This window comes from Bos javanicus, chromosome 29 (genome assembly GCF_032452875.1).
Source record: "Bos javanicus breed banteng chromosome 29, ARS-OSU_banteng_1.0, whole genome shotgun sequence".
In the NCBI taxonomy this organism is placed as follows: Eukaryota; Metazoa; Chordata; class Mammalia; order Artiodactyla; family Bovidae; genus Bos; species Bos javanicus.
In genome coordinates this window covers 27,744,496-27,816,584 of record NC_083896.1, presented here as the reverse complement: position 1 = coordinate 27,816,584, position 72,089 = coordinate 27,744,496, and the positions used below count along the sequence as shown (strand labels likewise).

Below are 72,089 nucleotides of genomic sequence, written 5' to 3'. Positions count from 1 at the left end.
AACTAAAGGCCAATATCACTGATGAACATAGATGCAAAAATCCTCAACAAAATTTTAGCAAGCAGAATTCAGCAACACATCAAAAAGCTCATACACAATGATCAAGTTGGGTTTTTTCCAGGAAAGCAAGCATTCTTCAATATACACAAATCAAATAATCTCAACAGATGCATAAAAAGCCTTTGACAATATTCAGCACCCATTTATGATTAAAACTTCAAAAACGGTCATAGAAGGAACCTACCTCAACATAGTAAATGCCATATATGATAAGCCTACAGCAGACATTTTTTTAGTGGTGAAAAACTGAAAGCATTCCCCCTAAGATCAGAAACAAGACAAGGGTGCCCACTTTCACCACTATTATTCAACACATTTCTGGAATTCCTAGCTACAGCAATCAGAGAAGAAAAAGAAATAAAAGGAATCCAGATCAGAGAAGAAGACATAAAGCTCTCAGTGCTTGCAGATGACATGATACTGTATGTAGAAAACCCTAAAGATAGTATCAGAAAATTACTAGAGCTAATCAGTGAATTTAACAACCTTGCAGGGTATAAAATCAATACACAGAAAACACCTGCATTTCTATATACTAACAATGAAAAATCAGAAAGAGAAATTAAGAAATCAATCCCATTCACCATTTCAACAAAAAGAATAAAATATCCTGGAAGAAACTTACCTAAGAGGACAAAAGAACTGTACACAGAAAATTATAAGGCACTGATGAAAGAAATCAAAGATGACATAAACAGTTGGACAGATATTCCATACTCCTGGGTAGGAAGACTCAATATTGTGAAAACGACTATTCTACCAAAGGCAATCCACAGATTCAATGCAATCATTACCAAATTACCAATGGCATTTTAACAGAACTAGAACAAAAAATTTCACAATTCATATGGAAGCACAAAATCCCCAAATAGCCAAAGCAGTCTTGAGAAAGAAGAATGGATGGATCAACCTTCCTGACTTCAGTATATACTACAAAGCTACAGTCATCAAGGCCGGATAGTACTAACATAAAAACAGAAATATAGATCAATGGTACAAGATAGAAAGCCCAGAAATAAACCATTCACCTATGGGTACCTTATTTTTGACAAAGGAGGCAAGAAAACAAAATGGGGCAAAGACAGCCTCTTCAATAAATGGTGCTGGGAAAACTGGATAGCTACATGTAAAAGAATGAAGTTGGAAAAATTTCCAACACCATACACAAAGATAAAGGCAAAATGGATTATAGGCAGAGATGTAAGGCCAGAAGCTATAAAACTCTTAGAGGAAAACATAGAATGCTTCATGACATAAATCAAACGAAGATCCTCTATGACCCACCTCCTAGAGCAACAGAAATAAAAACAAAAGTAAAGAAGTGGGACCTGATTAACCTAAAAACTTGCACAGCAAAGGAAACTACGCAGGGTGAAAAGACAACCCCCAGAATGGGAGAAAATAATAGCAAACGAAACAACTGACAAAGGATTAACTTCCAAAATATACAAGCAGCTCATACAACTCAACACCAGGAAAACAAACAACCCAATCAAAAAATAGGGGAAAGACCTAAACAGACATTTCTCCAAAGAAGACATACAGAAGACTATCAAACACATGAAAAGATTCTCAACATCCCTCATTATTAGAGAAATGCAAATCAAAACTACAATGAGATATCACTTGACACTAGTCAGAATGTCCATCATCAAAAAGTCTACAAACAATAAATGCTGGAGAGGGTGTAGAGAAAAGGGAACGCTCTTGCACTGTTGGTGGGAATGTAATTGATACAGCCACTATGAAAGATGGTATGGAGATTCTTTTAAAAACTAGGAATAAAATCACCTTATGACCCAGCTCCTAGGCGTATACCCTGAAGAAACCAAAATTGAAAAAGACATATGTATCCCATTGTTCATTACAGCACTATTTACAATGGCTAGATCGTGGAAGCAACCTAGATGTCCATCAACAGATGAATGGGTAAAGAAGTATGGTACATATGCACAATGGAATATTACTCAGCCATAAAAAGGAACACATTTGAGACAGTTCTAATGAGGTGAATGAACCTAGAGCCTATGTACAGAGTGAAGTTAATCAGACAGAGAAAGATGAATATTGTATTCTAACATATATACAGAATCTAGAAAAATGGTACAGAAGAATTTATTTACAGGGCAGCAATGGAAAAACAGACATAGAGAATAGACTTATGGACATGGGGAGAGGGGAGGAGAGGGTGAGATGTATGGAAAGAGTAACATGGAATCTTACATTACCATATGTAAAATAGATAGCCAATGGTAATTTGGCTCAGGAAACTAAAACAGGGGCTCTGAATCAACCTAGAGGGTTGGGATGAGGAGGGAGATGCTAGGGAGTTTCAGAAGGGAGGGGATATATGTATACCTATGGCTGATTCACGCTGAGGTTTGACAGAAAACAACAAAATTCTGTAAAGCAATTATCCTTCAATTGCAAATAAATTAAAAACAAGAAAACACCTCAACATTCAGAAAGCTAAGATCATGACATCTGGTCCTATCAGTTCATGGCAAATATTGGGGAGATGTTGTAAACAGTGAGAGACTTTATTTTTGGGGGGCTCCAAAATCACTGCAGATGGTCACTGCAGCCATGAAATTAAAAGACACTTGCTCCTTGGAAGAAAAGCTATGACCAACCTAGACAGCATATTAAAATGAAGAGACATTACTTTGACAGCAAATGTCCATATAGTCAAAGTTATAATTTTTTCCAGTAGTCATGTATGGATGTGAGAGTTGGACCATAAAGAAAGCTGAGTGCTGAAGAACTGATACTTTTGAACTGTGGTGTTGGAGAAGACTCTTCAGAGTCCCTTGGACAGCTAGGAGATTCAACCAGTCAATCCTAAAGGAAATCAGTCCTGAATATTCACTAGAAGGACCTGATACTGAAGCTGAAACTCCAATATTTTGGCCACCTGATATGAAGGACTGACTCATTAGAAAAGACCCTGATGGTGGGAAAGATTGAAGGTGGGAGGAGAAGGGGACACAGAGGATGAGATGGTTGGATGGCATCACTGACTCTATGGACATGAGTTTGAGCAAACTCTGGGAGCTGGTGATGGACAGGGAGGCCTGGTGTGCTGCCATCCATGGGGTTCCAAAGAGTCAGACAAGGCTTAACGACTGAACTGACTGACTCACTTCAGAGAAATATTTGATTTATATAACACAGAGAAAGACAACCTTCTGGGATGTTATTGAAGTAAAAGTACCAGCATAAAATGATGTGTGTATACTGGTGTTTATTTTGTCATTGCTTTTGATGATAAAAACTGGAAGTATATAAAATCTCTGTCTATGTGAGATGGTTGGATAAATTATGTTTACAGCATAGAACATTGAAGAGGTTTCAATGAAGTTGTTTTAAATGGTCAGAAATGTTCTTCAGAATAAGAGGTCAGATACTCTTTTAAATAATATTTCTTTTAAGTCAAGGACATAGCCCCTCTAAATGTATTTGAGTATATCGAACAAGTAAGAAATATGAGAGGGTATGCTAGGTTTAAACTTGTGCAACTGGGTTGATGAACTGGAGGGTAGCGTGAAAAGAAATGGATTGCTATGTAAAAGGGGAAGGAGGAGGATCCTGGGAAGAGGGCAAATAGGAAGCACTGCAAATATTTCCCCACTTAAAAATAATTGCACTGCCAGAATCTATCTTATATAACTATTTTGGAGCTGTGTAGTCTATTGAAGCCTCACAACTTCCAGGACACTTGGACAGTTAATTGTGGTTGATTTCAGTCATTTCACTGTAGTGCAGCTAACTATGCCCAATCACAACTCTCTGGCTAATCCATCTGCATATGTTCCAGTTGAACTTTGCAAGAATGCTTATGGGAGCCAGGTGGTAAATAGGACATTTTCCTCCAAATATCCAATGTCTATTCTCTGATTATTGATGGTTCCTTCTGAATCAGAGGTGCAGAGAGGACAGCAGCCATAATTGGTGCATCTCCCTACCATGGCTTTGCCCCTCCCTCCCCCAGCCCAGCTGAAGTGAGTTTCAGGAGTTTCAGTACCTTATATCCCTCCCATCTTCATTTTTTTTTTTTTTTGTCTTTTGGAAGCCAGACATTAAAGACTTGGACTTTTAAGAGGCATACACACAAAAAATTAGAAAGTCTTCATGCATGTACAGTGAGAGGTGCAGGCTTAAACAGACCACGGAAGAACTTGTTTTGCCTGAGACTAGCCCTCAGCACAGAGATTGCCTATAACAAGGTATACCTGTGGCAGATTCATTTCGATATTTGGCAAAATTAATACAATATTGTAAAGTTTAAAAATAAAATTAAAAAAAACTACAAATATAAAAAGGGAGATCAAGATAGCAGAGTAGGAAGACAGTGGGTTCACCTTCCCTGAAGAACATATCAGACTACAACCACACATAGAGCAACTCCTGCTGAAATCAGCCTGGGGACTAGCAGAACAGCTGTTCACAACCAAGGCTGTAAAGAGAGACCCACATGGAGTCTGGTTGGAATGTAAACTGATACAGCCATTATGGGAAACATTATGGAGGTTCCTCAGAAAAGTAAAAATGGAATCACTGTATGATCCAGCAATTACTACTCTGGGTATATATCTGAAGAAAATTAAAACACTAATTCCAACCCCATTGTTCATAGCAGCATTATTTATAACTGCCAAGATATGGAAGCAACATAAGTGTCCATTAGTAAATGAATGGGATGAAGCAGATTTGGAATATATATGCAGTAGGTACTAATCAGTCAAAAAATTTTTTTCTTATTTGCAAGATTGGTGGACTTGGGAAGTTATTATGCTTAGTGAAATAAGTCATATAGAGAAAGACAAATTCTACATTTTTAACTTATAAATGAAATATAAAAATTTAAATAAATGAATAACTATGCTGTTAGTATAACTAATGTGAGACTAATATAACAATGTAAACCAACTATGCTTTCATTAAAAAGTAATTAATTAATTAACATTTCTAGGATTAACGTTAAGGAGGTTAGCACCTGTGTTTTCTTCTAGAAATTTTATGCTTTCAGGTCTTTCACTTAATTCTTTAATCCATTTTGAATTAATTTTTGTGTTTGGTGTAAGATAATGGTCTAATTTTACTCTTTTGTTTGCCACATATATTTATTTGATTCATTTTTGGTAGGTTGTGTGTTACTAGGAAAATCTCTTCTATACTCTTGATATATTTCTTAGAGCAATTTTTTTTCTTTTAAGTTAGTTCTGATATTATTTAAGAAAAAAGTTCTCATCAGAGGGAGCTTTTTACTTAGATTATTGCTGAAACAATTTCCAATTGAGACTATTTCTCTTCACTGATAGGGACTGTTTCATACCTCATAACTCTATTCCTTAATACGCAAGGACAATTAACACATTAATTTTTTTTCACACAAGGTTGTAGTTTTGATACACAAGAAAAGCTTATTTTAGGATACTCCAAATTTTAAGAAATCTGTCCCCTAAAAACTGGTGTCCTTTCTTTCCTTTGCCAAGAGTTATGTTTTAGACTATGTAGATAATTTATCTATATGAACTAGTGAATCTAAGAGGAAACCTTTTTCCTATAAGTCATTGATAGGACTTTTGATATGCATAGTAGGGTAAACCCCAGATAACTGCACTACTCTTCTAATAATACATGTATGGTAACACTGGGACTTGCTAGGGCACATTTCTAAGTTCTGTTGTCCAGAAATGCAATTATCCATTGCCTTTGCCCCCAGGATTTCTATTCTTTTGGTCTGTTTAAAAATTCAAAATATGACAAGATTTGACTAAAAGAACATCCCTCAATCATGGCTACTTGCTTTGAAATGGGGAGTTTTGGTTGTCAAAATAATTCTTGTGAAGAGAGTCTGGTGTCTCTTTTTAATATCACAAACATTTCTGAAATTTCCTAGAAGGATATCTAATTGCAATTCATATAATTAATAATTGTCTATTTATTTGGATTCTTTTCCAAAATGCTACATCATGAATTTCCTCATTCTACCTAATTGTGTGAGGATAGCATTTTCAAAATCCAACGCGATATACTGGAATGATCCTAAACATAGATATTAGGTTGTAGATACAAAGAATAAAGGAAAAAATTCAAAGTGAAACTTAAAATTAAAATGTCGAAATGTGTAGTCTTTGAGTGAAGATTACTATAGACTGAATGTTTGTGTCCTCCTGAAATTCTTATGTTGAAACCTAATCCTCAAGGTGACGGCCTTAGGAGGTGAGAACTGTGGTAGTTGATTACATCATAAGGATAGAGCTCTCGTGCATGGGATCAGTGCTTTTGTAAAAGAGACAGCAGAGAGGTCTCCTTTCTCTTTGGTCCTGAGAGGATATAGCAAGAAATGGCAGGCTGTGAACCGGGAAGAGGGATCTCAACAGACACTGAATCTTCCAAGGCCTTGATTCTGGATTTCCTTGGATCCAGAACTTTGATAAATAAACTTTGGTTTTTTATAAGGCCCTCAATCTGTAGATTTTACTGTGTGTGTGTGTGTGTGAGTGTGTGTGTTAGTTCTCCGTCATGTCTGACTCTGCCACCCTATGGGGTGGAACCTGCCAGGCTTCTCTGTCCTGAATTCCCATGGAATTCTCCAGGCAAGAATGCTGGAGTGGGTTGCCATTCCCTTCTCCAGGGGATCTTCTCAACCCAGGGATCGAACCTGGGTTTCCAGGCAGATACTTTAACATCTGAGCCACCACGGAAGTCCCAGATTTTATTGTAGCAGCCAAAATGAGCTTCCCTAGTAGCTCAGACGGTAAATCATCTGACTGCAATGCAGGAGACTCGGGTTCAATCCCTGGGTCAGGAAGATCCCCTGGAGAAGGAAATGTTAACCCACTCCAGTATCCTTGCCTGGAAAATCCCATGGACAGAAGAGCCTGGCAGGCTGTACAGTCCATGTGATCACAAAGAGTCGGACACGACTGAGCGACTGACACACAGCCAAAATGGAATCACACAATGTCTTTTAATCTTTTCAATATTTCTCCCTTTAGAGTTGCTTTGCAAAAAAATACCCCATAATTGTGGTAGCACAGGTCATTGTTCTGGGTTTTGAATTGTGACCACTGCTTATTCTGTGCAGTTTGACAAATTTCGGAGAGTCTGGTACTTTAACTACTTAGGGGACCCTGCTATATAGGTAAAAATGATACTGTTTTTCCCTACTAAATGTTGTTTATTTCTAAGTTGTGTCTGACTCTTCTGTGACCCCATGGACTCTAGCCCAGCAGACTCCTCTGTCTATGGGATTTCCCAGGAAAGAATACTGGAGTGGCTTGCCAGTTTCTTCTCCAGTGTATCTTCCTGACCCAGGAATTGAACCACATCTTCTTTGCAGGTGGATTCTTTACTATTGAGTCACTAAGTAACCCTACTAAATATGTGTGTGTGTAAATAAATATGTATGTATTCTTTAGGCTTCTCTAGTGGCTCAGGCAGTAAAGAATCCTCCTGCAGTGAAAGAGGTGTGGGTTCAATCCCTAGGTTTGTAAGATACCCTGGAGAAGGAGAAACCTGTTCCAGTATTCTTGCCTGGAGAATTCCACAGACAGAGGAGCCTGGCAGACTATAGTCAATGGGGTCACAAAGAGTCGGACATGACTGAGTGACATTCTACATTCTCTCTATTCTATTTTTCAGCTCCATGATTTCTGCTTAGTATTTTTAAGTTTTCTGTATCTTTGTGAAATTCTCACCTTATTTATGTATTATTCTCTAATTACAGTAAGCGTGATACTTTTTTGAATTCTGTGTCAGGTAATTTACATATCCATTCCATTAAAGTTAGTTTGGAGTACTTTATCTTCAACTCTTTTTTTTTTTTTAAGATTTTTTAAAATTTTATTTTATTTAACTTTACGATATTGTATTGGTTTAAACTCTTTTGGAAAATATTTCAACTAGTTTTCATGGAACAACAGACTGGTTCCAAACAGGAAAAGGAGTACGTCAAGGCTGTATATTGTCACCCTGCTTATTTAACTAATATGCAGAGTACATCATGAGAAATGCTGGGCTGGAAGAAGCACAAGCTGGAATCAAGATTGCCGAGAGAAATATCAACAACCTCAGATATGCAGATGACACCACCCATATGGCAGAAAGTGAAGAACTGTGGAAAATAATACACGCATAAGATTTCTGGGACATATGACAGTGATACAGCTTAGCAGGGATGTTGGCTTTCATCAGCATCTGCTTTCATAAATAGCTGGAACTAGTTTTCATCTTCATTGACTCTGCTTTGGTGTCTGTATGTTACACCAAACACGCACCTGTCCTAATTTTCACGGGCTGGCCTTGTGCTGGAGAGAGCACTAATAAGCCTGGCCAGTGTGGACCGCTCAGCCTTTGTGTTAGTTCAGCCTTCTCTCTTTGTTCTTAGTGGGCTTCCAGGTATTTCAAGTATGCTTGGCCCCCTCATTGCTGTAAAACAAGCAAGATCGAAGCCAAGTCCACATGCAGCCCCCAGATATGCTGTGTCTTGAGATGTATGGTGCACTTCCTTCCTCTCCAGGGAAAGCTGTGAGAGGGGTTTTCAGTCCTTTGTTCTCTGCTGATCTGGTGAGGGGGAGCTATAGTCACTTCCAGCCCTGGGTTGTTCTCTCTCACCCAGGATAGCTACTAATTCTTTATCCTGGGTCCCCTATGCTTTCTGACATATAGGCTGTCTTGAAGCCAGTCTCACTGCAGATGGTGATTGCAGCCATGAAATTAATAGACGCTTACTCCTTGAAAGGAAAGTTACCAACCTAGATAGCATATTACAAAGCAGAGACATTACTTTGCCAATAAAAGTCCATCTAGTCAAGGCTATGGTTCTTCCAGTGGTCATGTATGGATGTGAGATTTGGACTGTGAAGTAAGCTGAGTGCCAAAGAATTGATGCTTTTGAACTGTGGTGTTGGAGAAGACTCTTGAGAGTCCCTTGGACTGCAAGGAGATCCAACCAGTCCATCCTAAAGGAGATCAGTCCTGAGTGTTCATTGGAAGGACTGATGCTGAAGCTGAAACTCCAATGAGGATACCTTTCCCATCTTTTCTGGAACCTATGTTGGACACTACAACAAAATTCTTGCCCTGCAGGCAAAGGCTTATGTAGTACTGGTGTTTTCCTTTGCAGACCTTAGTGTGTGACAGTCACAAACTGTCAGACAAGACTGAGCAACTGAACAACAATAACAAAAAAAAGAAAAGAAGAAGAAGAGGAGGACATTGTAAAACAAGCAAATTAGGACATTGGGACTGACATATAAATGCTACTATGTATAATATAGATAACTAATGAGAACCTACTGTATAGCACAAGAACCTCTATTCAATTCTCTGTAGTGAGCTAACTGGGAAGGAAATTAAAAATTTTTTTTGGTTGGTTATATCATTACATATAACTGATTCACTTTTCTGTACAGCAAGAAATTAACACAGCATTGCAAAGAACAATTATACTGAAATAAAAATTAACTAAAAAATGAAACCTATTAGACACCATCTATGTGCTAGACCAGTGATATCCAATTTAAAAATACTTCCAAATAAAATAAAATTAATTAAAAAAATAAAAATAAAAATACTTCCAGTACTTTTACATGAGATTTCAAATTTTCTGCTAGCCGAGTTAAAAAGGTAAAAGAGAAAGATGTGACATTAATTACAATAATGATTCATGTAACTCAATATACACAAAATATTATCACTTCATTTCACAACCAATATAAAAATTAAGACATTTTTACCTTTTATTGTACTAAGCCTTCAAAACGTTCTCAGAACAGCCCAGATCAATGTGACACTAAATTTTTTAATTAAAAACACTTTATCTCTATTTAGATTTCATTAAATTTACAATTGAAGAAATAGATTCCCATACATAAGTTGTTCCAAACATGCATCCGGGCTATCTCTAGTTGTGGCGAGTGGGGGTTGCTCTCAGGTTGTGGTTCTCGAACTCAGTAGTTGCCACACTTAGATACTAGAGCAAGGGCTTCAGTTGTCGTGGCCCAAGGGCTCAGTAGTTGTGGTGAATGGACTTACTTGTACCAGGACACGTGGAATCTTCCTGTATCAGGAATTGTACTCATGTCCCTTGCATTGGCAGGTGGATTCTTTACTATTAGACCACCAAGGAAGTCCAATGGCCATACATTTTCGGTCATTTAAAAATAGAATATCTTATTTAGTAACTTTTCATATTTTTGCAGTTTTATTGAGAAAAAATCGACTGTATACTTTTAGTGAAAGTGAGAGCTACTCAGTCATGTCTGACTCATTGCAACCCCAGGGACTATACAGTCCATGGAATTCTCCAGGCCAAAATGCTGGAGTGGGTAGCCTTTCCCTTCACCAGGGGATCTTCCCAGCCCAAGGATTGAACCCAGGTCTCCCGCATTGCAGGTGGATTCTTTACCAGCTGAGCCACAAGGGAAGCCCAAGAATACTGGAGTGGGTAGCTTATTGCTTCTCCAGTGGATTTTACTGACCCAGGAATTGAACCGGGGTCTCTGCATTGCAGGCAGATTCTTTACCAACTGAGCTATCAGGGAAGCCCAGTTTTAAGGAATGTGGTTCAAGATGGTGACATAGGAAGATCCTGTGCTCACCTCCCTCCATGAATACAGTGATTCTACAGCTGTATATGAAACAATCACCTCTGAAAAAGATCTGAAAACTTGCTGAGCACTTTCTTCACCTTGTAAGGTGACAAAAAGGCCACACTGAGGTAGATAGAACAGGCTGAGATACAGTCTCACTGTAAACTCTACTCTGGTGCAGAAACCAAAAATGGTGAGGGTACACACAAACCTGGGTTTTTTGCACTGTTCAAGTTCTGATATAGAAGAAAATTGTTATTTCAGAACAATTTAAATTATAAGAAAGCTTTCACCTGAAGACCCAGTATTCCTTTACTCCTTTTTTTTTTTTTTGATAAAGTATTTTGTCATTTTTTATTTATTTTATTTTTTTACAATTTAATTTTAATTTTTTAATTTAATTTTATTTTTTAACTTTACAATATTGTATTGGTTTTGTCTTTAATAAGAGTTATTTTCTAGACTGTGTAGAGAATTGATGGATTAGAAAAATCTCAGAGGGAACATTTTTCATATAAGTGAGTCATTGATAGGCCAGTTTATTGGGATTCCCTGGTAGCCCAGCTGGTAAAGAATCCAAATGAAATGCAGGGGAACCTGATTCCATTCCTGGGTCAGGAAGATCCCCTGGAGAAAGGATAAGCTACCCACTCCAGTATTCTTGGGCTTCCCTGGTTTCTCAGATTGTAAAGAATCCATCTGCAATGAATGACACATGAGTTCAATCCCTGGGTTGGGAAAATCCCCGGAGGAGGGCATGGCAACCCACTCCCATATTCTTACCTGGAGAATCCCCATGGACAGAAGAGCTTGGCAGGTTACAGTCCATAGGGTCACAAAGAGTTGGACAAGACTGAGTGAGTAAGCACAGCATCAGTACTGATTTGCTAGGACTCATTTCTGAATCATATTCTACAGAAATACAATTGCTCATTGCCTTTACACTCAGCTTCAATATGTCTGGCTTCATGCATGAACAGGGTGAAAGACTCTCTTAGCAATTTTCTGAATCTTACATATTTGGTACATAAATTGTTTTTGCATCATTTTTTTTTTTTTGTAGGAAAAAAGAGACTAGGGCTTCCTCTTCATTTCTGTAATCTAAATGAACAGAACATGGGAGATTTGGCTCTTCTTTGGTGAATGGACAATCCCTAAGTGAAGGGAAAAGTTGAGTCAACTATGGAATCTCTAAGGCACTAAGGACAGATTAAGGTACAGGATGCAAATGCAATCCTCCCAGGTCCCTATTATACATAGAGTGTTTCCCTGGGGAAGAGATTGAACAAGCTTCTGCCACATTTATAACCAAGTGCATTATAGCATCACCCTCACATTAAATCTGTGGCTTACCAAGTGGCAAAAATAATAATAAAGAAGAATGTTTATTTTTCTCTGCTGCTTGAGTGGACTGAAAGTCATAAACAGAAATTATGATCTATTTAAAAGATTTTGAAGTCAAATCAGAAAATACATGTGGGCTGCATTGTCTTAGAATCAAAGGAACCAAAGCTTCAGAACCTGAAATTGCCCTACTAAGACCAGACAGTAAAACCAATGATAAGAAAGCCCTGGGGTTTTCTGGAGAAAGGAAGGTGAGTTTCTGAATTCCATTTTTTCTAGCCCTTCTTGTTTGAATTGGAAGTCCAAGGATCTGCTGCTGCTGCTTCTAAGTCGCTTCAGTCGTGTCTGACTCTGTGCAATCCCAGAGACGGCAGCCCACCAGCCTTCCCCGTCCCTGGGATTCTCCAGGCAAGAACACTGGAGTGGGTTGCCATTTCCTTCTCCAGTGCATGAAAGTGAAAAGTGAAAATGAAGTCGCTCAGTCATGTCCGACTCTTAGCGACCCCATGGACTGCAGCCCACCAGGCTCCTCTGTCCACGGGATTTTCCAGGCAAAAGTACTAGAGTGGGGTGCCATTGCCTTCTTCGCCAAGGATCTAAGATATCACAATTTGTTTCCAATTTAGCACCCTGAGACTCACATAAAACTTAGAAAAATGTCTATTCAAGGCATGGATCAGTGAACACTCAGAGACACTAGGGGCCTAAAAGGATGCATTAGATCAGTCAGTAAGTTCCCTCTCCATGGACGGAACTCTCACTCATCTACAGTTACAGGTTTTACTCTGTAATGTGGGGCGAAGTGGAGAAGGCAGTGGCACCCCACTCCAGTACTTTTGCCTGGAAAATCCCATAGATGGAAGAGCCTGGTAGGTTGCAGTCCATGGGGTCGCTAGGAGTCGGATACGACTGAGCGACTTCACTTTATTGTTTTACTCTCATGCATTGGAGAAGGAAATGACCACCCACTCCAGTGTTCTTGCCTGGAGAATCCCAGGGACGGGGGAGCCTGGTGGGCTGCCATCTCTGGGGTCGCACAGAGTCGGACACGACTGAAGCGACTTAGCAGCAGCAGCAGTGGGGCAAAGAGTTAACCTCTCGTAGACTCTGGCCATTTAGTTTTAGTTAAGAAGCAATTTTCTTTGTTCTCACCCCACCAGGTCTAATCTGCTTTAAAGGCCAGCACCTAATTGCTAGAGTCTCTGCCTATAGTCTTACTGGTGAGGGGAGACTTCAAGCAAAAGGAGAAATGTTGAGATGTGGGAAGAATGAGTCAATCCTGCTCCAAACCTCTCCTTTATCCACTGTTTGTTTTTATCCCAAGCAGTCAAGTCTGCACAGGGCAGTGGTTTCTTTCTTCTGTAGGCTAAATTTTGATATTCTTTCCTACTTAGTTTATAAAGACCCCAAAAAGTGAAATTCCCTGTCACTCAGTCTCAGGATAATGGTAAGCCAGTTCCATGAGAGAGTAGGTAAGACAATTCCATGAGTCCAGGCTGGGTTACTCTCAGATATCTCCAGCCCAAACAGCACACTTTTGAGAGGAGATATTGTGTGAAAATTGAGTCATTGTTTTCTATGTAACCTTTTTCTTCTGTGCTCACAGATCACCTTAGAGAAGAATGGCTCCTGGAAATGGCTCTTTTGTGACCAAATTCATTCTGTTGGGATTAACCAACCAGCCAGATCTCCAACTCCCTCTATTCTTCCTGTTCCTAGGAATGTACATGGTCACTGTGCTGGGAAATTTGGGATTGATAATGCTAATTGCACTGAATTCACACCTACACACCCCCATGTACTTTTTCCTATTTAACTTGTCTTTCATAGACCTCTGTTATTCTTCTGTATTTACACCCAAGATGCTGATTAACTTCTTATCAAAGAAGAATATTATTTCTTACATGGGATGCATGACCCAGCTCTACTTCTTCTGTTTTTTTGTCATCTCTGAATGCTATGTGCTGACATCAATGTCCTATGACCGCTATGTGGCCATCTGTAAGCCACTCTTATATAATGCTGCCATGTCCCCTAAAGTGTGTTCCAGCCTTATGCTTGGTTCCTACTTGATGGCATTTTCTGGTGCCATGGCTCACACTGGATGCATGCTGAGACTGACCTTCTGTGATGTAAACACCATCAACCATTATTTCTGTGACATCCTCCCTCTGCTCGAGCTCTCCTGCACAAGTATCTACGTCAGTGAGCTGGAAGTGTTCATCATAGGAGGCATCAATATCATTGTGCCCAGTCTCACCATCTTTGTCTCTTATGGTCTCATCCTTACCAACATCCTCCACATCAGCTCCACAGAGGGCAGGTCCAAAGCCTTCAGCACCTGCAGTTCGCACATCATTGCTGTTTCTCTCTTCTTTGGATCAGGGGCATTCATGTATCTCAAACCACCTTCTGCTGTGTCTTTGGATGAGGGGAAAATCTCTTCCATCTTTTACACCAATATGATTCCTATGATGAACCCATTAATCTACAGCTTGAGGAACAAAGATGTTAAACTTGCTCTGAGAAAAACTCTGAGTAGGAGACAGTTTTAATTAGAACTGTTTGTGTGCACAAGTAACTTGTACCATGAGATGTTAAGTTTTTAATTTTAATGACAAGCTTCTTACCATATTTTTTTAATCTTTTTTAAACCTAGTATCTTAAAGAAATTTGAGTCCTGTTTGAATAATTTATTTCCATTTTTATATTTTTTTTCACTGTTTTCAAAATACATATCATCTCTTTTTCTTGCATAGTAATAACATTAAATAGTGAATATATTATCTTTTTAATTATCATTTTGAAATTATTTTTCCCTTGGGAAAAGACCAATGGCCTCCAAATAATGAATTACATAACATTAGACTGAAACATATCACATGGGTTACTTTTAATCTATCAACTTGTATTTAGAAGGATAAATAAAATACTATGTTTCTACTCTTATCTTTCCATATTTCACTTGGCAATATATACCTTCTTGAAATACCAGAGATTCATGGTTCTAAGAGTATCAAGGATAATTCCTTTCCCATCTGTAAACCTTTAGTGTTAAGCTTCTTTTTCCAAAGAGTTTTATTTTTCATCTTTGTAAGTAAAACTGACACATAGCCAGTCATCAAAATACATGTTTTGCATGGGTGGGAAAGTGAAGCCAAGAGTGGATAATGATTTACTTTAAGTCACACAGCTTTAGAAAGAAAAATTGTAGACTAAATTCTTATCATTTTGGCTTCAAGTGTATTATTCTTCAGTATACTCTATACACTCTTGATTATGCTATTCTATTTCAGTGAGCATGTAATATAAGAAAACATTCTTGATTTAAAGTTGACTGTCCTCTGTCTTAGAATGACATATGAATTTCTCTCAAGCTGGGTATTCCTTTCTTTTCTTTTTAGCAAAACAGTTTGAATGTCTTTTGCTGCTGTTGTCAGAAGGAGAAAGACTTTTGAGCTCATATATCATGCTAGTAAAGTAATGCTCAAAATTCTCCAAGCCAGGCTTCAGCAATATGTGAACCATAAACTTCCAGATGTTCAAGCTGGTTTTAGAAAAGGCAGAGGAACCAGAAATCAAATTGCCAACATCCATTGGATCATTGAAAAAGCAAGAAAGTTCCAGAAAAACATCTATTTCTGCTCTATTGACTATGCCAAAACCTTTGACTGTGTGGATCACAATAAACTGTGGAAAATTTTGAAAGAGATGGGAATACCAAACCACCTGACCTGACTCTTGAGAAACCTATACGCAGGTCAGGAAGCAACAGTTAGAACTGGACATGGAACAACAGACTGGTTTGAAATAGGAAAAGGAGTATGTCAAGGCTGTATATTGTCACCCTGATTATTTAACTTATATGCAGAATACATCATGAGAAATGCTGGGCTGGAAGAAGCACAAGCTGGAATCAAGATTGCAAGAGAAATATCAATAACCTCAGATATGCAGATGACACCACCCTTATGGAAGAAAGAGAAGAAGAACTAAACAGCCTATTGATGAAAGTGAAACAGGAGAGTGAAAAATTTCACTTAAAACTCAATAATTCAGAAAACTAAGATCGTAGCATCAAGTCCCACCCCTTCATGGCAAATAGATAGGGAAACAATGGAAGCAATGAAAAACTTTATTTTGGGGGGGATCTAAAATCACTCCAACCTAGATAACATATTCAAAAGCAGAGACATTACTTTGCCAACTAAGGTCCGTCTAGTCAAGGCTATGGTTTTTCCAGTGGTCATGTATGGATGTGAGAGATGGACTGTGAAGAAAGCTGAGTGCCGAAGAATTGATACTTTTGAACTGTGGTGTTGGAGAAGACTCTTGAGAGTCCCTTGGACTGCAAGGAGATCCAACCAGTCCATTCTGAAGGAGATCAGCCCTGGGATTTCTTTGGAAGGAATGATGCTAAAGCTGAAATTCCAGTACTTTGGCCACCTCATGTGAAGAGTTGACTCATTGGAAAAGACTCTGATGCTGGGAGGGATTGGGGGCAAGAGGAGAAGGGGACGACAGAGGATGAGATGGCTGGATGGCATCACTGACTCGATGGACGTGAGTCTGAGTGAACTCCGGGAGTTGGTAATGGACAGGGAGGCCTGGTGTGCTGCGATTCATGGGGTCGCAAAGAGTCGGACACGACTGAGCGCCTGAACTGAACTGAACTGAGAATCACTGCAGCTGGTGACTGCAGCCATGAAATTAAAAGATGCTTGCTCCTTGGAAGAAAACCTATGACTAACCCAGACAGCATATTAAAAAGCAGAGACCCATTACTTTGCCAACAAAGTTACATCTAGTCAAAATTATGGTTTTTCCAGTAGTCATGTATGGCTGTGGGAGTTGGACTGCAAAGAAATATGAGCGCCAAAGAATTCAAGCTGTGTGGTGTTGGAGAAGACTTGAAGGTCCCTTGGACTGCAAGGAGATCCAACCAGTCCATTCTACAGAAAATCAATCCTGAATATTCATTGGAAGGACTGATGCTGAAGCTGAAACTTGGATACTTTGGCCACCTGTTGTGAAGAACTGACTCATTGGTAATGACCCTGATGCTAGGAAAGCTTGAAAGCTGGAGGAGAAGCATACTAGAGAAGATAAGATGGCTGGATGGCATCACTGACTCCATGGACATGAGTTTGAGTAAACTCGGGGAGTTGGTGATGGACAGAGAAGCCTGGTGTGCAGCAGTATGTGGTCACAAAGAGTTAGACATGACTGAGCAACTGAACTGAACTGAGGAAATGGAAGCCAAATTCCCCTTTCCTATTTGCCTCAAAGTTCTCCCAGGAGATACACATATACTGACATAGGTAATAGTACAGCGAAAATTACAACACTACTTCTAAGAGCAGTGGTAACACCCTATTCATTCTCTTTATTATTATTTGAAGTGGATTAATTTAGTTTGATATCAGAGAGACTTTAAATATCCAAGGTGACTCCATCATCCTACCACTCACTGAGGAACCTGGAAATTCCATCCTCAGAATGTAAAACTTCACTACATAGAGAGGAATTTTAACATACAAAGGTATATATTTTGTGCAGCAAAACCTTGCATATAAACCACCTACTTCATCTGATGCTAAAATGAATATAGAATGAAATGTCATAAAGATATAGAAAACACTAACTGTGCCAGACTAAGGACAAAATGGCATGTCTATCCTCAACAAGGGCATTTGCTGACATAATCATTTTTTAGGAATAATTGTAACCATGTTAGATCTATTTTGGGATCTACCCACATATAGGATGTAACTCTGTTATTTAGTCACTACATCGTGACCAGCACTTTTGGGACCCCATGAACTATAGTCCACTGGGTTCCTCTGTCTATGGAATTTCCAAGGCAGGAATACTGGAATGCCTTGTCAAAGTCTGCTGCTGCTGCTAAGTTGCTTCAGCCGTCTCTGACTCTGTGCGACCCCATAGATGGCAGCCCACCAGGCTCCCCTGTCCCTGGGATTCTCCAGGCAAGAACACTGGAGTGGGTTGCCATTTCCATCTCCAATGCATGAAAGTGCAAAGTGAAAGTGAAGTCGCTTAGTCGTGTCCGACTCTTCGCAACCCCATGGACTGCAGCCCACCAGGCTTCTCCGTCCATGGGATTTTCCAGGCAAGAGTACCGGAGTGGGGGGCCATTGCCTTCTCCGTGTCAAAGTCTACTATATTGCAAATGAAAATTTAAATGTATATCTGTCTCTTACATTTCTTTGTGTGCTAGGCACTTCACAGTTATAAAATGTGCATTGTGTTTTATTCTATTTTTCTTTTATATAAACAGTGAGTGGTTGAAGCAATAATTATTTCTTCCTGAAATCAGCAAGTATCTCTAGTTCAACCCTTGTTCTTAGGAGGTGAAACCAGGAACCACAAACCTGGAAGTGCTTGCAAAGATGGCAAGTGCACTGCATGCCCTCCAGTACTTATTAGGCAGTGATTTCACAAAACACAAGACTTGAAGACAATCTGTGTATGTCTGTCTCTGTGCGAGTTTGTTTGTTGGGAGGTTGTACAAAGGAGTGGAGGATGGAATTAATAAAACTAGTAAGTTTTCTTTCTGGTTTCTGTGATTGCCCAGAGAGTGTGCTTTCACACTGAATTGGGCGGGGGGGGGGGGGGGATAAAAAAGCGTTAGTGATTCAGTCATGTCCTACTCTGTAAACCAATGGACAACCTGCCAGGCTCAGCTGTCCATGAAATTCTCCAGACAAGAATACTGGAATGGGGTGCCATTTCCTTTTCCAGGGAATCTTCCCAATCCAGGGATCAAACTATAATCTGAGCCACCAGGGAAGCTCTCCTGTTACACAGACACAGGAGAAGCTCACAGTTTGCCTGTTTAATTCTCTGCTGTGCAAGTTCACTAGAATTATCCTTTCTCTCATAATTTCTTTAGTGCATAACACAAAAAAGCAAATACTACAAAGGATAACTGCATTATACATGTAAACACTCTATTTTGATTCCCCCGTCTTTTAGTGAGGTCGAAAGAGACACTTGGTGGCTCAGATGGTAAAGAATCTGCCTGCAGTGCGGGAGATGGAGTTTTGATCCTAGGATCGGGAAGATCCCTGGAAGAGGGCATGGTAACCTACTACAGTGTTCTTGCCTGCAGAATCCCACGGACAGAGGAGCCTGGCAGGGTATGTTCCATGGGGTCGCAAAGAGTTGGAGATGACTAAGTGACTAACACGGACAAACACACAGAGCTTGATTTGATAACTAAAAATGAGAACTAGGTTATTTCTTCTAAAACTTTGCCAAACACAATGATTACAATGGTATGCCAATTTTAAAATTACCTTTTCCTTAAAAAATCTGAAAGAATGAAACCTAATTTTAAAGAAAGCTTATTGCTTCTAAAAAATGAAACAAGTTTTTTTTTTTAAGTTTTATTTTTTTACTTTAAAATATTGTATTGGTTTTGCCATACATTGACATGAATCCACCATGGGTGTACATGTGTTCCCCATCCTGAACCCCCCATAAGTTTGATTTTTGTTTTGAGGCTTCACAAATGAAAGATTTTTGACAAACTTTTAACACAATTTTGGCATCTCAAATAGTGATAAAATATATAATGGAATAGATGGGCCTCTGCAATGCCTACAAACATTTGCAAATTGTGTAATTATTATTTGCTTATTTAGATAAACTTTGGAGGCAGAAGTGGACTTAAAATCAGAAAGCTAAATTTGGTCTAGACTTTTTCAATGAAAAGATATATAACTGCAAATAAGGCAATAACTACATTAAACTTTATTCTCCCAAACAGGCAATAGATATATATTGACAATCCATTATGTACAGAACTGGGTGTGCAAAGGTAAAAATACCCTTTGCCAGATGAAGTCTAATATGAAGTGTTTACAGATGCAAAATGGGATATACTAAACAGTCATTATAGAACCTTCCATCTCAGGCATTAAAGGAGAAATAAATATTCTTGCTCAATGAAGGCTAGAGAGACAGGAAAATCAAACATTGTCTGATTCATGCTTCCAATAACAAGAGGCAGAAAAGAAATCTCCAATGATATGTCAGTCTAATGTTCCCTGCTTCCAACAACACAAGAGAAGACTCTACACATGGACATCACCAGATGGTCAACACTGAAATCAGATTGACTATATTCTTTGCAGCCAAAAATGGAGAAGCTCTATACAGTCAGCAAAAACAAGACCGGGAGCTGACTGTGGCTCAGATCATGAACTCCTTATTGCCAAATTCAGACGTATATTGAAGAAAGTAGGGAAAACCAATAGACCATTCAGGTATGACCTAAATCAAATTCCTTATGATTATACAGTAGAAGTGAGAAATAGATTTAAGGAACTAGATCTGATAGACAGAGTGCCTGATGAACTATGGATGGAGGTTCATGACATTGTACAGGAGACAGGGATCAAGACCATCCCCATGGAAAAGAACTGCAAAAAAACAAAAAGGCTGTCTCAGGAGGCCTTACAAACAGCTGTGAAAAGAAGAGAAGTGAAAAGCAAAGGAGAAAAGGAAAGATATAAGCATCTGAATGCAGAGTTCCAAAAAATAGCAAGAAGAGATAAGAAAGCTTTCCTCAGTGATCAATGCAAAGAAATAGAGGGAAGCAACAGAATGAGAAAGACTAGAGATCTCTTCAAGAAAATTAGAGATACCAAGGGAACACTTCATGCAAAGATGGGCTCGATAAAGGACAGAAATGGTATGGACCTAACAGAAGCAGAAGATACTAAGAAGAGGTGGCAAGAATACACAGAAGAACTGTACAAAAAAGATATTCACAACCAAGATAATCACGATGGTGCTATCACTCACCTAGAGCCAGACATCCTGGAATGTGAAGTCAAGTGGGCCTTAGAAAGGATCATTACGAACAAAACTAGTGGAGGTGATGGAATTCCAGATGAGCTCTTTCAAATCCTGAAAGATGATGCTGTGAAAGTGCTGCACTCAATATGCCAGCAAATTTGGAAAACTCAGCAGTGGCCACAGGACTGGAAAAGGTCAGTTTTCATTCCAATCCCAAAGAAAGGCAATTCCAAAGAATGCTCAGACTACCGCACAATTGCACATGTCTCACACCCTAGTAAAGTAATGCTCAAAATTCTCCAAGCCAGGCTTCAACATTTCATGAACCGATGGTTTTAGAAAAGGCAGAGGAACCAGAGATTGAATTGCCAACATCCACTGGATCATAGAAAAAGGAAGATAGTTCCAGGAAAACATCTATTTCTGCTTTATTGACTATGCCAACACCTTTGATGGTGTGGATCACAATAAACTGTGGGAAATTCTGAAAGAGATGGGAATACCAGACCACCTGACCTGCCTCTTGAGAAACCTATATGCAGGTCAGGAAGCAACAGTTCGAACTGGACATGGAAAAACAGACTGGTTCCAAATAGGAAAAGGAGTACGTCAGGGCTCTATATCGTCACCCTGCTTATTTAACTATATGCAGAGTACATCATGAGAAATGCTGGGCTGGAGGAAGCACAAGCTGGAATCAAGATTGCTGGGAGAAATATCAATAACCTCAGAGATGCAGATGACACCACCCTTATGGCAGAAAGTGAAGAGGAACTAAAAGGCCTATTGATGAAAGTGAAAGAGGAGAGTGAAAAAGTTGGCTTAAAGCTCAGCATTCAGAAAACTAAGATCAAGGCATCTGGTCCCATCACTTCATAGGAAACAGATGGGGAAACAGTGAGAGACTTTATTTTTTGGGGCTCCAAAATCACTGTAGATGGTGATTGCAGCCATGAAATTAAAAGATGCTTACTCCTTGGAAGGAAAGTTATGACCAACCTAGATAGCATATTCAAAAGCAGAGACATTACTTTGCCAACAAAGGTCTGTCTAGTCAAGGCTATGGTTTTTCCTGTGGTCGTGTATGGATGTGAAATTTGTACTGTGAAGAAAGCTGAGTGCCAAAGAACTGATGCTTTTGAACTATGGTGTTAGAGAAGACTCTTGGGAGTCCCTTGGACTTCAAGGAGATCCAACCAGTACATTCTAAAGGAGACCAGTGCTGGGTGTTCATTGGAAGGACTGATGCTGACGCTGAATCTCCAATACTTTGGACACCCCATGAGAAGATTGACTCATTTGAAAAGACTCTGATACTGGAGGGATTGGGGGCAGGAGGAAAAGGGGATGACAGAGGATGAGATGGCTGGATGGCATCACCGACTCGATGGACATGAATTTGGGTGAACTCCGGGAGTTGGTAATGGACAGGGAGACCTGGTGTGCTGCAATTGGCATCACAAAGAGTCGGACACGACTGAGCGACTGCACTGAACTAAACTGATTTCATCATCTATAGAACAGTCTTGTATTTCCAGAGACAAAAACACTGGAAATGATAAAGAAAAAAACCAGAGATAATGCCTTTCTTCTTACTAGTATTAGTAAGTGGGAAAACAGGAAAGGAAATTGTGCAAACAGTGAGGAAAGAGAGAAGACCTACTCTCCAAAAACTGAAAATAAGAGAAGATTCAAATTTTCTTCAACACGGTGAGAAAGAAAAAAGAAAGTTGTCAATAAAGTTATTTTAAACACAGAAAATTCCTGCCCTGTGACTAATTGCACAGAGAGATGGTTTCTAGTTAAATTTGTCTCCTACTCAGAGTTTTTTCAGAGCAGTTTTCACATCTTTATTTCTCAAGTTTAGATTAATGGATTCATCATGGCAACCACACTGGTGTAAAAGAGAGAAGAGATCTTTCTCTCATTCATAGACCCAGCAGAAGATGGTTTGAGATACATAAATATGCATGATCCAAAGAACAGAGAAACAGCAATGATTTGGGAACTGCAGGTACTGAAGGCTTTGGACCTGCCCTCTGTGGAGCATGTGAGGAGGATGTTGGTGAGGATGAGCCGTAAGAGACAAAATGGTGAGATTGAGTATGATGATGTTAATACCTACCACAGTGAAAAGTTCCAGCTCTTTGATGTAGGGACTTGTGCAGGAGAGCCGGCACAGAGAGTGGATGTCACAAAAATGATGGTTGATGGTGTTTGCATCACAGAAGTTCAGTCTCAGCATGCATCCAGTGTGAGCCATGGCACCAGAAAATGCCCCCAAGTAGGAACCAAGTATAAGACTAGAACACACTTTAGGAGACATAACAGCATTATACAAAAGTGGGTTGCAGATGGCCATATAGCGGTCATAGGCCACTGATGTCAGTGCATAGATCTCAGGAAAACAACAACAACACAGAAAAAATAAAGCTGAGTCATGCACCCCATGTAAGAAATAATATTCTTCTTTGATGTGAAGTTAATCAGCATTTTGGGTATAAACACAGAAGAATAACAGAGATTTATGAAGGACAAGTTAAAGAGGAAAAAGTACTCGGGGGTGTGTAGGTGTGAATTTAGCCCAATTAGAATTATCAATCCCAAATTCCCCATCACAGTGATCATTGCATTACTACAAACAGGAAAAACAAGGGGAGTTGGAGATATGGTTGGTCTGTTAATCTCAACAGAATGAATTCAGTCACAAAAGAGTCATTTATAGGAGCCATTCTTCTCTAAAGGAATCTGTGGACTCAGGAGAAAAGAGTAACATTAGAAAACACCTCAGTTCTTGCCATAATATTTCATCCTACAACAGAGTGTATACACTGGCAATGCATGAGCTTAGACCCTACCTAGACCCGTGGAGTTTACCTTTACCATTATCATGATACAGAGTGAAATGGTCTTTCATTTTATCAGAGCTTTTATAAGCTAATATAGCAAAGACATCACAAACTTAGCCTATAGTGGGAAGACAATAGGCAATGATGATGCTGGAAAAACCAAGGGAGAAGAACTGTTGATCAGGACTGGATTGTATTACTTTCCTCTCAACGTTTCCTCATTCACCTGAACTCTTCCCTCACCAGGAAAATCAGAGGCAGTGTTCCCAGCACTAGCTTCTAATGCAGATTAGTCTTGACTGGTAGGAACCAAGAACACTGTTTCTAATACAAAATGAAGGCACCAGAATCCTCATGCGGTTAAGTTATTTCCCCTGCCAGACAGTAAAAGCTACAAAGGTAGAAGACTGAGAGTTCCACCTACTTAGAGGAGACTTCCTGATTGCTATACTCTTTGAGCCCCTGAATGACTCTGAATATTCTCTGACCAATCCTCTGAAGAGATTTTCCCACAAGCTTCACTTGAGTCTCAGAACTACACAAAATGGGAAAGAATGAACGTATTTAGGTCCCTGGATTTTTGTCTCAAAGCAAGGATTATATGTTGTAATTTGAATTCAGAAACTTACTCCCCTTAGTTCAGAAAACTTCAGGGCTGGCTCTCTTATCAGTGGTCTCTACCCAGTTGATACTGGAAATGCATTTTCAGATTCTTGAGGCTTAATTCCTTTGATTCTAAGGGAGACAGCCTAACTTAAATCGACATATTCCTTGGAAATTTTTCTTAACTAATATAATATCTGATAATTATTTTCAGTCCTTTCGAGCAGCAGAGAAATAAAAAATATTTTTATTATTACACTTGCTACCTGATTAGACACAGAAGATTTATGTATGTAATGATGGGATGCCTTTGGTTAAAAATAGGCTAGAAGCTTGTTCAGTCTTTTCCTCAGTGTGTAGGTTTTATGTATACTTGGGAATAAGGCAATTATATATCTTGGATCATGACCTGTCTTTTGTTTCTTGTGGGCTCACTGCTTTACTCCTTTTCATTTTAGGTATTGTACATCCCTCAGTGTAGATCTGAAGTAACTTCTCATCTCCTCATTACCTTCACCTCTAAGGAAAAACTAATACATTATTTCATTCCTTCTTATTTCCATTTCCCCAGTGGACATATTCTGTGTAAGGCTCCTATTTCCAGGTTTCCTTATTTCTTTATCTGAAAATTTTCAAGCGTTGCAGCAACTCATTTCAGTTCTTCTCTCTCTAGAATATCTCTGAAATAATTTTCAATGTTGTATACTCCTTCTATGGGGTTTCCCCAGTGGCTCAGTGGGAAAGAAACTGCCTGCCAATGCAAAAGACACAGGTTTGATCCCTGGGTCAGGAATATCTCCTGGAGAAGGAAATGGCAACCTCTTCCAGTATTCTTACCTGGAAATCTCATGAACAGAGGAGCCTGGTGGTTTACAGTCCATGGTGTCACAGAGTCAGAAAGACTTAGCAACTCAACAACAACATTCCTCTATAGTTCATGCTTTTAAAAACTTACTTGAAATTTTTACCTGATTCTCCCACTGGGTCATTTTCTGTTACATTTCAGTAACTAAGGTTATCAATTTCTTCTCATCACAGAAAAGAATAGGGACTATGGAGTTAGAAATAGTGTTGTGAACCTTAATTTCCTACTTAGAAACTGTAATTCTTTGGGCAAGTGACTTCTCTTTCTGTTCCATCCTGTAAAATAGTGATGGTAGAAACAGCTTCTGTTTGAAATACTGTATTGATTTAATGGAAAAAGCTTAAGTGAAGTGGTTAAGAAAGTACCTGGAATATGGTAAATAGTCAATAAATGACAGCTGTAATTATCCATGCTTATAAATTTCACTAGGTTCTCCACCATAGTACTCATCAGAACTTTTTGCCACCTGATTATCTGTGCTCCTCTAGAAACTAAATTCTATAAAGAAGAATATTTCTTCTACTTTGTTTACTATATGGCTCCCAGATCTAAGACAATGCAGAGCACCTAGAAGAAAATCAATAAATATTTCTGAAAATCATGTTATTTCTTTTCTCTAAGAGCCATCAGAACATATTCAGCATTTCTCTTATACCAAATCACAATATCTGCAACCACAATGACCTCCACCCGTGTTCCTTAGCCACCACACAATTTCTGACTTTGGGTGTTTAAACTGAACTACTGTAATACTGAACTTTAGTGGCTTCTAATGATTATTTTCGGAGAAGGCAATGGCACCCCACTCCAGTACTCTTGCCTGGAAAATCCCATGGATGGAGGAGCCTGGTAGGCTGCAGTCCATGGGGTCGCTAAGAGTTGGGCACGACTGAGAGACTTCACTTTCACTTTTCACTTTCATGCATTGGAGAAGGAAATGGCAACCCCTTTCCAGTGTTCTTGCCTGGAGAATCCCAGGGACAGGGGAGCCTAGTGGGCTGCCATCTATGGGGTTGCACAGAGTTGGACATGACTGAAGTGACTTAGCAGCAATGATTATTTTAGCATTTTTGAACATACTCACTCTTATTTAGCCATAAACACCAAAGTCTGAAATCATTGCTGTATCTCTCTCTAGTTCAAGTACCTCTGATGGTTCTCCATTACCCACTTGAAAATTCAAGCAATGTAATAAAAATATACTTCTCAAAATTATGATTACATATTGGTTAAAACTAAATAAGAAATTGAGTCAGAGTTATCTTTGATGAGAAGCCATGAAAAGACCAATTTGATTTATGAAGTCTTTTGCACAAATTAACTATTGTAAAAAATGTAACCTTCTTAAAACCATATTAAGGAAAATTAGAGAATGTTTACTTTTCTGAGACAATGCAGTTGCTTTGGTAAGTTCAACCTATTTTAGAAATATATATGTGTTTGTATGTGAAAAATAAATATTTATATGTCTATATTTATACACACATTGCTTACATTTAGTGGAAGGAAGGGGAAGATAATCATTTTGCAATATAAGAGGCTTCTCTTTTTAAGAGAAAAGCATCAAACTCTCAAAAGAATGTCTTCAATTTGCTCAAAAAGTAGTTCCTCACACACAAAACAGTGACTTGTGCTACCAAAATTAAGTGATTTATTTATTTTCATAACAACTCCTGAGAGAGAGAGATGGAAAAGACAAATAGGCACTGAATTTCTAATGAATAAATATTAAGAGTATGCCATCTAAAATTTTTGGGTTTTTTGAATTTTTTTCATAGCTCCCTACCTCTTGTTTACAAGCTTTCAAATATATTGTGTACTATTTAAATCTACTAGTCTAACTAAATTAGGTAAGAAGGTATGATACATGATATAGCGTTTTGAAAAAGAATCCAATGTATAGAAAAAATTACTAATTATATAAACAGAGGTTAGAAATACCCCAGGAAACTTTACAAATGCTTATGATATTAATATTAAATAAGAGACACTAGACTCTCTTCAGGAAAATCCTTGTACCAGTCCTGGCTCTCCATGGCAAAGAAAGTATAATTATACACAGTAAAGATCCCAGTGGAAGTTATGATGTATTAAGAGCTGACTAAGTGGACTGTGCTTCTGAGGCCCTAAGTAAAGATAATGAAGCAGAAAAAGGACCTGTCAATCCATGTGATCAGGGCTCAGTTTTCATGTCCTCTTCAAAACCAAGTGGCCATATCTGAGTGCCCTTGCATTTCCTCAAAAAATTCCATAGCCAGAAGTTTCTGAACAAATGAAAGAATGAAAAATACGATGCAGAAATGTGTCTTAACAAATCCCACAGTGTAACAGTACGTGCATTATTTGAAGAGAAGTGCAATAATCGAGTTTACTCTATTTAGGGTATCAACTATCCTATCAATGATCAACACTTACAGGAAAAATATCTTGCCTCTGAGATTTGTTAGATCATAAATTCTCCAAACAACATAATAAATGATAGATGAGGAAAAAAAGCACTGGGTCTAAAGATCTTTTTTTTTTCCTAAATGGGAAAAGAAAGCCTTCTTACAAATAGCATCTGCCCTAAAAGTAACAATAGTCTTCAGAATCAAAACTATCAGAGTGTGAAAAATCAATCTCTGATAATTCTCCCTGTGAATTAAGTGAAAGTGAAAGTCATTCAGTCGTGTCAGACTCTTTGCAACCCCATGGGTTATACAATCCATGGCATTCTCTAGGCCAGAATGGTAAAGAATCCACCTGCAGTGTGGGAGACCTGGGTTCAGTTCCTGGGTTGGGAAGATCCCTTGGAGAAGGGAAAGTCTACCCACTGCAGTATTCTGGCCTGTGAATTAAGGAAGAATGTTATTTGTCTCTGAGTAGGTCTTTGTCAGAGAATGAGGATTTTATCACTGGGAAATGTTTTGGAAATATTTTTAAATGTTTTCAAGATATTTTAAGCAACCAGCTCCCGTTGGCGGGAAATTTTGACTTGGATAAGATTTGAATTAATTAAAAAAAATTGCTTTAGTGAATTTCCCAAATGAGGGCTCTTAAGAAAAATTTTAAAAATCAGATTAAGATCCTTGAAATGTATGCCTAAAATTTTAATTGCAGAAAAATTTATAATACTATGGGAGAACAAATTGGTAATTATTTTGCAATCTAATTTCACCTCCTCTTATGTCACTCTGAGAAGACTTTGAGTTCCTCAGAGGAATGTTAATAAGTAAGGAAAACAGTTCTTTTTTTATTTAAAATTTTAATTTCTATTGAAGTATAGCTCATTCGCAATATTGTGATAGTTTCAGTTGACAGTGAAAAGACTCAGCCATATACATACCTTTTTCCATTCTTCCCCAAACTCCTCTCCCATCCAAGCTGTCACATAGCATTAGGTAGAGTTTTCTGTGGTATACCAGAGGTCCTTGTTGGTTATCCATTTTCAAATATAGCAGTGTGCACAAATCCATTCCAAACTCCCTATCTCTTCCTCCCATCCTTCCCCCAGCAACCATTAGTTCATTCTCTAACTCTGTGAATCACTTTCTGGTCTGTAAGTTCATTTGCATTATTTCTTGTTGGATTTCAAATATAAGGGATTTCATATGATATTTCCCCTTCTGTGTCTGATGTACTTCATTCAGTATGACAATCTCTAGATCCATCCATGTTTCTGCGAATGACATTATTTCATTCGTTTTTAATGGTTGAGTAGTATTCCATTGTATATATGCACCATGACTTCTTTATCCATCCCTCTATTAATGGATATTTAGATTGCTTCCATGTCTGGGCTATTGTAAATAGTGATGCAATGAACATTGGGGTGCATGTTTATCTGTTCAGTTGATGCTTTTCTCCAATATATATACCCAGGGGTAGGATTGCAGTGTCATATGGTAGTTCTATTTTTTTTTTTAAAGAACTGCCATACATTCCCACCAGCAGTGTAGAAGGATTCCCTTCTCTCCACATCTTTCCCAGCATTTATTCTTTGTGTATTTTTTTGATGATAGCCATTCTGGCAGGTGTGAGGTAATACTCAACCTAACATTAGTGGAAGTAAAGAAATCCTAAAGATAAGAGCAGAAATAAATGCAGTAGACAAAGAAAGCAGTTGCAAAGATCAATGAAATGAAAATATGGTTCTTTGAAAAGATAAACAAAATTGATAAACCTTTAGCAAAACTCAAATTAAAAAGGGAGGGGACTCAAATCAATAAAATTAAAAATGAAAAGTAAAAAGGCTCTACTACAAAGCCACAGTTATCAAGACAGTATGGTACTGGCACAAAGACAGAAATATTGATCAATGGAATAAAATAGAAAGCCCAGAGATAAATCCACGCACATATGGACACCTTATCTTCGACAAAGGAGGCAAGAATATACAATGGATTAAAGACAATCTCTTTAACAAGTGGTGCTGGGAAATCTGGTCAACCACTTGTAAAAGAATGAAACTGGACCACTTTCTAACACCATACACAAAAATAAACTCAAAATGGATTAAAGATCTAAACGTAAGACCAGAAACTATAAAACTCCTAGAGGAGAACATAGGCAAAACACTCTCCGACATACATCACAGCAGGATCCTCTATGACCCACCTCCCAGAATATTGGAAATAAAAGCAAAAATAAACAAATGGGACCTAATTAACCTTAAAAGCTTCTGCACATCAAAGGAAACTATTAGCAAGGTGAAAAGACAGCCTTCAGAATGGGAGAAAATAATAGCAAATGAAGCAACCGACAAACAACTAATCTCAAAAATATACAAGCAACTCCTACAGCTCAACTCCAGAAAAATAAACGACCCAATCAAAAAATGGGCCAAAGAACTAAATAGACATTTCTCCAAAAAAGACATACAGATGGCTAACAAACACATGAAAAGATGCTCAACATCACTCATTATCAGAGAAATGCAAATCAAAACCACTATGAGGTACCATTTCACACCAGTCAGAATGGCTGCGATCCAAAAGTCTACAAATAATAAATGCTGGAGAGGGTGTGGAGAAAAGGGAACCCTCTTACACTGTTGGTGGGAATGCAAACTAGTACAGCCACTATGGAGAACAGTGTGGAGATTGCTTAAAAAACTGGAAATAGAACTGCCTTATGATCCAGCAACCCCACTGCTGGGCATACACACTGAGGAAACCAGAAGGGAAAGAGACACGTGTACCCCAATGTTCATCGCAGCACTGTTTATAATAGCCAAGACGTGGAAGCAACCTAGATGTCCATCAGCAGATGAATGGATAAGAAAGCTGTGGTACCTATACACAATGGAGTATTACTCAGCCATTAAAAAGAATACATTTGAATCAGTTCTAATGAGGTGGATGAAACTGGAGCCTATTATACAGAGTGAAGTAAGCCAGAAGGAAAAACATAAATACAGTATACTAACGCATATATATGGAATTTAGAAAGATGGTAACAACCCGGTGTACGAGATAGCAAAAGAGACACTGATGTATAGAACAGTCTTATGGACTCTGTGGGAGAGGGAGAGGGTGGGAAGATGTGGGAGAATGGCAATGAAACATGTAAAATATCATGTAGGAAACGAGTTGCCAGTCCAGGTTCGATGCATGATGCTGGATGCTTGGGGCTGGTGCACTGGGACGGCCCAGAGGGATGGTGTGGGGAGGGAGGAGGGAGGAGGGTTCGGGATGGGGAACACATGTATACCTGTGGCGGATTCATTTTGATATTTGGCAAAACTAATACAATTATGTAAAGTTTAAAAATAAAATAAAATTGGAAGAATAAAAAAAAAAAAAAGAAAGAAAAGTAAAAAGTTACAAATGACCACACAGAGATACGAAGAATCATAAGAGACTATGATGAGCAACTGTATGCCAATAGAATGGACAACCAGGAAGAAATGGACAAATTCTTAGAAAAGCAGTCTCCCAAGACTGAGCCAGGAAGAAATAGAAGATATGAGAAGACCAATCACAAGCACTAAAATTGAAACTGTGATTAAAATACTCCAAACAAACAAAAGCCCAGGACCTGATGGTTTCAAAGGGAATTCTACCAAACATTTACAGAAGAATTAATACATATGATCCTGAAACTGTTCCCAAAAATTGCAGAGGAAGGAAAACTTTCAAACTCATTCTATGAGGCCACTAAGACCTGAAACCAAAGCCAGACAAAGATAGCACAAAAAAAGAAAATTATAGGCCAAAAGCATTGATGAAAATAGATGCAAAACTCCTCAACAAAATTCTACCAATCTGAATCCAACAATACTTTTAAAAGATCACACACCACGATCAATCGGAATTCATCCCAGGGATGCAAGGATTTTTCTAATTCTGCAAATCAATCAATGTGATATACCACACCAACCAAAGAATAAAAGCAATATGATCATCTCAATAGATGCACAATAAATTTTTGACAAAATTCAGCACCAATTTATGATAAAAACTCTCCAGAAAGTCACAGAGGGTACATGTGCATGTGTGCTAAGTCTCTTCAATTTTGTCCAACTCTTTGTGCCACTATGAACTGTAGCCTGCCAGGCTCCTCAGTCCATGGGATTCTCCAGGCAAGAATACTGGAGTCAGTTGCCATTTCCTTCTCCAGGGGATCTTCCCAACCCAGGGATCAAACCTGGGTCTCCTTCTTTGCAGGCATATTCTTTATCACTGAGCCATAGAAATTAGGGAGTAGCAGAGACCCTTAGGCTTCTGAAAGTCTGTTTCTGCCCTGTTTCAAACCAGGGATCTTTGACATGTGAGGCAAACATGATAACTACTACACTACAGATAAAAGGCCTAGAGGGTACCTCAACATAATAAGGGCCATATACAACAAACCTATGGCAACCCACTCCAGTATTCTTGCCTGGAAAATTCCATGGGCAGAGGAGTCTAGAGGGCTACAGTCTATGGGGTCACAAAGAGTAGGACACAACTGAAAGACTGTGCACAGAGTCATTTAAGTATTTTAGAATAACCATTTCCCCATATTTTCTCAAAAGGAAAGTAATCCAACATCCTATTTGAGAAAAGTCATAACTTGAATTAGTCATCAAATATTCCTTTGAAATTATCATTTTCTAAAAGCATTTTGAGTATTTTATACCTTAAAATCCATGAGGAAGTAGCCAACAAAAGCAGAAGTGATAAAGTTTTGCCCAGGTCACATACAGTGTTGGAGGTTGATGAGTTTAATTTTTTAATTATCAAATAACTTTTCATTCTATCCTTAGAAATCCTGTGATCTCCTTCATATTTCTAGGTCTTCCAGAAAAAAAAGAAGGGAACATAAAAATGAGTCTTTTATTTTCAAAATTTTATTTCCTAGATTCCTTATCCCTAATTTGAGTTTTAATCACTAATAGTTATTTTATCTTCAGGGGGAAAAAAAAAATGTCCTATAACTTTTTCCTCACAGGTAGTCACAACTTTTCTACCTTCATCTCAAAAGACACTACTATTGTATGGTCACTGTGTATCATAAGTTTATGAAAGCTTTATGGACTAAACATTTAATGTATTAGATGGAATAGGTAAAAAAACCCATATTTAAATGCAGTTCCTAAGCCTCATGAGAAAGCCCCACAAAGACCTCTTATTTATTGGCAATGTGGCTTGTTGACCTTGGCCTCATGACAGGATTCTGAACTCTTTAATCTACCGAACCCTGTTCCTTGAATTACAAACACTTGAAAGTGTTCCTTTTTTTTTCCTTAATTTTTTGGAAAAAATAATGTCCTTACTTAAGCCAGTCATTTCCCCAGTATTCAGGTCCATAAGGCTTCCTATTTCCCAACAACATGGACAAAATAAATTATTTTCATAAGCAAACAAAGAAACAAAAAAACTGAAAAAAAAATACCCATCCTGAGAAAAATTCATGTGACCCAGGGACAAAGCATAGTCAAATTTCAAATTAAAATATTTTCCTGTGTGCCATATTTAATTAAACAAAAATAATGAGATAAAGCAGAAGCAAAGTATACTGAGATTAGTAGACTTTGAAACATAAAACTGAATTTAGTCTAGGTGTCTTCATTAAGAAATATACATCTGTAAATAAAACAATTACTACTCTGAGTTACACTTTCCCATCCAGGAGTATATGTTAATAATCTGTTATGTGCAGGACTGGCTGTGTAAAAGTAAGAAAATTCTTTGTCAGAAAAGCAAAATGTGCATTGTCAACAAAAACAAAATTTTTTATACTTAGCCATTATGTAACTTTATATCTCAGAAATTAAATGAAATATATTCTTGCTCAAGGAAGACTGGAAGGAAAAAAGGAGAAAACATTGTCTGATTCATGTTTCCAATGGCAAATGTCAGATAAGACAATTGTAAAGATACAACGTCAAACTAATGTTCCCCGATTTAATCATCAGTAGACAAGTCTTCTATTTCAACAGGGAAAAAGTTCAAACTGATAGAAAAAACAGATTCAATAAATTTTTGTGAAGACTATTAATAAATGGGAGAAAATGAGGAAAGGAAATTGTGCTAATGGTAAGAAACGAGAGAACAGTTCTAAAAAGTGGAAATAAATTGAGATGACTCAGCTATCCTTCCACATGGTGAAAAAGAAATAAGATAGTCAACAAAGTTACTATGATTAAACACAGAAGTTGGCCCTTGACCAACTTCACAGAGAGAGATACTCTATTCAAAATTATCTCCTACTCAGGGTTTTTCTCAGAGCAGTTTTCACATCTTTATTTCTCAAACTATAGATTAAGGGGTTCATCATAGCAACCACATTGGTGTAAAATACAGAAGAGATTTTTTCCTCATCCATAGAACCAGCAGAAGATGGTTTGAGATACATGAATGACATTGATCCAAAGAACAGAGAAACAGCAATTATGTGGGAAGTACAAGTGCTGAAGGCTTTGGACCTGCCCTCCGTGGACTTGATTTGAAGGATGTTGGTGAGGATGAGACAATAAGAGACAAAGATAGTGAAACTGGGCACAATGATGTTGATGCCCACCACAATGAAAACTACAAGCTCATTGACATAGGTACTTGTGCAGGAGAGCTGGAGCAAAGGGTGGACATCACAGAAATAATGGTTGATGGTGTTTGCATCACAGAAGGTCAGTCTCAGCATGCATCCAGTGTGAGCCATGGCACCAGAAAATGCCATCAAGTAAGAGCCAAGCACAAGGCTGGAACACACTTTAGGGGACATGGCCACATTATACAGAAGTGGGTTACAGATGGCCACATAGCGGTCATAGGCCATTGATGTCAGCACATAGCATTCAGAAATGACAAAAAAACAGAAGAAGTAGAGCTGGGTCATGCACCCCATGTAAGAAATGATATTCTTCTTTGATGTGAAGTTAATCATCATTCTGGGTGTAAACACAGAAGAATAACAGAGATCTATGAAGGACAAGTTAAAGAGGAAAAAGTACATGGGGGTGTGCAGATTTGAATTCAATGAGATTAGGATTATCAATCCCAAATTTCCCAAAATAGTGATCATATACATTACTAGGAACAGTAAGAACAGAGGGGGTTGGAGATCAGGTCGGTCTGTTAATCCCAACAGAATGAATTCAGTCACAAAAGAGTCATTTCCAGGAGTCATTCTTCTCTGAGGGAATCTGTGGATACAGGACAAAAGGGTTCCATTAGAGAACAACCCAGCTCTTCCATAGTGTCTCATCCTACAAAAGAGCTCAGTTTTTTTTATTGTTTAGTCACTAAGTTGCATCCAACTCTTTTGTGACCCCCTGGATTGTAGCCCTCAAGGTTCCCGTGTCCATGGAATTTCCCAGGCAAGAATACTGGAGTGAATTGCCATTTCCTTTACCAGAGGTTCTTCACAACCCAGGGATAGAACCACATCTCTTGCATCAGCAGGAGGGTCCTGTACCACTGAGCCACCAGGGAAGCCCAGCACAAAAGAGTATACACACTGGGAATGCCTGACACTATCCCAACCTGGTCCCATAGAATCTGACTTTACCATTATTACAATACAGAGTGATGTGGACTTGACCTTTATTAGAGCTGTTATAAGCTAAATATAGCAAAGTACATCACAAACAGTCTACAGAGGGAAGGCCAGTCCTGCCATACGCAAGCATACCTGCTGGATAATCCAAGGGGAAGATGGATGGATTAGGATACAATTGTTCTCCTCTCATTTCAACATTTCCTTATTTTCTTCAACTCTTCCCTCACCACTATAACTGGAGGCAGTGATCCTAGCAACCTGGGCCTGGCTTCTAACACAGATTATCTGTGACATGGTCTAAACCAAAAATATGCTTTCTAATATGCTTTCTACTCCATTTGTCACAGAGTTAAAAGCCATAAAGTTAGAAGAGTGAGAGTTACACCTACTTAGAGGAAACTTCCTGACTGATGTGTCCTTTGAGACCCCCTCCTGTCTCTGAACAGTCTCCGATCCCTCTCTGACAGATTCATCCACTAGCTTCACTTGACTCCCAGAACTACACAAAATGAGAAACAATGGACCCTGGATTTTCATCTCAGAACAAGGAATAAGTATTGTAAATGGAATTTGGCATGTAAGATGAATTCAGAAACTCACCCTCCTTAGCGCAGAAAACCTCTGGGCTGGCTCCCTTATCATTAGTCCTCACCTTGTTGGTACTGGAAATGTAATGTCAGGTTCTTGAAGCTTGATTCCTTTGACTCTAAAATGAGACAGCATTGAGGTATGCCCACAAAAACTTTATGAACTACCATAATTTCTGGTTATTTTCAGTCCCCTCAAGAGGTAGAGGAAAATAAAGCATTTTATTACCTCACTTGCAACTTGATTAGACACAGAAGATTTAATATGAGTGTAATGATGTAAGCCACATGGTTAAAAACAGACTAGAGGTTTGCTCCAACAATTCCCCAGGGAATAGATCATATATTAAAACAAAAAAAGAAGGAAACTATACACATGGTTCATGATCTGTCTTTTAGTTCTTTAGGGACTCACTCTTTTAACATTTTCACTTTATTCTAGGGATTGAATATTCTCAGGTGGATCAAAGTAAATTCCTGTCTCCTCATTATCTACACAACTGAAGGGAAAGCTACTTCATTGCTTCATTCCCTCTTTATGTCCATTTCTTAAACGAATATGTTTTCTCAAAGGGTCCCACTTTCAAGTTTCTTTATTTCTTTATCTCAATGTTTTAAAATGTTGAAATAACTCATTTCACTTGTTCTGTCTGTGGGAAATCGCTGAAATAATTTGCAATATTCTATGTCCCTTCTATGGGGGCTTCCCTCATAGCTCAGTTGGTAAAGAGTCTGCCTGCAATGCAGGAGACCCTGGAGAAGGGAATGGCAACTCACACCAATATTCTTGCCTGGAAAATCCCATGGACAGAGGAGCCTGGCAGGCTACAGCCTAAGGGGTCACAAGAGTTGGACACGACTAAGCATACAGCACAGATGTCCCTTCTATATTTTATACATTTACAGTTCATAACTCTAACACACACCTGAAATTTCTTCCTGATTCTCCTGTTTGGTCACTTTCTGTAAAAATTCAGTAACTGAAGTTATCAGTTTCTTCTCACTAGGGACTATGTAGTTAGGCGGTTGTGAATCTTTCTTTCCTTCTTCCAACATTAAACTGTAACAGTTGCACAGTTTAGTTGCTCAGTCGTTTTTTCTATAATATTCTGACAGAATAAAAACTAATGTGGAAGAACATTTACCTTTTCCAAAAATGAAACAAATTTAACTTTCATTTTGAGGCTTCTCAAATGGCAGACTTGTGACCAGCTTTAAAACTACTAGACCATTCAGGAATGACCTAAGTCAAATCCCTTATGATTATACAGCAGAAGTGAGAAATAGATTCAAGGGATTAGATCTGATAGAGTGCCTGAAGAGCTATGGATGGAGGTTCATGACATTGTACAGGAGACAGGAAGCAAGACCATCCCCATGAAAAAGAAATGCAAAAAGCAAAATGGCTATCTAAGGAGGCCTTACAAATAGCTGAGAAAAGAAGAGAAGCAAAAAGCAAAGGAGAAAAGGAAAGATATACCCATTTGAATGCAGAGTTCCAAAGAATAGAAAGGAGAGATAAGAAAGCCTTCCTCAGTGATTAGTGCAAAGAAATAGAGGAAAACAATAGAATGGGAAAGACTAGAGATCTCTTCAAGAAAATTAGAGATACCAAGGGAACATTTCATGCAAAGATGGGTTCAATAAAGGATAGAAATGGTATGGATATAAGAGAAGCAGAAGATATTAAGAAGAGGTGGCAAGAATACACAGAAGAACTATATAAAAAAGATCTTCATGACCCAGATAATCACAATGGTATGATCACTCACCTAGAGCCAGACATCCTGGAATGCAAAGTCAAGTGGGCCTTAGGAAGCATCACTATGAACAAAGCTAGTGGAGGTGATAGAATTCCAGTTCAGCTATTTCAAATCCTAAAAGATGATGCAGTGAAAGTGCTGCACTCAATATGCCAGCAAATTTGGAAAACTCAGCAGTGGCCACAGGACTGGAAAAGGTCAGTTTTCATTCCAATCCCAAAGAAGGGCAATGCCAAAGAATGCTCAAACTACACACAAATGCACTCATCTCACACGCTCATAAAGTAATGCTCAAAATTCTCCAAGTCAGACTTTAACTATATGTGAACCATGAACTTCCAGATGTTCAAGCTGGTTTTAGAAAAGGCAGAGGAAGCAGAGATCAAAGTTTCAACATCCACTGGATTATCAAAAAAGCAAGAGAGCTCCAGAAAAACATCTAGTTCTGCTTTATTGACTATGCCAAAGCCTTTGACTATGTGGATCACCACAAAGTGTGGAAAAATCTTAAAAAGATGGGAATACCAGACCATCTGACATGCCTCTTGAGAAACCTGTATGCAGGTCATGAAACAACAGAAATGGACATGGAAAAACAGACTGGTTCCAAGTTGGGAAAGGAGTATGTTAAGGCTGTATATTGTCACCCTGCTTATTTAACTATATGCAGAGTACATCATGAGAAACGCTGGGCTGATGAATGAAACACAAGGTGGAATCAAGATTGCCGGGAGAAATATCAATCACCTCAGATATGCAGATGACACCACCCTTATGGCAGAAAGTGAGGAGGAACTAAAGAGCCTCTTGAGGAAAGTGAAATAGGAGAGTGAAAATGTTGGCTTGAGGCTCAACATTCAGAAAACTAAGATCTTGGCATCCGGTCCCATCACTTCATGGCAAATAGATGGGGAAACAGTGGAAACAGTGAGAGACTTTATTTTCTGGGGCTCCAAAGTCACTACAGAAGGTGATTGTAGACTTTAAATTAAAAGATGCTTACTCCTTGGAAGGAAAGTTATGACCAACCTAGACAGCATATTGACAAGCAGAGATATATCTTTGCCAACAAAGGTCTATCTAGTCAAGGCTATGGTTTTTCCAGTAGTCATGTAAGGAGAGTTGGACCGTCAAGAAAGCTGAGTGCCAAAGAATTGATGGTTTTCAATGGTGGTGTTGGAGAAGACTCTTGAGTGTCCCTTAGACTGCAAGGGGATCCAACCAGCCCATCCTAAAGGAAATCAGTCCTAGATAGTCATTGGAAGGACTGTTGTTGAAACTGAAACTCTAGTACTTTGGCCACCTGATATGAAGAACTAACTTACTAGTAAAGACCCTGATGCTGGGAAAGATTGAAGGTGGGAGGAGAAGGGGATGACAGAGGATGAGATGGTTGGATGGCATCACCGACTCAATGGACATGAGTTTGAGTAAAACCTGGGAGTTGGTGATGGACAGGGAGGCCTGGCGTGCTGCAGTCCATGGTGTCGCAAAGAGTCAGACACGACTGAGCAACTGAACTGAACAGATGGAGAACATACTGGTAATTGTTTTTCCTTCTACTTTCACTTCCTATTATCTCCTTGGAAGAGGGCTTTTAGTTCTATTGAGGAATATTAATAGGTAAGGTAAGCAGCTGTTCTAGGAATGAGTTCAGGAGAGAAAAAGTGTAAAAGTTCTTACCTTTACCTCTCTATCCTCTGTCTTACTGTTCACGATGGTCACAAATGATGAAAATTGTAGTTTGAAAATATTATAACACCCTGTCCACCTCTGTTTTTAACCAATGGAAATAAAACTATTTTAAATAAATATATTTTAAAGTAGTGATGCAAGCACATTAGAGAAATGAAGTGAAAGAAAATGAACATTTAGAGCACAGATATGAATTCACTGCATTTACGTACACACATGTGAGGGAAAAACATATATATATATATATATATATATATATATATATATATACCTTAGGGAGTCTGAAAATAAGCCACTCCATTTATGTTCACTTGATTTTCAACAGGGATGCCAAGATTATGTGGTAGAGAGGGAAGTCTTTTCAACAAAACCTACTAAAATAATTAAGTCCATTTTAAAACAATGAATTTGGAGCATTCCACAAAGTAAGAAAGTTAATTACTAATAAAGCTTATATCTAATTATGAAAAGTAATATTATTAAACTCCTAGAAGAAAACATCAGAGTAAATCTTTTTGACTTTGGGATGGACAATGGTTCTTAGATATGACTGCTGCTGCTGCTAAGTATCTTCAGTCATGTCTGACTCTGTGCAACCCCATAGACGGAAGCCCACCAGGCTCCCCCGTCCCTGGGATTCTGCAGGCAAGAACACTGGAGTGGGTTGCCATTTCCTTCTCCAAAGCATGAAAATGAAAAGTGAAAGTGAAGTCACTCAGTCGTGTCTGACTATTAGCGACCCCAGGCTGCAGCCCACCAGGCTCCTCTGTCCATGGGATTTTCCAGGCAAGAGTACTGGAGTGGGGTGCCATTGCCTTATCTGTAGATATGACTAATAAAGGACAAATGAAAAAAGCAAAACAAAAAAAAGTGGATGTTGAACAATACGAAATTAAAAACTGTTTATACAGAGTGAAGTAAGCCAGAAGGAAAAACATAAATATAGTATACTAACGCATATATATGGAATTTAGAAAGATGGTAACAATAACCCGGTGTACGAGACAGCAAAAGAGACACTGATGTATAGAACAGTCTTATGGACTCTGTGGGAGAGGGAGAGGGTGGGAAGATTTGGGAGAATGACATTGAAACATATAAAATATTATGTAAGAAACGAGTTGCCAGTCCAGGTTCGATGCACGATACTGGATGCTTGGGGCTAGTGCACTGGGACGACCCAGAGGGATAGTATGGGGAGGCAGGAGGGTTCAGGATGGGGAACACATGCATACCTGTGGTGGATTCATTTTGATATTTGGCAAAACTAATACAATTATGTAAAGTTTAAAAATAAAATAAAATTAAAAAAAATAAAATAAAAACTGTTGAGGGTTCAAAGATATCATCAAGAGAATGAATAGAGGACTAGCAGAAGGGAAGAAATGCTTATAAATGATATATCTGATAAGTGCATAGTATTCAAGATATATTCAAATCCAAACACATGGAATTTTTTTCCATTTTATTAATTTCTTCTGGGTTTTGAAATATAATCTGCTTCTTTGTTGGCTTAGATGTTGAAAAATTTGCCTTCAATGCAGGAGACCTGGATTCAATCCCTGGGATGGAAAGATCCCCTGGATAAGGGAATGGCTACCTACTGCAATATTCTTATCTGGAGAGTTCCATGGAGTTTCTGGGCTACAGTCTATGCAATCACAAAGAGTAGGACACTGCTGATAAACTAACACTTTCACTTTTTTTCATAGAGCATTGTGTAAGATTAAGGTGTACAGTATAATGATTTGATTTACATGCATCATGAAGTAAAGTTCGATGCGCGATACTGGATGCTTGGGGCTGGTGCACTGGGACGACCCAGAGGGATGGTGTGGGGAGGGAGGAGGGAGGAGGGTTCAGGATGGGGAACACATGTATGCCTGTGGCGGATTCATTTTGATATTTAGCAAAACTAATACAATTATGTAAAGTTTAAAAATAAAATAAAATAAAAAAAATCATTAAACACAAATATTTGACTAAAAAAAAAAAAAAAACCACAATAAGAACATCCGTCATCTGATATGGATACCAAATAAAAGGGAAAAAAGTATCCTTTTTCTTTGTATTGAGAAAACTAAGGATTTCCTCTCTTAATAACTTTCACAGAAAACATTTAGCAGTGTTACTTGTATTTATCATATTGTATATTACATTTGGTACTTATTTATCTTAGAACTGGATATTTATCCTATCTTTATCCACTTGCTCTTCTCTCCAGATCCCTGCCTTTGGTAACCATAAATCTGATCTATTTTTCTATTTGTTAGTTTGTTTGCTTTTAAGGTATAACTTACCAACAATATTAGTTTCTAATGGGTAATTACTTTGCCAACAAAGGTCCGTCTAGTCAAGGCTATGGTTTTTCCAGTGGTCATGTATGGATGTGAGGGTTGGATTGTGAAGAAAGCTGAGCGCCGAAGAATTGATGCTTTTGAACTGTGGTGTTGGAGAAGACTTGAGAGTCCCTTGGACTGCAAGGAGGTCCAGCCAGTCCATCCTAAAGGAGATCAGTCCTGGGTGTTCATTGGAAGGGCTGATGCTAAAGCTGAAACTCCTGTACTTTGGCCACCTCATGTGAAGAGTTGACTCATTGGAAAAGACCCTGATGCTGGGAGGGATTGGGGGCAGGAGGAGAAGGGGACGACAGAGGACGAGATGGCTGGATGGCATCACTGACTCAATGCACATGAGTTTGAGTGAACTCCAGAAGTTGGTGATGGACAGGGAGGCCTGGTGTGCTGCATTCATGGCGTCGCAGAGTTGGACACGACTGAGTGACTGAACTGAACTGAATGGGTAATAAGCTGATTTGCTATTTCTACTATGTCAAAACCTTTGACTGTGTGGATCACAATAAACTGTGGAAAATTCTCAAAGAGATGGGAATACCAGGCCACCTGATCTGCCTCTTGAGAAATGTGTGTGCAGGTCAGGAAGCAACAGTTAGAACTGGACATGGAACAACAGACTGGTTCCAAATAGGAAAAGGAGTATGTCAAGGCTGTGTATTGTCACCCTGCTTGTTAAACTTATATGCAGAGTACATCATGAGAAATGCTGGACTGGGAGAAACACAAGCTGGAATCAAGATTGCCAGGAGAAATATCAATAACCTCAGATATGCAGATGACACCACCCTCATGGCAGAAAGTGAAGAGGAACTAAAAAGCCTCTTGATGAAAGTGAAAGTGGAGAGTGAAAAAGTTGGCTTAAAGCTCAACATTCAGAAAATGAAGATCATGGCATCTGGTCCCATCACTTCATGGGAAATAGATGGGAAACAGTGGAAACAGTGTTAGACTTTATTTTGGGGGGCTCCAAAATCACTGCAGATGGTGACTGCAGCCATGAAATTAAAAGACGCTTACTCCTTGGAAGGAAAGTTATGACCAACCTAGATAGCATATTCAAAAGCAGAGACATTACTTTGCCAACAAATGTCCGTCTAGTCAAGGCTATGGTTTTTCCTGTGGTCATGTATGGATGTGGGAGTTGGACTGTGAAGAAGGCTGAGTGCCAAAGAATTGATGCCTTTGAACTGTGGTGTTGGAGAAGACTCTTGAGAGTCCCTTGGACTGCAAGGAGATCCAACCAGTCCATTCTGAAGGAGATCAGCCCTGGGATTTCTTTGGAAGGAATGATGCTAAACTCCAGTACTTTGGCCACCTCATGCGAAGAGTTGACTCACTGGAAAAGACTCTGATGCTGGGAGGGATTGGGGGCAGGAGGAGAAGGGGACGACAGAGGAGGAGATGGCTGGATGGCATCACTGACTCGATGGACATGAGTCTGGGTGAACTCTGGGAGTTGGTGATGGACAGGGAGGCCTGGTGTGCTGCAATTCATGGGGTCGCAAAGAGTTGGACACGACTGAGCTACTGAACTGAACTGAACTGATACACTTTGAAATTAACATCAATATGTCTTGTTAACAACTTTCACCGTTCAAAGGTACTACATAATAATCAACTATATTCCCCACACTGTTCATGCCTATCACTTGTTTATTTTGCAACTGGAAGATTATATCTCTTAAAGTCTCTCACCAACTTCTCTCCTGCCCCCTCTTCCTTCCTTCTGACAACAATCTGTTTATTCTCTGTATCTGTAACAGTTTCTGCTTGCCTACGTTGTTTATTTTTTCTGTTTTGTAGATTCCAAATATAAGTGAAATCATACAGTATTTGTCTATCTGACTTATTTCACTTAATATTCTCTAAATTCATTTATGTTCTCTCAAATAGCAAGATTTCATTCTTTTTTATGTATGAGAAATATTCCATTGTATAAATATATACCACATCTCCTTTATCCAATCGTCCATTATATCACTGAGCCTTTAGGCATACATATCTTGGCCAATAATGATTCAATGAACTTCAGGGTATGTATATATTTTTGAATTGGTGATTTTGTTTCCTTTAGGTAAATGCTCAGGAGTGGAGTGGCTGGACTGTATGGTAGTTCTATTTTTAATTTTTTGAGGAACCTTCATACTGTTTTCCATTGTGTTTACCTGCCACCAACAGTGCACTAGAGTTCCCTTTTCTGTACATCTTTACCAAGAGTTTTTGCTTATTGCCTTTTTGTTTGTTATTCTAACAGTAATGAGGTATCTCCTTGGATTTGATTTGCATTTCTCTGAAGATAAGTGAAGCTGAACATCGTTTCATGGGTCTGGTAGTCATCCATATGTCTTTGAAAAAATACTCCTCTGCCCATTTTTTAATTGGGTTATTTGTTTTCTAGATGCTGAGTAATACAGGTTATTTTTATATTTTGAATACTATTAGCCTGTTTTCAGACATAATGTTTTCTAATATCTTCTCCTATTCAGTAGACTGAGTTTTTATTTTGCTAAGTTTCTTGTGCTCTACAATGTCTTTTCAATTTCATGCAGTCTCTTCTGCTTAATTTTACTTTTATTTCTTAGGCTGAGGAGACATATCCAAAAAACTTTTTTGATACTGCCATAAACTTTTCTGATATTCACCTTGAGAAAAAGTCATACACCACCCAAAGACAAAGTTTGAAAGTCAACTTTCAAATTAGAGTATTTTCTCCTTTCCATGTTTACTGAAACAAAAACAATGACACAAAGTAGAAGCAAAGTACTACTCTGAACTTAGCTCTCACATCCAGGTCATACATTTTAACAACATGTTATGTGCAGGACTCGATGTGCAAACTAAGAAAAAATTTTTCCAGGAAAATATAATGTGTAATGTTTAGAGAAGTAAAGTGGTTTATACTTAGCAGTCATTATGGAACCTTCCATGTCAGGCATTTAAGGAGATACATTCTTGCTCAAGGAAGATTGAAAAGACAGGAAGAGAAAAATTGTCTGATTCATCCTTCCAATGGCAAGTGGCAAAATAAGACATCCTCAATGACACTATGTCACCCTAATGTTCCATGTTTCATCATCTATAGAGCAGTTTTATATTTCCAGAGGGGAAATATGTTCAAACAGAGAAAAAAAAAAAGCAAGAGGTAATACTTTTTTCTAATAAGTGTTAATAAATGAGAGACAGTGAGAAATTCAACAAATGGTTAGGTAAAAGAGAAGTATGGCTCTACACAGAGTGGAAATAAATTGAGAGACGACTCAGATTTCCTTCTACCTGGTTAAAAAGAAACAAAAAGATTGTCAACAAAATTATTAAATACAGAACCTTTCTGCCCTGTGACCAACTGCACAGAGAGATATTCTATCAATTCAAAATTCTCTCCTACTCAGAGATTTTCTCAGAGCAGCTTTCACATCTTTATTTCTCAAGCTGTAGATTAAAGGTTTCATCATGGCAACACATTGGTGTAAAAGACAGAAGAGATTTATTTCATCCATAGACCCACCAGATGAAGGTTTGAGACACATAAATGTACATGATTCAAAGAAGAGAGAAACAGCAAAGATGTGGGGATAGCAGGTACTGAAGATTTTGGACCTGCTGTCTATGCAGCTGATGTGGAAGATGTTGGTGAGGATGAGACCATAAGAGACAAAGATGGTGAAACTGGGCACAATGATGTTGATGCCCACCACAATGAAAACTACCAGCTCACTGATGTGGCTACCTGTGCAGGAGAGCTTGAGCAGATGAAAGACATCACAGAAATAATGGTTGATGTTGTTTGCATCACAGAAGGTCAGTCTCAGTATGCATTCAGTGTGAACCATGACACCAGAAAATGCCATCAAGTAGGAAATAAGCATAAGGGTGGAACACACTTTAGGGGACATGACAACATTATACAAGAGTGTTTACAGATGACCACATAACAGTAGTAGGCCATTGATGTCAGCAGATAGCATTCAGTAATGATGAAAAAAATGGAAAAAGTAGAGCTGAGTCTTGCATCCCATATAAGAAATAATATTCATCTTTGATAAGAAGTTAATTAGCATTTTGGGTGTAAATACATAAGAATAACAGAGGTATATGAAGGACAAGTTAAAGAGGAAAAAGTCCATGGGGGTGTGTAGGTGTGAATTCGGTGCAATTAGCATTATCAGTCCCAAATTTCCCAGCACAGTGAACATGTACATTCCTAGGAACAGGAAGAACAGAGGGAGTTGGAGATCATGTCAGTCTGTTAATCCCAACAGATTGAATTCGTCACAAAAGAGACATTTCCAGGAGCCATTCTTCTCTAAGGGAATCTATGGATACAGGAGGAAATTGTTCAATTAGAGAACAACTCAGCTCTTCCCACTGTGTCTCATCCTACAAAAGAGTATTTTTGCTGTTGTTGAGTTTCTAAGTCATGTCCGACCCTTTCGTGACTCCATGGACTGGTTCCATGTCCGTGGGATGTCCCAGGCAAGAATACTAGAGTGGGTTGCCATTTCCATCTCTGGGGATCTTCCTGACCCAGAGATTGAGCCTGCATCTCCTGCATTAGAAGATGTATTCTTAGCACTGAGCCACGAGGAAAGTTCAGCACTAAAGAGTACAAACACTGTGGATGCCTGACACTATCCCAACCTAGTCCCATAGAATCTGTCTTCACCTTTGTCATGATATGGAGCTTTTATAAGCTAAATATAGCAAAGGATATCACAAACAGCTTACAGAGGAAAGGCCAGTGCTACCATATGCAAACATACCAGCTGAAAAAACCAAGAGAGAAGAGAGATGGATTAGGACACTATCATTCTACTCTCATCTCAACATTTCCTCATTCACTTGAGGTCTTCCCTCATCAGTAGAACTCCAAGCAGTGACTCTAACAACTAGGTGCTGGCTTCTAATACACATTAGACTTCATATGGTCAGAACCAAGAATTCTGTTTATAATCCAAGAAAATAGTCTATGAGAATTAAGTAACTTCCCTTGTGACAAAGTAAAAGTCATAAACGTAAAAGAGTGAGAGCTTTAATCTCTTAGAGGAAACTTTCTGACTGATATGTTTTGAGCCCACTCATGTTTTGGAACATTCTCTGATCCCTCTCCAACAGATCCCCTGGGATCACTTGAGTCTTAGAACTACACACAATGAGAAAGACTAGGCGTATATTCGGTTCCCCAATTTTCATCTCAAAAAAAGGACAAGGAATAAGTATTGAAAATTGAATTAGGTATGTAAGTTAAATTCAGAAACTTATCCTTCTTAGTTCAGAAAACCACAGTTTCTGAATTTAACTTACATACCTAATTCAATTTTCAATACTTATTCCTTGTCCTTTTTTTGAGGAATAAGTATTGTAAATTGAATTAGGTATGTAAGTTAAATTCAGAAACTTATCCTTCTTAGTTCAGAAAACCACAGTTTCTGAATTTAACTTACATACCTAATTCAATTTTCAATACTTATTCCTTGTCCTTTTTTTGAGGAATAAGTATTGTAAATTGAATTAGGTATGTAAGTTAAATTCAGAAACTTATCCTTCTTAGTTCAGAAAACCACAGAGCTGATTCCCTTATCTGTTGGTATTGGAAATGTAATTTCAGATTCTTGAGGCTTGATTTCCTTGATTCTAAAAGAGACAACCTAGACATATGCTTAGGAAATTTTTATGATCTAGTGTAATTTCTGATTATATTGTCCTTTCAAGCAGTAGAAAGAGTCAAAGCCTTTAATTATTACACTTGCTAGTAATTAGACACAGAAAGATTTAATGTGAGTATAATGATGTAATGCTGTTGGTTAAAAACTGGGTAAAAGCTTTCTAAGTCTCTTCCCTGAGGTGTATATATAGAATAAGGAAATTAAGATCCCTGTGTGTGATCTGCCTTTAATTCTGATGGACCTACTGTTTTAATCACTTTTGCTTTACTCTGGGGACTGTGCCTCCCTCAGGTAGATCCAAAGTGAATTCCCATCTCTTTATTTTCTTCACCTCTGAAGGGAAACCTAGGACACTGCTTCAGTCCCTCTCTGTGCCCATTTCCTAAATGGACATATTTCTGTAAGAGTCTTATTTACAGGTCTCTTTATTTCTTTATCTGAAAATTTTCAAATGAAGCAATTTTGAAGTTTTGCAACAATATGTTCCATATACACGTAAGCATCCTAACTCGATCCCCCTCCTTTTAGTGAGGTCCAAACAGACATAAAGAGCTTCAATTGTTAACAAGAAATGATAATTAAGTTGATTCCTTAGTGTATTGCCAAATGTAAACTTTAGAAGTGCGGATTCATGTTTATGTATGGCAAAACCAATATAATATTGTAAAGTAATTAGCCTCAAATTAAAATAAATAAATTTAAATTAAAAAAATAAACTTCTATATTATTTTATCCACAGTATTCTGATAGAATGAAATCTAATTTGACAGAAAGTTTATTTTTTCTAAAAATGAAACAAATTGCATTTTGAGGCTTCTCAAATGGAAATCTTGTGACCCACTTTAACTATTTTTGGCACATCAAATAATGGTAAAATACAAAACAGAGTGGCTGTACTTCTGTATGCCTTTAAGGGTTCCCAAGTAGTTTAATTATTATTTACTTCTTTAGATACACATTTTTCTCAAAAAGGAAGAGAAATTTATAAAAAGGGGTAAGATGTAAATGAAAAAAAATTTCCAACTGGGTCAACTATTTTTTAAATATAGGCCTTGGTATGTGAAAATAGTATATGTTGATATTGAGATAAAGGGATATGGTATGAGTGCCACTAAAAACGATAAATCAAGAATATAGCAATGAGTTAAAAACTGTAAGTCAATGTTGAACATCAAAAAATACAAAAAAAGCAAGCATATCAATGTTGCTAAATTCATAATATGCAATCCTTCAGAGGAGATTCAGTTCAGTTCAGTTGCTCAGCCATGTCTGACTCTCTGCGACCCCATAAGCTGCAACACGCCAGACCTCCCTGTCCAACACCAACTCCCAGAGCCTACCCAAACTCATGTCCGTTGAGTCAGTGATGCCATCTAACCATCTCATCCTCTGTTGTCCCCTTCTCCTCCTGCCTTCGATCTTTCCCAGCATCAGGATCTTTTCAAATGAGACAGCTCTTCGCATCAGGTGGCCAAAGTATTGGAGTTTCATTTTTAACATCACACCTTCCAATGAACACCCAGGACTGATCTCCTTTAGGATGGACTGGTTGGATCTCATTGCAATCCAAGGGACTCAAGAGTCTTCTACAACACCGCAATTCAAAAGCATCAATTCTTCTGTGCTCAGCCCTCTTTATAGTCCAACTCTCACATCCATACATGACTACTGGAAAAACCATAGCCTTGACTAGATGGGCTTTTGTTGGCAAAGTAATGTCTCTGCTTTTTAATATGCTGTCTTGTTTGGTCATAACTTTTCTTCCAAGGAGTAAGCGTCTTTTAATTTCATGGCTGTATTCACCATCTTCAGTGATTTTGCTGCTGCTGCTGCTAAGTCGCTTCAGTCGTGTCCAACTGTGTGCGACCCCATAGACAGCAGCCCACCAGGCCCCGCCATCCCTGGGATTCTCCAGGCAAGAACACTGGAGTGGGTTGCCATTTCCTCCTCCAATGCATGAAAGTGAAAAGTGAAAGTGAAGTTGCTCAGTCGTGTTTGACTCTTAGTGACCCCATGGACTGCAGCCTACTAGGCTCCTCTGTCCATAGCAGGAGGAGTATTTTCATTTCCTCCGTCCATTTTCTAGGCAAGAGTACTGGTGTGGGTTGCCATTGCCTTCTCAGTGATTTTGGAGCCCCCCAAAATAAAGTCTCTGACTGTTTCCACTGTTTCATCATCTATTTGCCATGAAGTGGTGGGACCAGGGGCCATGATCTTAGTTTTCTGAATGTTGAGCGTTAAGCCAACTTTTTCACTCTCCTCTTTCACTTTCAACAAGAGGCTCTTTAGTTCTTCTTCACTTTCTGCCATAAGGTTAATATCATCTGCATATCTGAGGTTATTGATATTTCTCCCAGCAATCTTGATTCCAGCTTGTGCTTCATCCAGCCCAGCATTTTGCATGATATACTCTGCATGTAAGTTAAATAAGCATGGTGACAATATACAGCCTTGACATATTCCTTTTTCTACTTGGAACCAGTCTGTGGTTCCATGTCCAGTTCTAACCGTTGCTTCCTGACCTGCATATAGGTGTCTCAAGAGGCAAGTCAGGTGGTGTGGTATTCCCATCTCTTTCATAATTTTCCACAGTTGATTGTGATCCACACAGTCAAAGGCTTTGGCATAATCAATAAAGTAGAAATAGATATTTTCCTGGAACGCTCTTGCTTTTTCGATGATCCAGCAGATGTTGGCAATTTGATCTCTGGTTGCTCTGCCTTTTCTAAAACCAGCTTGAACATCTGGAAGTTCACTGTTTATGTTTTGCTGAAGTCTGGCTTGGAGAATTTTGAGCATTACTTTACTAGTGTGTGGGATGAGTGTGATTGAGAGGGAGTTTGAGCATTCTTTGGCATTGCCAAAGAATTTACCAAAATTATAATCAATATATGTACCACATCTTTATCCAATCATCTGTAAATGAACATTTATATTGTTTTCACATCATGTCTATTGTGAATATTGCTGCTTTGAATATAGGAGTACATGTGTCTTTTGGAATTGTAGTTTTGACTGGATATATGTCCACGAATGGGGTTGCTGGATCTAAGGTGATACTTTTGGCACATTTGAATAAAAGCATAGTGGTTTTATTTATTGACAAGAGTGAGGGAAAGAGATTATGATAAGCACTGAGATGTAATATATTGGTTTCTGCAGGCCATTGTAAAACTTGGTACTTTGAGTGAAATTGAATACAGGAATTTATAACACAGTGACATGCTTTAAAAAGATGATCTTGGTTGCTGTGTTGGCAATAGACTGTATGAGGCAATGGATGAATCAAAGATTTAGTTAGGAGGATTTACTTTGTAGTAATACAAGTAAGAAATAACATTTTCTCAAATTTAGGGGGTTGCATCAGATCTGTGTTATATAGTGTAATTATGAATGTATTAAAAGTAGTCATATTTTATTGTATGATGTTTAAAAACTTTTGTTTGGGAAGAGATAACTTAAGCAAACCAGGAGACTAATAATAGATCAGAGAAATATATAGTTTAATGATGATGACAAACATTAGACTAATATCTATTATTGGCAAATTAATAATAATATAAAATGAGTTGAATATACTAGGTCTCCTACCCCATTTGTGGCACACAGCTCCTAAAACCCTTGGAATTCAAGGGATGATAAAGATAAAGGTATGCTTGGTAATGTTAATGAGGTGACTTTGGGGCCTCATCTAAGGTTGCTGACTGGTTGTCAGAAGAACCAACCTTCTTATTAGTGGGTTGGAGCTTCCAGTTTCTTCCTAGAATTTCTAGAATTCCATGTAGGGGAGAAGCACTTAAGATTGGGATCAATCACCAATGGCCAATGATTTAATCAATCATGCCTGTGCAATGAAGCCTCCATTAAACCTCAAATTGATGGGATTCCAAGAGTTTCTGGGTTGGTGAAAAGTGTAGAGATGCTGGGAGAGCTGTGTACCTGAGAAGGGCATGGAAGCTCCATACTTTTTCTGCAGACCTTGCCCTGTTCATCTCTTCTATCCATATGTTCATCTGTATCCTATATCAGATCATTTTATAATAAGCTGGTAAATATAAGTAAACTTTTCTTCTGTTCTGTGAGCCACTCTAGCTGATGAATCGAACTTGAGGAGGGGGTCCATGGGATACATTCTAGGAATTTATCTCATTAAAATAAAAGTACTGGAATATCAAGTGTATGTGCAATATTGAATATTTCAGCATTGCTGTTGGATAGAAATTATGGATCTCTATCAATGGGGAGTGGTTTTATGTATTAGAATATATCCATAACATAGACTTTTAGAGACATTTTGGTATACTTTTGTTAGATGAAAAAAGCAAAGGGTCAAAAATATGAAGTTTGGAATCAATTTTAAAGTCTTTATAGTTGAAATTATTTTTATATCAGTGAGTAGGAAGATATAGAAAGGTGTTTTTGGTTGTAAACATGGATAATTGAGGGTGGACTGATGGATGGGAGATCATACAGGAAAGAGAGTGTTAAGGAAAAGGAAATGATATGCTTTAAAAATATAAAGTATGCATCATATGGTCACTTATGCCATAATGTAAAAACATGTATGTGTGGGAAGATGTGCATGTAATATTTTTTTGTTTTTGTTTTTGTTTTAATATAAATTTATTTTAATTGGAGGCTAATTACTTTACAATATTGTATTGGTTTTGCCATACATCAACATGAATCCACCACGGGTGTACACGTGTTCCCCATCCTAAACCCCCCTCCCACCTCCCTCCCTGTAACATCCCTCTGGGTCATCCCAGTGCCCAAGCATCCTGTATCACGCATCAAACCTGGACTGGCAATTCATTTCATATATGATATTATACATGTTTCAATGCCATTCTCCCAAATCATCCCACCCTCTCCCTCTCCCAGAGTCCAAAAGACTGTTCTATACATCTGTGTCTCTTTTGCTGTCTCGCATACAGGGTTATCATTACCATCTTTCTAAATTCCATATATATGCATTAATATACTGTTTTGGTGTTTTTCTTTCTGGCTTACTTCACTCTGTATAATAGGCTCCAGTTTCATCCACTGCATTAGAACTGATTCAAATGTATTCTTTTTAATGGCTGAGTAATACTCCATTGTGTATATGTACCACAGCTTTCTTAGCCATTCATCTGCTGATGGATATCTAGGTTGCTTCCATGTCCTGGCTATTATAAACAGTGCTGCGATGAACATTGGGGTACACGTGTCTCTTTCTGTTCTGGTTTCCTCAGTGTGTATGCCCAGCAGTGGGGTTTCTGGGTTATAAGGCAGTTCTATTTCCAGTTTTTAAAGGAATTTCCACACTGTTCTCCATAGTGGCTGTACTAGTTTGCATTCTCACCAACAGTATAAGAGGGTTCCCTTTTCTCCACACCCTCTCCAGCATTTATTGCTTGTAGACTTTTCGATAGCAGCCATTCTGACTGGCATGAAATGGTACCTCAGTGTGGTTTCGATTTGCATTTCTCTGATAATGAGTGATGTTGAGCACCTTTTCATGTGTTTGTTAGCCATCTGTATGTCTTCTTTGGAGAAATGTCTGTTTAGTTATTTGGCCCATTTTTTGGGGGGGTCGTTTATTTTTCTGAAATTGAGCTGCAGGGGTTGCTTGTATATTTTTGAGACTAGTTGTTTGTCAGTTGCTTCATTTGCTATTATTTTCTCCCATTCTGAAGGCTGTCTTTTCACCTTGCTTATAGTTTCCTTTGTTGTGCAGAAGCTTTTAATTTTAATTAGGTCCCATTTGTTTATTTTTCCTTTTATTTCTAATATTCTGGGAGGTGGGTCATAGAGGATCCTGCTGTGATTTATGTCAGAGAGTGTTTTGCCTATGTTCTCCACTAGGAGTTTTATAGTTTCTGGTCTTATGTTTAGATCTTTAATCCATTTTGAGTTTATTTTTGTGTATGGTGTTAGAAAGTGGTCTAGTTTCATTCTTTTACAAGTGGTTGACCAGATTTCCTATCACCACTTGTTAAAGAGATTGTCTTTTCTCCATTGTATATTCTTGCCTCCTTTGTCAAAGATAAGGTGTCCATAGGTGCATTGATTTATCTCTGGGCTTTCTATTTTGTTCCATTGATCTATATTTCTGTCTTTGTGCCAGTACCATACTGTCTTGATGACTGTGGCTTTGTAGTAGAGCCTGAAGTCAGGCAGGTTGATTCTTCCAGTTCCATTCTTCTTTCTCAAGATTGCTTTGGCTATTCAAGGTTTTTTGTATTTCCATACAAATTGTGAAATTATTTGCTCTAGCTCTGTGAAAAATACCATTGGTAGCTTGATAGGGATTGCATTGAATCTATAGATTGTTTTGGGTAATATACTCATTTTCACTATATTGATTCTTCTGATCCGTGAACATGGTATATTTCTCCGTCTATTAGTGTCCTCTTTGATTTCTTTCACCAGTGTTTTATAGTTTTCTATATATAGGTCTTTAGTTTCTTTAGGTAGATATATTCCTAAGTATTTTATTCTTTCTGTTGCAATGGTGAATGGAATTGTTTCCTTAATTTCTCTTTCTATTTTCTCATTATTAGTGTATAGGAATGCAAGGGATTTCTGTGTGTTGATTTTATATCCTGCAACTTTACTGTATTCATTGATTAGTTCTAGTAATTTTCTGGTGGAGTCTTTAGGGTTTTCTATGTAGAGGAGCATGTCATCTGCAAACAGTAAGTTTTATTCTTCTTTTCCAATTTGGATTCCTTTTATTTCTTTTTCTGCTCTGATTGCTGTGGCCAAAACTTCCAAAACTATGTTTTATAGTAGTGGTGAAAGTGGGCACCCTTGTCTTGTTCCTGACTTTAGGGGAAATGCTTTCAATTTTTCGCCATCGAGGATAATGTTTGCTGTGGGCTTGTCATATATAGCTTTTATTATGTTGCGGTATGTTCCTTCTATTCCTGCTTTCTGGAGAGTGTTTATTTCTATAGGATTAAAAATATCATTAGCTATGTGTTAGCAATACTACCCCAAAGTCAAAGAAACACTAGAAGAAAGACAAGGGAAGAGAAAATCCCTAATGTGAAATTTTGAATCAAATGTTGAGTTTCCAGCATTTATTGCTTGTGGACGTTCAGGATGGGGAACACGTGTATACCTGTGGCGGATTCATGTTGATACATGGCAAAACCAATACAATATTGTAACAATATTTTTTAACTTTTATTGTAAGGTTAAAAAATAAAATAAAAAAAATTAAAACAAAATATTGAGCCTCCAAAGACACCAGGGTTAAATTATCTTCATAGTGTGTAAACAATTTCCTAAGTGTATTTCCTCGAGGATTTGCATGCAGAGGCTCCTGAGAAAATCTCTTTATCAAATCCCTGAGAACTTGAAACTCAGAATAAAATACATATTATTATTTTGAAAATCAAGAGTGCTGTTTGGATTCCTTTTTGTGATTTAATGATCACCTCTGGGCAAAACCTTAATTAAAAATCATGATCGTCATCTGACTGACTCTCAGAGCAAAAGAAATGCTGAGACTTATAAATGCTCTGAGCCCCTCCATAGGAATGGAGGAGATGAGGTGAGTTCCGTTTTGCTGCCTCTTGCAGCAGAAGATCTCTTCCTCTTTGGAGAGCTATGGTGGAGGGGGAACCACAAAGACAGTTCTGATGCCAGTAGGCAAAGAAGAGTGAGTATTGAATCCTTTTTGTTTTTACATCTTTCACAACCCATAGCCATTGGAAAGTAACAGGTTTTTCTGCTTCCCCCAGTTCTGGCCCTGAGATAGAGACGATTAAGCGGTCTGTGGGAGAGGAAATTAGAAATTAAAGGTAGTGCTGAAATCAGTGGGTTTGCACTGTTACTAAGCTTTGTACCCTTTAGGGAATTTCTTATGCAGGAGACCCAAGTTCTAGGCCAGACTTAATGATTTCCTTGTTGTGTGTGCTTGGGAAGCCAAAGGTTCTCTCTGAGTCTCTGTTTCCCCAACTCTGCTGTGAACATGTGATTATGATCACCCCCTACACAGTGTCCAGTCTGGATTGGTAGCTGGCACAGGGTAGATGAAGTGTGGTGAGTAAATATTAGCAAACACAAATGAACAGGTGAAGGAATAAAATCAGTTAGCGACAAATTGAGGGGAGAAAAGGTGAGAAATGCTTGCTCTTCTTACATTCTCTTGCACTCTTACATTCTCCCAGTATTACTATGCTGATGCCACCCCCCCCCCCCCCCAGGCACTTGCCTTTCTCAGTATGAGCAGAGCCAGATCCATTATTTATTTATTTCTGTAAAATAGTTAAGCCTCAGCAGAGTTTTTGGCCTTCTTGGTTCCTGAATGGACTGGGCATGAGATTGCATGGGGAATCTGAGTTCTGCCTGAAATATGACTCTATTCTCCTATCTTTCAGATCTCACTGGAAGAGAATGGATATTGGAAACAGCTCACTGGTCACTGAGTTTATCCTTGTGGGTTTAACTAAATATCCAGAGATCCAGGTGCCCCTGTTCTTCCTCTTCTTGGGAATTTACATAATCACCATGGCAGGAAACCTGGGCTTGGTCACTCTAATTAGACTGACTTCTCACCTCCACACTCCAATGTACTACTTCCTCTTTAATTTATCCTGTATTGATCTCTGTTACTCTTCTGTCATCACCCCCAAACTGTTGGTAAACTTTCTGTCAAAGAGGAACACCATCTCCTATGCAGGATGCATGACTCAACTGTTTTTCTACTGCTTTTTTGTCAATGCAGAGTGCTATGTACTGACAGTGATGGCCTATGATCACTATGTGGCCATCTGCAAGCCCCTGTTGTACAAGGTCACCATGTCCCCTCAGATCTGCTCTCTAATGGCTGTGATTGTATACTTGGGGGCCTTTATTGCTGCCTGGGCCCACACAGGATGCATGTTGAGGCTGACCTTCTGTGATGCCAATACCATCAACCACTACATGTGTGATATCCTCCCACTCCTGGAGCTTTCCTGCACCAGCACTCACATCAATGAACTGGTGGTTCTCATCATCGTTGGCTTTGATGTTGGTGTGCCTGGCCTCACCGTCACTGTTTCATATGTTTTTATCCTTTCCAGTATCCTCCGCATCAGTTCCACAGAAGGAAGGTCCAAAGCGTTCAGTACTTGTAGTTCACATATAATTGTTGTTTCTGTTTTCTTTGGGTCAGGGGCATTCATGTATCTTCATCCTTCTTCTGTTTTGTCCATGAACCAGAAGAAAGTGTCCACTGTATTCTATACCATTTTGGTGCCTATGCTTAATCCTCTGATCTATAGCTTCAGAAATAAGGAGGTTAAGGTTGCCCTGAAAAGAACCTTAAGTAGAAAAATATTTTTCTGAACTGGAACAGTATTAATCATGATAATAGAATACACCTTTATTTCAAAATCATTTTTTTTTTCTATATAGAGTTCTTTCACACAGGATGGAGTGAGGTATAATAGAAAGACTTTGATTTAGAAGGTTGGGTTGAACACTCTGCAAAGTATGAGTATACTGTTACTTTAGTGTTACTGGGAAGAAATTGATGCAACTTAATATCTGTAGCAAAGAATTGGGGGTCTAACAATTGTGAAATGTATTCCTTCCTTCTTTGTCTTCTTCCTCTATTTCTATCTTCCCTCCCAGTGCTTTCCTCTTAAAAATCAGAATTTCACACCTTTTTAAAGTAAGTTGACTAGTTCATAGCAGATAAGAATGTGCTGATTATGGAAAATTTCTACACAGAAAACAAAGATAGGACTCACATTTGAACTTCAAACCTATGTTTAACTGACTAATATCTCTCTTTGAATGCTCTATAGGCATCTGAACTTATAAGAATCAACTTAATCACAGAAACATCACTAAGCCTACCAAACTCTCTTCTTTTCTTTCGGTCTCTGTCATTGTGAATGGCACCATCCTCTACTTAATTGCTCAAATCCCAAATTGGTATCTTTCTTGATCCCCCTCTCTTTACTTGTCCTCCACACCCAATTTATCAATTACTAACAGTTCTTGTTCTTATGAACATTTCTCATCCAGACACCAGCCTTCCAACTGGCTTCTCCCTTTCTTATCTTTCCCCTTAAAATCCATTCTCCACACTTGCAACCAGAATGCTCTTTCCATACTTCAAATAAGATTACATTTACCTTGGTTTACTCTGTTCACTGGTATTTCTTTCAAGGTAAAACCAAATTCCCACAGTAGGCCAAGCAAGAATCTTTCTGTTTGTACCCTGTTCACCTCTCCAGTCTGATCTTCTGTCACTGCAACTCCTTCCTCCCTGTTTCTTTCCAGTACTCTGCTAAAGTTACATTGAACTTTCCCAAATTAAATAAACTCTTGTTCCTTTGCATTACTTTTCTACAAGCTCTTCTCTTAGTCTGGAACACCCTCATGTACAAAGAGTCCTTTGTCTTACTCAGCCTGTTTATCCTTCAGGTATTAGGTTATCCAGAACTCCAGGAGGTCTTTCCTGGACAAAAAGATGGGTAGATGACCTTCAGGGTATATGCTTACCCTCTCCTGGCACATTCCACTGTACTGGAAGTTCTTTCCTTCTTAAATACTCAATCTAACTCTATGTATTTAATGATAAGAAAACTTTAAGTTATTTATTTGCAGGAAAAAGTTTAGTTAAATACAAGGGGATATGTTATGTAAGACATATGTTTATTTATTCAACTTGGATTTTCAAAAGTGGGATGAGAATCACATGATAACTCATAGAGTGCATAGAGGGTTTCTCTTGTTTTTATTTTTCTACCTTTCTATGAAAACACATTTTTCTCACTGAACAATGAGGCTTCCTCCCTGGTTATATTCAACATGCTTTCTTTTTTATAGCATGCTTTTATTACCTATTTATAATCCACCTTGTTTTCTGTTGATGTTTTAGGTATCAGTTGAATGGAAACCTAATCCACCTTTCAAAGTTTAGGTGCTCTTTTTTGTATTTCACAGATTGTAGCAGTCAGGACTGACATGAAGTAATGAGAGCAATTTTCACAAGTTTTTCTAGTCATCTGATTATCTGTCTTCCCTGTGAGGGAAGGCACCTTGGGTATCTTCTTGATTATATCTCTAGGGCTTAACATAGTGTTGGATGTTTAGTAAAGGCTCAGTAATTATGTCTGGAATAAGTGAATGCTTATATTTGAGTTTAAACTTTGAGTCATAGAGAAGAGATATGTGGGGAGAAGATGAGTCATTCTAATTATTACCACTTCTCCCTCCTAGAACGGTTTTTGTAGCAGTTTACTTCCACACTGCTTTCTCAAAGCACAGGGATGGAAAACAAAGATGCATTTATTTTTATGTAGGTTGTTGTGTGTATTTAATAGTCAGGAAATGAAGGTATGAGTTGGACTGACTCCTAGAAGCCCATTAGGGTGAGCAAGCTCACAGTTTCTGGTTTAGATTTTTACTACCTGGGTTTAAATTTCAGTTTTGCCATTTGCTAAATACATGACTCTGAAAAGTTACTTAACATTTCAGAATATCTGTTTCCTCATTTCCAAAATTAAAAAAATAATAGTACCAATTTAAAAGGACTTTTGTGAAGGTTGTTATTTATTTGCTTGGGATTCAAGCTATAGTAAATGAGGTACAGTCTTGGATTTGACCCTACATAGTAGTATCATTTCATTTTTAGAGCCTTGGTTTAATAATATGAAAAATAAGATGCTTGGCTGGATGATAACATGTGTTTTATTCATTAAAAAATCTTGCAATCACTGCGTCTCAGTTTCTTGACTTATATGCTAAAAGAACTGAACTGAATTAATCATTCTTAACTTGGGTATGTCTTAGAATCATCCAGAATAATAATATTATTATCTTCTCTTCCATTTTAAGACCTACTGTGTCGGAATACATCTGACATCAGGGCTCAAGAATATGCCTTTTAAAATTCTTTTCAAATGATTATATTATTGTTTGGTTAGTTGGTGATTTGGAGCTTTCCACTTCTAATGTTCTGTGATTTTAAAATTGTCTCTGGACAAGGATTTATGTGGGCACATATAAACTTTAATAATAAGCAATTTCATGGTATCAAGAAAGTTAATTATCTATTTCAAGAAGGAAAGAGGAGTCAATAGTATTCAGTGCTGTAGAGAGTTTAGATGGCCTTTGCACTGGGGATCTATAAACTCTGGAAGATAATATTATGGAAATGATAGAAGCAGAAGTCTGATTGCAGTTGATTGACTAGTAGAGGACACGGAGGGAGTAGAACATATTCATAGATTACTCATGTGAGTATTCTTCTAATCTCAGGGTGGGTGCAGAAAAAGAAACTATAAGGAAAACTTTTTCAAAAACTTAGTGAAAACTTCTGTAAATATAAAAATAGACAATAACTTTCACCTTTTGCAATATGCTGAATTAGATACTCTGGTGGACCCCATTTCTACAAAATAGCTAGATATTGCATCAGATATCATATACATCAAATTGTCCAATAAAATATACAGGAAATTGCCAAGGGGAACGGGAACCCACACTTCTTGTATGGCGAGACCGAACTTTTGTGATGCCAATGTTGTCAGCCACCATCTTTGTGATATTCTTCTTCTGCTTCAACTTTCCTGCACCAGTACCTGCAACAGTGAGCTTGTGGTTTGTCTTCTAATAAGATGATCATTTTGGTTCACACTAGCACTACTTTCACCTACACTTTTATCATCTCCAGTACTGTCTCCGTCAGCTCCATGGAGAGTAGAGCTAAAGCTCTGATTCAGGACCTCAGTACCCAAGGTTCCCATATAATGACTCTTTCACTTTTCTTCTGGGCAATAGCATTCATGTACCTCACAGATTCTAATGTAGAGACTATGGGCTGGGGAAATGCGATCTCAGTCTTTCATATAAATGTTGGGCCCATCTTGAACTCCATTGCCTATAGTCAAAGCAATAATGATGTCAATTTTCTATGAAGAAAACTAAGAAGAACAGATTTTCTTGGCAGCAACAGAATTTGTGTGAGGAATTTTTAGGACTGGATTGTTCTGCTGATTTTGTTTGGGTTTCTTCATGGTTGGATCTTCACCATAATCAAATGGAAATGGGATACATTCTCTACTTTAATTCAGACTCTCTTCCTTCCTTTCATCCTTATTTCCTTCATTTTTTTATTTCTATTCTTTCTTCCTTCTCTCTTTCTGAGGTTTCTCAGTATTTCCTCTCATTTCTCCTCTTAGCTTTTACAATTGTAATTATGTAATTGCAACATTAAGGAAAATAGAGAAATTACTATTGCTCTGTCTTTGCTATGTGGAAGGATATCTACTTCTGGGGCAAATATTACAGATTCTGTAATAAATTAATAGAATAATATTACAAAATATCTATCTACACACTAAGGCGGTATGTCTAATATGTTGAGGACTTAGTGATAAGTATGTCTTTGGTGTCAGTAATAGAATTCACATGACAAAGACACAGTTTCAAATTTGCTCACAAAAACAAAAGCAATGAAAAAGAGCTTCTGTGATTTACTACTTTCATTCTTTCCTGGCTTTATTAACATTTGCAAAATTTTTGCCAACTTCTATAAGTCTTTAAATGCTGGAAAGGGTGTGGAGAAAAGGGAATCCTCTTACACCGTTGGTGGGAATGCAAACTAGTACAGCCACTATGGAGAACAGTGTGGAGATTTCTTAAAAAACTGAAAATAGAACTGCCTTATGACCCAGCAATCCCACTGCTGGACATACACACCAAGGAAACTAGAATTGAAAGAGACACGTGTACCCCAATGTTCATCACACCACTGTTTATAATAGCCAGGACATGGAAGCAACCTAGATATCCATCAGCAGATGAATGGATAAGCTGTGGTACATATACACAATGGAGTATTATGCAGCCATTAAAAATAATACATTTGAATTAGTTCTAATGAGGTGGATGAAACTTGAGCTTATTATACAAAATGAAGTAAGCCAGAAAGAAAAACACCAATATAGTATCAGTTCAGTTCAATTGCTCAGTCGTGTCCAACTCTTTGCGACCCCAAGAATCACAGCACTCCAGGCCTCCCTGTCCATCACCAACTCCCGGAGTTAACCCAGACTCACGTCCATCAAGTCAGTGATGCCACCCAGCCATCTCATCCTCTGTCGTCTCCTTCCCCTCCTGCCCCCAATCCCTCCCAGCTTCAGAGTCTTTTCCAATGAGTCAACTCTTCACATGAGGTGGCCAAAGTATTGGAGTTTCAGCCTCAGCATCAGTCCTTCCAAGGAAATCCCAGGGCTGATCTCCTTCAGAATAGACTGGTTGGATCTCCTTGCAGTCCAAGGGACTCTCAAGAGTCTTCTCCAACACCACAGTTCAAAAGCATCAATTCTTTGGCGCTCAGCTTTCTTCACTGTCTCACTCTCACATCCATACATGACCACTGGAAAAACCAGAGCCTTGACTAGATGGACCTTTGTTGGCAAAGTAATGTCTCTGCTTTTCAATATGCTATCTAGGTTGGTCATAACTTTTCTTCCAAGGAGTAAGCATCTTTTAATTTCATGGCTGCAATCACCATCTGCAGTGATTTTGGAGCCCCCCAAAATAAAATCTGACACTGTTTCCACTGTTTCCCCATCTATTTTCCATGAAGTGATGGGACCAGATGCCATGATCTTCATTTTCTGAATGTTGAGCTTTAAGCCAACTTTTTCACTTTCCTCTTTCACTTTCATCAAGAGGCTTTTTAGTTCCTCTTCACTTTCTGCCATAAGGGTGGTGTCCTCTGCGTATCTGAGGTGATTGATATTTCTCCCAGCAATCTTGATTTCAGCTTGTGCTTCTTCCAGGCCAACGTTTTTCATGATGTACTCTGCATATAAGTTAAATAAGCAGGGTGACAATATACAGCCTTGACGTCCTCCTTTTCCTATTTGGAACCAATCTGTTGTTCCATGTCCAGTTCTAACTGTTGCTTCCTGACCTGCATACAAATTTCTCAAGAAGCAGTTCAGGTGGTCTGGTATTCCCATCTCTTTCAGAATTTTCCACAGTTTATTGTGATCCACACAGTCAAAGGCTTTGGCATAGTCAATAAAACAGAAATAGATGTTTTTCTGGAACTCTCTTGCTTTTTCCATGATCCAGCAGATGTTGGCAATACGATCTCTGGTTCCTCTGCCTTTTCCAAAACCAGCTTGAACATTGGAAGTTCACGGTTCACGTACTGCTGAAGCTTGGCTTAGAGAATTTGAGCATTACTTTACTAGCGTGTGAGATGAGTGCAATTGCGTGGTAGTTTGAGCATTCTTTGCCATTGCCTTTCTTTGGGACTGGAATGAAAACTGACCTTTTCCAGTCCTGTGGCTACTGCTGAGTTTTCCAAATTTGCTGGCATACTGAGTGCAGCACTTTCACACCATCATCTCTCAGGATTTGAAATGGCTCAACTGGAATTCTATCACCTCCACTAGCTTTGTTCGTAGTGATGCTTTCTAAGGCCCACTTGACTTCGCATTCCAGGAGATTTGGCTCTAGGTGAGTGATCACACCATAGTTATTATCTGGGTCATGAAGCTCTTTTTTTGTACAGTTCTTCTGTATATTCTTGCCACCTCTTAATATCTTCTGCTTCTGTTATGTCCATACCATTTCTGTCCTTTATCGAGCCCAAAGTGAAGTGAAGTGAAGTGAAGTCACTCAGTCGTGTCCGACTCTTTGCGACCCCAAGGACTGTAGCCTACCAGGCTTCTCTGTCCATGGGATTTTTCAGGCAAGAGTACTGGAGTGGGTTGCCATTTCCTTCTCCAGGGCATCTTCCCGACCCAGGGATCGAACCCAGGTCTCCCGAATTGCAAGCAGACCCTTTACCCTCTGAGCCACCAGGGAAGCCTATTGAGCCCATCTTTGCATGAAATGTTCCCTTGGTATCTCTAATTTTCTTGAAGAGGTCTCTAGTCTTTCCCATTCTGTTGTTTTCCTCTATTTCTCTGCATTGACCGCTGAGGAAGGCTTTCTTATCTCTCTTTGATATTCTTTGGAACTGAGCATTCAAATGGGTATATCTTTCCTTTTCTCCTTTGCTTTTCACTTCTCTTCACAACTATTTTTAAGGCCTCCTCAGATAGCCATTTTGCTTTTTTGCATTTCTTTTCCATGGGGATGTTATTGATCCCTGTCTCCTGTACAATGTCACGAACCTCATTCCATAGCTCATCAGGCACTCTGTCTATCAGATCTAGTCCCTTGAATCTATTTCTCACTTCCACTGTAAAATCATAAGGGATTTGATTTAGGTCATACCTGAATGGTCTAGTGGTTTTCCCTACTTCTTCAATTTCAGTCTGAATTTGGCAATAAGGAGTTCATGATCTGAGCCACAGTCAGCTCCTGGTCTTTTTTTGCTGACTGTATAGAGTTTGCATCTGTGGCTGCAAAGAATAAAATCAATCTGATTTCGGTGTTGACCATCTGGTGATGTCCATGTGTAGAGTCTTCTCTTGTGTTGTTGGAAGAGGGTGTTTGCTATGACCAGTGCGTTCTCTTGGCAAAACTCTATTAGCCTTTGCCCTGCTTCATTCCATACTCCAAGGCTCAGTTTGCTTGTTACTCCACGTATTTCTTGACTTCCTACTTTTGCATTCCAGTCCCCTATAATGAAAAGGACATCTTTTTCGGGTGTTAGTTCTAAAAGGTGTTTTAGGTCTTCATAGAACCATTCAACTTCAGCTTCTTTAGCATTACTGCTTGGGGCATAGGCTTGGATCACCGTGATAGTGAATGGTTTGCCTTGGAAACAAACAGACATCATTCTTTCGTTTTTGAGATTGCATTTCAGACTCTTTTGTTGACCATGATGGCTACTCCATTTCTTCTAAAGGATTCCTGCCCACAGTATTTGATATAATGGTCATCTGAGTTAAATTCACCCATTCAGTCCATTTTAGTTTGCTGATTCCTAGAAAGTTGAAGTTCACTCTTGCCATCTCCTGTTTGACCACTTCCAATTTGCCTTGATTCATGGACCTAACATTTCAGGTTCCTATGCAATATTGCTCTTTACAGCATCGGACCTTGCTTCTATCACCAGTCACATCCACAACTGGGTATTGTTTTTGCTTTGGCTCCATCAGTTCATTCTTTGTGGAGTTATTTCTCCACTGATCTCCAGTAGCATATTGGGCACCTGCCGACCTGGGGAGTTCCTCTGTCAGTATCCTATCACTTTGCCTTTTCATACTGTTCATGGGGTTCTCAAGGCAAGAATACTGAAGTGGTTTGCCATTCCCTTCCGCAGTGGACCACATTCTGTCAGACCTCTCCACCATGACCCGTATGTCTTCGGTGGCCCCACATGGCCTGGCTTAGTTTCATTGAGTTAGACAAGCTGTGGTCCATGTGATCAGATTGACTAGATTTCTGTGAGTATGATTTCAGTGTGTCTGCCCTCTGATGCCCTCTTGCAACACCTACCATCTTGTTTGGGTTTGTTTTACCTTGGACGTGGGATATCTCTTCATGGCTGCTCCAGAAAAGCACAGCCGCTGCTTTTTATCTTGGGTGAGGGGTATCTCCTCACAGCCGCCCCTCTTGACCTTGAATGTGGAGTAGCTCCTCTCGGCCCTCCTGCGCCCATTGCTAACACAGCTCCTTCTTAAATCTGAGTTCTGACTTTCTCTTATTCACAGCCTCTAATAGCCTCAAACTCTTGACAATTCTTCCAAAGCCACTGTAGAAATGCCTGGAATCTCCTGACTGCTTTGCTTTTTAAATTATAATTTAAAAAGTATTTGCTTTTCATGGTTAAAGAGAGTGCCCTTCTTGATGAGACCCTAGAACAAACTCTGGTTTTCTCAGTGAATACACTCCTCTACTTTCATTTTGTGGATAAGGGTGCCTGTTACTTTGAGCAACATTGGCATATACATGTAAAGTAAACTCAGAACATATTTTGTAAGTGTAAGAAATCACAAATGGTAACCCAGTGGTATAAAGTTTTCAGATCTCTGTACAAGTCTTTATCTTCATAGCTACTCTTTTTCTAGTTGAGGAAACAAAGATTCAGAGAGGGCAAATGACTTGCTTTAGTCACACAAACTCTATACAAAGTGCTCTTAGCCCATTCTTCAGACTCTGTGTGTTATTATACAATCATAGTATTTAAGATTTGAAATTGACAAAGATTTTGTTCTAAGTCATACAGATGTTTTATAACATTTGCTTTGGATAAAGAAACAAACAGGAATATCTTCTTTTCACAATATTTGAATTCTATGAAGAATTAAGCTTCATTCTCTACTCAAAAGATTAAACCTTATGAATTATACTTTCTTGACAAAAATACCCACTTCATCAGATCCCAAAGGGACAGAATCTGCTTTCCCAATATTATTTGAGATTTGGGTATCAAGCCAATTTTTTTCTTCTCTCAAAGTTACATCGTAGAAAGAATAAGAACAGGATTTCCCCCATAACTATAGCTCTATTCCAGATCCTGCAACAAATTAGTTCAGGAAAATATTATTAGTGTTATGTTATCTTTCAGTGAGAGAAAATAGCAAACCAACATCTGCCCTAGATTGTCCTACATTAAAAAATTAGGACTTTGCAAGAAGAGTTTTCTTAGATTTGTATTGTTAAAGAAACAAAACTTTAGAATTAAAAAAAATTAATTAGGCATACAGACACATACACATAGACATATACATATGCAAACAGTACAGTCCATAGAATTCTCCATGCCAGAATACAGGAGTGGGTAGCCTTTCCCTTCTCCAGGGGATCTTCTCAACCCAGGGATGGAACCCAGGTCTCCCACATTGCAGGTAGATTCTTTGCCAGCTGAGCCACAAGGGAAGCCCCCACTTATACTGTTCAGTTCATTTTAGTTCCATTGCTTAGTCATGTCTGGCTCTTTGTGACCCCATGGACTGCAGCATGCCAGGCCTCCCCGTCCATCACCAACTCCTGGAGTTTACTCAAACTCACGTCCATTGAGTCAGTGATGCCATCCAACCATCTCATCCTCTGTTGTTCCCTTCTCCTCCCGCCTTCAATCTTTCCCAGCATCAAGGTCTTTTCAAATAGTTTTCTGGAGGTCTCCTTTTTTGCTGTTAAGCTTCTCTACTTGCTATCCTGAACCTTCTTTCTCGTGTCTCCCCTCCTCTTTTAAAATTCTACCTTCATTCTGATCATGGAGAATGTTTGTTAGAAGTATTTCATAAGGAAAATAATAACAGGGCACTAAGAGAAACCTAAGTGGATTGGCAAAGGGATAAATTTTATTAAATGACATTGTGACATTTATATTAGTGTCTTCAAGGTATTTTGGGCTTCCCTGATTGCTCAGTTGGTAAAGAATCTGCCTGTAATGCAGGAGACCCCATTGGATTCCTGGGTTAGGAAGATCCGCTTGGAGAAGGGATAGGCTACCCACTCCAGTATTCTTGGGCTTCCCTTGTGGCTCAGCTGGTAAAGAATCCGCCAGCAATGAGGGACATCTGCATTCGATCCCTGTGCTTGGAAGATCCCCTGGAGAAGGGAAAGGCTACCCACTCCAGTATCCTGGCCTAGAGAAATCCATGAAATACAGTCCCTGGGGTCACAAAGGGGACATGACTGAGCAACTTTCACTTTCACTTTTCAAGGTATTTTTACTTACATTAAGTTTCTTAGCAAATTGTAAGTCACTAGATGGAGAAGGAAATGGTAACCCACTCCAGTATTCTTGCCTGGAGAATCCCAGGGACGGGGGAGCCTGGTGGGCTGCTGTCTATGGGGTCGCACAGAGTCGGACACGACCGAAGCGACTTAGCAGCAGCAGCAGCAGATCAATATCTCCAAATAAGTTAAGAGTTACTGCATATATATTGCTTTTCTTATTCTACTGGACTCCATCAAAGCATAATCTAATAATGGGCTTTGTTTACTTGACAGATCAGCAACTTGAGTCTCAACATCAACAGGAATATTTCGACAGGGAGATAAATCATTTTTGGTTCTGACCTCTGGACAACCTTTCCTACTGGTAATAATTTTAGTATTATTTTGGATTAAAAAAGGAATTTTAGTCAGTTTATGTGTGCACCTATTAAAAAACGGTGGTACTCAACCTAAAAGGAATATTGGTCTGAATGCCAAAAACCTCCACGTTAGTCTTAATTCTGTTCAGACAAATTCAGAGCGTCTACTTGGAGATGCTTGAATTTCATGGTCTTTGCTAATCTGGTTACCTTGAGCTTTACCCTGGCAACTCTGATTCTCTTTTTTTTAAAGGTTTATCTAATTTTCTCAATTCAGAAACATTTTTTTTCTCATATGTTTTTTTATTTTTATTTTCCGTTGTTGTTTACTACAGGGTATTAAATATAGTTCCCTGTGCTATACAGTATGGCCTTGTTGTTATTCTATTTTTTATTTAATAGTGAATGTCTGCTATCCCAAACTCCTAATTTATCCCTCCCCTACCTCCTTCCCCTTTGGAACCACAAGTTTGTTTTCTGTCTGGAGTGTGTTTACGTCTCACAAATAAGTTCATTTGTGTCATACTTTAGGTTCCACATCTAAGCGATTTCAAAACATATTTATTCTCATGTGCTCTCAAAGATAATGACCCTGTGTAATTAAGCCTTTTAATCAACACATATATTGAGCACCCTCAGCATGTTGTGGAAAGTAGATAGAGAAAATAAATTAAAACAAAGTTTCATAAATTTTTGTTTGTGACGAAACAGAATTTGTTTTTATTTTTCATGCAAAATAAAATCAAATTCTGTGTCACTCTATGTACAGATTTTTTTCTCCATTGATTTTATTTTCATTCAATGGAAAGTTATTAAGCTTGATTCCTTTAGGTAATAAAGAATGCATGCACTGAAAGCAGGAATCACTTTCCCCTGATTCATCTTTAGGGGAAACTAAGTCAGTGAAGGAGAAACCCCCAGTTCTGATATAACAGCTTTGAGAGAGAAAGTTCAGTGCAAGTTTGGCCTCTGATTATGGACAGCAGGTAAGAGCCAGGATGAAACACTGATTTGCTGATGGCTCAGGAAATATTGCCTGGAGAATCCCATGGATGGAGAGGCCTGGTAGGCTGCAGTCCATGGGGTCGCTAAGAGTCGCACACGACTGAACAACTTCACTTTCACTTTTCACTTTCATTCATTGGAAAAGAAAATGGCAACCCACTCCAGTGTTCTTGCCTGGAGAATCCCAGGGACAGGGGAGCCTGGTGGGCTGCCATCTATGGGGTCACACAGAGTCAGACACAACTGAAGTGACTTAGCAGCAGCAGCAGCAGCAGCAGGAAATATACCCGAAAGCTAATCTTACTTCTTTGCTGTTTCTTGAACAAGAAAGTTTTAAAATATAGTCTAAGAACAGCCTTTGGCACCATATTTCTGGTAATGACATCTGCTGACAGAAGATGAAAAAGTTTTCCTGGCTTAACTAAAGTCTTCCATCCAGAGAACAATAGAGAGATAAGTGGGAGTCTGAATTCATTAAAGCCATTGATTGAATTTCTTTTTGTATAATAAGCAATCTCTTTAATAAGTTTGTTATGTTTCTAAATTCCCTGTTTTAAAGAATATTATGAGAGGGTGGGATGATTTGGGAGAATGGCATTGAAATATGTATAATATCACATGTGAAACGAGTTGCCAGTTCAGGTTTGATGCATGATACTGGATGCTTGGGGCTGGTGCACTGGGACGACCCAGAGGGATGGTATGAGGAGGGGGGAGGGAGGAGGGTTCAGGATGAGGAACACATGTATACCTGTGGCAGATTCATTTTGATATATGGCAAAACCAATACAATATTGTAAAGTTAAATAAAATAAAATTTAAAAAAATAAAATTAACTATTAAAAAAATAAAGAATATTATGCTGACTTATATAGATGGGTTGAGAAATCCAAAAAATAATAACTTTTATTTCATTAGAGCTAGATTAGAAGCCATGTTTCAACCATAATTGAAGGTTCTATTCATATATGTCAGAGAAAGGGATGAGCAATATTCCTTTAAGGATACTAAAGAAAAAATAATTAGGTCTTGAAAGTTTGTACTTTTTTTCCCCCCCCAAAGTGAGGTACTTATTGGCTTAAGCCTAGGAGTTAAATGAAAAAACTATGAATTATAGGGGGTTATTTGAGTGTTGGGTAGAACCAAGGCTCTGGGCTATACTTCTAGTCTTTGTCTTTGAGTATTTATTTGTTTTTGTTTTTTGGTAGATTATTATGCCTTTTTAATTATTGTTTTTTAATTGGAGGATAATTGCTTTACAATATTGTGCTGGCTTCTGCCATAAGACAAATTGAATCAGTGATAGTTACATGTTTATCCCATCCCTCTTGAGACTCCTTCCCATTCCAATACTTTAGGTCATCACAGAGTGCCAGGCTGAGCTCTACAATGCTGGCTATACTAACTGAGAAAGTAGCATTGACATATATACACAACCATGTGTAAAATGGATAGCTTCCCACTAGCTATCTATTGTACACATGAAAGCAAAAATCGCTCAGTCATGTCTGACTCTTTGCAATCCCATGGACTAGACAGTCTATGGAATTCTCCAGGCCAGAAGGGAGTGGGTAGCCATTCCCTTCTCCAGGCGATCTTCCCAAGCCAGGGATCGAACCCAGGTCTCCCACATTGCAGGCAGATTCTTCATCAGATGAGCCATCAGGGAAGCCCATTTTACACATGGTATTGTATATATGCCAGTGTTACTTTCTCAATTCATCCCACCCTCTGCTTCCCCAGCTGTGTCCACAAGTCCACTTTTTATGTCTGCATCTCTACTCCTGCCCTGCAAATAGGTTCATCATTACCGCGTCCTTGAGCTTTTAAGAGATCACTGGAAAGATGAAGACAAGGGACAGATGAAAGATGGACCCAATCAAGACAGGACCTGTCATGCTGCTTTGGGAATCAGAAAATAACTCGAATGCACCTATTTTGTCTCACTTCTTTCTGCAGATAATATTTTGTAAGGAATGACTAAACCATTCTTCAGGGAGTGAATTTATCCTTGAAGGGATAACAAAATGCCCAGAGCTTCAATTGCCACTCTTCCTCCTGTTCCTTGGAATATATGTTGTCACAGTGGTGGGGAACCTGGGCATGATCCTCTTAATCTGTATCAGTTCTCAACTTCACTCTCCAATGTACTATTTTCTCAGACATTTGTTATTCACTGATCTCTGCTACTCCTCTGTCATTACTCCAAAGATGCTGGTGAACTTTGTGTTAGAGAAGAATATTATTTCCTTCCTGGAATGCATGGCCCAGCTTTACTTCTTCCTTATTTTTGTAATAGTAGAAGGTTATCTTCTCACTGCCATGGTGTATGTTCATTATGTTGCAATCTGCAGCCCACTGTTTTACAATATTATCATGTCCCATAGGGTCTGTTCCATAATGATGGGTGTAGTATATTCACTGGGCTTGTTTGGGGCCACAGTTGATACTACCCGCATGTCAATGTTGTCCTTCTGTGGGTCTCATATTATCAGTCATTATTTTTGTGATATTTTTTCCTTTGTTCAGTCTCTCTTGCTCTAGCACCCACATTAATGAGATAGTGTCATTTATCATCTGAGGAGTTAATACCTTGTCACTGATACTGGCTGTACTCATCTCTTATTCTTTCATCCTCTCTAGCATCCTCTGTATTCACTCAAGGGATGGTTGAAAACCTTTGGCACTTGTAGGTCTCATCTCATGGCTGTGGGTGTCTTTTTAGGGTCTATAACATTTATGCACTTCAGTTCCCCTTGTAGCAATACCATGGAGCAGGAGAATGTGTTCTCCATGTTCTACACCACCGTGATCCCTGTGCTGAACCCCTTGATCTACAACTTAAGGAACAAGGACGTGAAGAATGCACTGAGGAAGTTGCTTGGGGAAAAGTAGTCACCCCAACAGAGGAGATTTTCACAGAGAGGATGATGAAGTGAACCAAATGAAAAGTTTTCATGAGCTCTGTGTTATTTCTTTCTGTCCTGTAGAGACAAAATTCACTGTTAATTATGAAATATATATTTGTACTTGAGAATGTTTGAGGCATTTTGGTCATTTTTTATCAAACAATAAGTAATAGCCAATATAATCTTTGGAAATTTTACTTGTATTCTAGGAATAGGATTTAACAGAAGAGGGAGGGCACATGAACAACAAAAACAAAAAAGAATTTGTTGAAGATATTAATTTTGAAAGTGCTTGATAAATAAGGAATGGATTTAGGGTTGTCTTTGAAAAGAGATGATATTAACTTATTCAACATCTTGAAGGGCAGGCATAGAGGTATCTTTAAACTTCCAAGGGAAGCTTTTTTTTTTTCTGGCTGAAAGCCATTATATTGAAATATTGAGAATATCGGTATCATGACAGAGCTGTGAGGGTTGCAGTACTTATAATAAAGAACCACACACAGGTGGTTTGTGGTGTGTGAGGGGAAAGCATGTTTAGGGTGAAGAGGTCAAGGTAACAGTTGTCAAAGTTAGCCTAGTCTTATCATATTCAGTTAAGATCAATTATAACTAACCTAAAATCTCACATTGCCTTTCTTTGGAGGCTATCACTTAAGCCATAACTAATCCATTAAAAGTCTAGTAGAGTGTGGTTCCAGCTTGGGGAATTGAACTTACTTTATTTTGTATTAGAATAATCAGTTTAATGAGGGAAATGCTGTTTCTTTCCTCCTGGAATTGTATATAGCTCTTTCCCACCCACCCTCTGTATGAATCACAGTGGTTTTTTGTTTGTTTGCTTTTATCACCTTGTGACTTTGCCTGTATCCACCATTTCCCTCTGGCGCAGGAATCTAGCCTTCTTCAAGATCAGAAGGACAACTTCCTTGGTGGTTCCTTGCCTTGCCACATCATTTTGGGCATCAGTGCATAACTTCCATTTTATTCTACTCTTAAGTATGGGGATTTTAGAGGTATATGCATGAAGTGGCTGGGGAT

General features: G+C 38.6%; 3 protein-coding genes and 3 pseudogenes across 4 annotated transcripts; 3 read left to right on the top strand and 3 right to left on the bottom strand.

Moving 5' to 3' along the window:
* The first annotated feature begins 13,627 nt into the window (after positions 1-13,627).
* LOC133241811 (olfactory receptor 8B3-like) lies at positions 13,628-20,265 on the top strand. 2 transcript variants are annotated; one of them, XM_061407730.1, is made up of 2 exons: positions 13,628-14,543; positions 19,995-20,265. In XM_061407730.1, exons 1-2 carry the CDS (start codon positions 13,628-13,630, stop codon positions 20,012-20,014), a joined length of 936 nt encoding a protein of 311 aa, XP_061263714.1. In that variant the 3' UTR covers positions 20,015-20,265. The 2 variants fall into 2 exon arrangements, with proteins under 2 accessions (XP_061263714.1, XP_061263715.1); XM_061407731.1 differs by lacking the exon at positions 19,995-20,265 and adding an exon at positions 17,421-17,425.
* A 2,385-nt stretch (positions 20,266-22,650) lies between these two features.
* Positions 22,651-23,600, bottom strand: LOC133240970 (olfactory receptor 8B3-like; annotated as a pseudogene).
* Positions 23,601-33,812: 10,212 nt separating this feature from the next.
* On the bottom strand, positions 33,813-35,111 carry LOC133241810 (olfactory receptor 8B3-like). Its single transcript, XM_061407728.1, has one exon. It carries the CDS (start codon positions 34,815-34,817, stop codon positions 33,813-33,815), a length of 1,005 nt encoding a protein of 334 aa, XP_061263712.1. The 5' UTR covers positions 34,818-35,111.
* Positions 35,112-44,881: 9,770 nt separating this feature from the next.
* On the bottom strand, positions 44,882-51,181 carry LOC133240969 (olfactory receptor 8B3-like; annotated as a pseudogene).
* A 4,278-nt stretch (positions 51,182-55,459) lies between these two features.
* On the top strand, positions 55,460-56,503 carry LOC133241809 (olfactory receptor 8B8-like). The gene has a single exon (XM_061407727.1). The coding sequence runs from the start codon at positions 55,490-55,492 to the stop codon at positions 56,501-56,503; it is 1,014 nt and encodes a 337-aa protein (XP_061263711.1). The 5' UTR covers positions 55,460-55,489.
* A 13,616-nt stretch (positions 56,504-70,119) lies between these two features.
* LOC133240968 (olfactory receptor 8D2-like) lies at positions 70,120-71,034 on the top strand (annotated as a pseudogene).
* Positions 71,035-72,089: the final 1,055 nt, after the last annotated feature.

What these genes read in the sequence shown, in the direction of transcription:
- LOC133241811 (XM_061407730.1), top strand. Translation starts at nt 13,628, where the DNA reads ATGGCTCCTGGAAATGGCTCTTTTGTGACCAAATTCATTCTGTTGGGA. An exon ending in TGCTCTGAGAAAAACTCTGA is followed by an intron (nt 14,544 to 19,994) that starts GTAGGAGACAGT and finishes CTAGAGAGACAG; the next exon opens with GAAAATCAAACATTGTCTGA.
- LOC133241810 (XM_061407728.1), bottom strand. Translation starts at nt 34,817, where the DNA reads ATGAGACACTATGGAAGAGCTGGGTTGTTCTCTAATGGAACCCTTTTG.
- LOC133241809 (XM_061407727.1), top strand. Translation starts at nt 55,490, where the DNA reads ATGAGATTGCATGGGGAATCTGAGTTCTGCCTGAAATATGACTCTATT.